General features: G+C 42.4%; 1 protein-coding gene and 1 pseudogene across 1 annotated transcript; one reads left to right on the top strand and one right to left on the bottom strand.

The window, feature by feature from the left end:
- The first annotated feature begins 207 nt into the window (after positions 1-207).
- On the top strand, positions 208-22,911 carry LOC147884276 (protein PIN-LIKES 6-like). Its single transcript, XM_087398989.1, has 10 exons — positions 208-506; positions 645-724; positions 881-1,005; positions 1,179-1,300; positions 1,382-1,567; positions 5,428-5,484; positions 22,073-22,173; positions 22,284-22,336; positions 22,454-22,642; positions 22,790-22,911. Exons 1-10 carry the CDS (start codon positions 330-332, stop codon positions 22,909-22,911), a joined length of 1,212 nt encoding a protein of 403 aa, XP_087255115.1. The 5' UTR covers positions 208-329.
- A 341-nt stretch (positions 22,912-23,252) lies between these two features.
- Positions 23,253-25,103, bottom strand: LOC147884275 (plant-specific TFIIB-related protein PTF2-like; annotated as a pseudogene).
- Positions 25,104-60,948: the final 35,845 nt, after the last annotated feature.

Genomic DNA, 60,948 nt, shown 5'->3' with positions numbered 1-60,948 from the left:
ACGTCGACGGCCCGCGGGAGGCCATGAAAACGATAGGAGAACTCACCCCCTTCATCTTCCATCTTCATGACGCAACTTCCAGCAGCCAACGAAGCGAAGCCAATGAGCCGATCATGGGACGGCTGGAGTTGAATTGGAGCCGACCGCGGCCCTTAACGTAGAGAATAAAGAGATGCGTTGCGGGGGCTAGCTTCTGTTAGTGGCCTATTGGTCAACAAAGTGAGCACGCAGGAAGGCAGGAGAGGAGGAAAGAGCCAACGAGGAACAACAGAAATAGACCCTGCATGCTTCAATAGGAGCCAGCCCCATCAAACTTTCGCTCCTCTCCAATGCACTTGGCGAACTATTTCGGAATCATGACCTCCGAAACTAGTTCGTTTCTAATATCACTGAAGTTTGCCCTGCTTTCCATTGCCAAGGTCCTACTGATGTGCGGACTGGGATTTCTTCTGGCCACTCCCCGTATCAATATCCTTTCAGCGAGTGGCATTAAGTTGCTTAGCAAGGTAAAGAGACGTCGCATTTGCTCAATCATTGTACGTCTCGCGTCTCGTGCTTCTCCTGGTTTGGCGATCCTTGGATTTTGTTTCGGTTTCTTGAATTAGCAAGCGCCTCTTAAATTGGATGGTTGCGATGCTGTGCAGCTTGTGTTTGCATTGTTCTTGCCTTGCCTGATATTTACTGAGTTGGGGACGGCGATCACATTCCAAAAGATGCTTCAATGGTATCTTTCCCTCTTACCTTCCCACTTCTCCTGAGATCTTGCACTATCAGAAGCTTTGCGTTAATTTGTCCACATACGCCACGTACAAGCGTGTTTTACGCTGGCTTCAAAAAAATGTACGCGTGGAGGAGCATGACTTATGTTGACCTTCTGCAGGTGGTTCATCCCCGTAAACGTGGTGCTAGCAGCTGTGATCGGGTGCGGCATAGGTTGCATTGTGGTGCTCATTGTCAGACCACCCAAAGAATTCGTGAAGTTCACGATTGTCATGATTGGCATAGGTGAACTCAAATGCTTTTGATATGAGTGCCCCTTAAGTTCGGAGTCCGGACACTATTGGATGTTTGTTATATATCTTGAGTGGCGAAGTATCTCTAGATCAAGCTCTTGTGGTTGTAATATTGGTTAGATTTCCTCACCTTAGCACTAGCTTGACATTCTGCTTAGTTGGCAGGGAATATTGGGAACCTCCCACTTGTCCTCATAGATGCAGTGTGCGGAAATGAAAGCAGCGTGTTTGGAGATTCCGACACTTGCAGCGAACTAGGGGTGGCATACATATCCTTCGGACAATGGGTAAGTTGGCACGATCTATGTTTACTAGCGACTTATAATATACTTAGAGAATCTGAATTCATATTCTTTCCGGTTTTGCAGGTGGGAGCACTGATCGTTTATACTTTTGTTTTTAACATGTTCTCTCCTTCTGAACATTTGGATTGTGGCAATGCAACCTTTGATACAGAGAGCCACGCCTGTGCTGCTGTTCCACTCTTGAATGCCGAAGGAAGTGACGATGACAGCAGTTGTAGGCCCCGAGGGTCATCAAGGCTGAAAACAAAGGTCTACGTCTTCCATTCCATTGTGGTCTTCCAGGGCAGTCATCTTTGCCTTTCGATATTTTTACAGATGAAATATTATGTTCTGAAGTTCACAGAAACTGCTGTTTGGGGTCTGCTTTGTACCCTGGGAAATTTTTGAAGATGAATTGCATTATTGTCAAATTTGGAGAAAAAACGAATGTTTAACGCAGGCACAGGTGGGGGTTTGTTGACAGGGTGCTGGTAGTTGGTATGCACGACCAAACCTGGAACACATAATGCAGTAGCTGTAATTAAAATAGCATTGCTGAAAAGAAGGCTTTGCAATGAGTCTATAGAGCCCTATGTGTTGTCTTGCACTTCTCATTTTGGAACTCCACAAGCATGTGTTGTTTGGCTAACGAAGTGACAGTAGATCCTTCCTGAGCTTGTACATGCCACATATCATGGATGCACTGAGTTTTCCCAGTGGAAACTCATGCACAGGTCACACCTGTGTATGAAAGGCAAGAGGAATTGTCCTGTCGAGAACTGGATGAAGGCTAGCAAACCAGCCCTTTGCAGAGTCCGTATGCCATGAGGCAAATACTAAAGGTTGTATCTTTAGTACAATTACTGCGTTCAACATTTGAAAATTTTGAAAATGGTGCACAAACTGGAGATTTTGTGGAATGCAAAGTGTTGTCCATAGGACCAAAAAGTCGAGGGCATGTTACCTAGTATGATAAACACAATGTCCTAAGCTTTATGAGTGGACTTTCATGAAGTCGAGAGTCTACATATGTGATTGAGTTTTGTTGTGATGTTCGAGTGAACCACTTGATCTTCTATAACAGTTCTGAGGTCACAAAAAGTTTGTTGATCAGTCTTCATCTTAGCCTTGATGTTCTATTGTTAGACATTTCTGAATGTACAGAGTTTTTTTTTTTGCTTACCATGCTTATCTCCATTGCACATCATCTTGGCCATTATGCCCTAGAACCACGACCTCCAATTTTGTGCATGTTCCAGCGGTATGTTTCATCAGCTTAAGGTTTTTCCCTTGTATTTCCTGGTATTGAGAGTATATGGTATGCGCCTTTAGATCCCAGGTTTGCACTAAAAGCTGAAATGTTACATACCTTTGAGCAGTTGTCTGGGAATCATGATATTTATGCGTGCATCTCTAGCTACATGTTATTGATGCATGAATCACGATGTTGTGCACTGCTGCTTTGGTTCGCCCCCCCATGCTTCGCCCTTCTCTTTTCCTCTGGGTATGTGGGACAGATCTCCATTTCCAGATGCCCAGAAGATGGTTTGCCTCGCAGTGTAGGAGTAGGAAGGAATGCAATGTGTGAAAGAAGCGTAGGGGGCAAGGGGGAGCGCTCAACTTAGAAACGAATTGAAAGCAATGAGAAGAATGGACACAGTGAACTGGAAATAAGATTCTTCTATTACTTAGCCAAATCGGATTTCAAGATAGAACCAACAATATGGCCGCACTCTATGCACAAGCTTTGCTCTGGCAACAAGACGACCCTAACTGCTAGGACTCTAGGGCCTTATTATATATATGACATTCTGATACTACGTGGTGGGTACTACCCACTTCATTTACAATCCTTCGCAACCTACCTGTCAAAAGAGTAGGTGCCATGACTTCGTCGACAGATCTGCATTTACATCTTTCTTGAAAGTTCATGAGCCTTAAGATGTGTTTAGAAGAAAGGTGTGGCATCTATAGTAAGAGCTAAATTCTACAGCACAAAAGGCTTATGCCTCCATGAGTGGTGCAAAACTTTCAGCTCTTTAGGCACAGGGCAATGCAAAAAGGCATTTCTTTGAGCTGCAATAAAGTAAAACACGTAATAAAACGTGTTTAACCCAGTAGTAGTGAGCCTTGGCACTTCAGACTATTGGTTTGTACCTGTCATGGGCTTTCCCAAGGGATCCACATTTTTATGCCCTGCATAGGAGGTATAGGAGGCGGTCATAGAGATATGGCAGCAGCCGGATGTTGGTCCAGAGTGAGGTTGGGGCCCAATAGCACAGAGGATTTGGTTAGCAGCTTTGAGGATTGTGGCTAGCACTCAGCGGATGCAGTGACTTGACTAAGGGGATGGTTGCGGGGCTCCCTCACTGCAAGTGGTATTCGTTGGATGTGTAGTCCGCCACCTCGGTTGCTAGCCCTTGTTCCGGAGATTCCCTATGCAGTGAGCTGGATGATTTGTATGTTTGGTTATTTCAAAGCATTAATACAAGTTTCTTTTCACTGTAATTCAAAAAAAAAAACAGCACACTTTGATCGTGTGGCCTGAGCGATTGCAAATGTCGCAATACTTACTCATCACCTTACACTTGTGGCACCATACTTGGTCCTTTTCTACCAACTCATCTTCGTCATCTTCTTCAATATTCACTCTTCAGAATAGTACCCTCTTCTTGTGTATTGTCCAATTGATTGGTTAGCATTTTCATTTGTGCCACAAGTTGTACAAGGATTCAACCGGCCACCTTTTTAGAAAGGCAATGTTTGACTCATCCCATGTGGTGAAGTGCTCATCCGAGTATTGATCAAACTATTTGATGGCTTTATCCATGAACATGGTAGGAAAGTACATTAGGGATTCTTCGTTCGTATTGACATGCAATATCGCCCACGTTCGTAGAGAATTTCGCAGATGGGATTGGGGCTTCTCTATCTGGTCTTATATCCACTAGAGATAGGGTCCTTGCCTCTCTTGGCCGTCCCAATCTTCCTCCCTTTGTCTGGTGTCATCTTCGAAAAATTGCTCGACCTTTTTGCTTCCTTTAATCTGGGTCTCTTTGTCAGTCACTGTCTAGTTCGATTTTGGGTCTGGCTATCCACTCATTGGTATCTTTGCCAACATGGTGTCCTTGCATCTGTTGTTTCCGTCATTCAGTGCGATTCGATTTGCACCATTCCCATCACTGGCTTCTCCAGTGCAAACCACTTCATTTCATAGCAAGATTGCCAAATGTTGATGCGTGAATCATGGTGTTGTGTATTAGTGCTTTAGTTCATCCCATCGTGCTTCTCCCTGAGTGAAGCTTCGCAGGGAGATTGTTGTCTCTAGATGGCCAAGTAATGGTTTGGCTCGTAGCGTACAAGTGTGAATGAATGCAATGTGTGAAAGAATCATAGGGGCAAGGGGGTGCAGTCAACTTTGAAAAAATTAAAAGCATTGAGAAGTGTATATACAATAAATTGGAAATAAGCTTCTTCTGTTACTTAGCCAAATCAGCCGTCAAGTGGCTATGCTCTACACACATGAGTTGCTCTAGCAACAAGATGGTCTTAACTCCTAGGACTCTAGGACCTTGTATACATGACATTCTGACACTGTGTGGTGAATACTACTCAACCGCTTTTACAGTCCTTCGACCTACCCATCAAAAGGATAGGGGATGTTACTTCATTTGAAAAACAGCCCTAAAACTTTTGACTATTGACTCTTATAGTGTCTGCTAGGATGCAATCGCTTGCATTCACTGATTATGGAATCAACTAAAATGCAATCGCCAAAAACGCTTTTGGCCCCCTCCTAATCTCCTGATGGTTGCAGCCTTGACCATGGATTTGAGAAAGTGAAGATGGCGTTGATTTGTGGATAAAAGTCACCTCCCGCTTCTTCTTGCTCTTCGCCCAAATTGGTCCTTCGCACCTCAGCCAGTTAGTTGTTCATTGCCTGATCACCATCATTCACTGAGATGTCGGTCTGGGGGTTCAATACATGTCTACATGAAAGGTCCTTGATTGCAATGGGTATTTTTTCACATAATATTTTGTCGTCTTTTGGACAATGTCCATTACTGATATGGCTGCATATGCTTTGCACAAAGTCATGATGTCTGATTTGGACCTTTTATTGATTTCAGATCTTTCAACTATTCCAAAGGCTTAAAGATATCCTTCAGCCACCAGTGGTTGCCTCGGTGAGCTTCAAAGTCTCGATTATTTGTTTGTTATTGGCTTGTGTATCCATGAGCTATGTTACATTTTAGGGTTCTCTCTAAGTTTTTCGAATATGGTGAAGATGGTTGTGGTTTGCTTATTTAGAAAGTAAAGCATGCACGTCACTTTATGCTCATATTCTTTGACCTTAATTGAAATGTGTGTATATGATGTATGCCCGTGTGCTCGCATGGAGTTCTTTTCTTAAAAATTTCAAGATTTGCCCTCGCTTACAAAGCTTGTAAGTCTCTGTGCTACACATCCCTTGACAATTTTTTAGAATGTAGACTCTGCAATAGGGTAGTCATTGTCATATGCTTTATTGCACAACAAGAATCACAATTACATTGAGAGCTAGTGATGTCATGCTGTCCATAAAAAATTTTAAATATCTTTTTCGAATAAAATCTTTGCTTGGTGACTTGTGTACTACCTTGTGCAATGAAGCCAAGAATGTTGAGCATTCTCCTAACTTGGTTGCTCCCCTAGCTTCCACCTTTCTTTTGCATATCCAGGCCTTACATTCCTTGGAGTCGCTAAGCCAGTGCAATTATAGGCATAGCAAATTATGAATTGCTAAAATCATAGAAACAATACGAACTACCATATGGGAAGAAAAAGAAGAAGAAGAAGAAGAAGAAGAAGAAGAAAACTAACGTATGAGTAGAGGAGCTAAGATAAGCAAGAAACTAAGTAGAGGAGCATATCAAGAAGTAGAAAGATAGGCGTGGACTGACATAGACCCTCTTGAGAGGATAGGGTAGTAGAGCAAGCTCGATGCACAAAAAAAGGTTGCCCTTCAGTCATCATGCCAGGCCTTACATAGTCTTCTCTTGCCCAAGGTTCATCTGCCACTTGGTTGTACCTTTTCTTCTATTACATCATGTATTAGCTAATCAATTATTCCACACTCTTAGTCATGGGTTACATCACACCTCGCTACGATTTCGCTCACAATTTACCACACCACCACACAAGTTTGACCAAATACCCTTCAATCTTCTCTCAAAGCAAATAGGGGTGTTCACATAGCTTTGATCCATTTCCCCATCGACAGGAGAATGTATTCATCAATAGAATACAATGACATTAATTCCATCAACAAGAACTAATTTCCAGACCCAGTATCTGCAATTTGTTAGACATACTAGATAGTAGGATAGCGCATGCATCATCTTCAGCTATTCTTATTCCGACTTTTTTCAATTGTCTAGAATAGATTTCATCTTGGTGACATATGTTCCCAGATCCTTGTCAACATTCATACGTAACCCATATAGCTCTTGCTTGGGTCTCATCTTATAACTTTGCTTTACTTTTGAAAAGAACATCAAGATCAATCCATACTATAGCTATTGTTTTTAAAAACTCTATGTGGTGGATGTAGCCTTTGAGTCTACATTTTGTAATCCCATTGCTCTCTCGTTCTTCTGTGTTGTCTTCTCCATGCCAATGGATGGTCGTTTCTCTCCATTGGGGCTATACACCATGACGAGCACTCCATGAGATGCATCTACATGCTCAGCTTCCACAAATGGATGTTTGTGCTAGTGAAGACCTTTATTCTTGAAGTAGTACGTCCTGTTGAATCTCCCACGATACTCAAGCACTCTACAACTAGCTGCTTTGTATTTTGACTCACTATGACAGCTTTTTGTGCTGCATCACCCAAAAGAAATATCAATCCAAGCTCTTTTACCAATCACTTGTTACCTAAGCTAATACAATTGTATGCGTAGCAGAGCTAAAAGCATGAACTAGCATATGGGAAGAAAAAGAGAAAGAGAAGAAGAAGAGACAAAGTAATGTATGAGTAGAGGAGGTGAGATAACAAGCAAAAAACATTTAGAGAGTATATCAAGAACTAGACAAAATGCAAGTATATATGTGGTGGAATTAGATCAACTCTCGTGAGAGAATTGTGTAATAGAGTAAGAAGTAGGGTTGAGGGTTGAGAGTGGACAGGCTAGAGGTGAGGGCTGAGAGAAAGGGGCTGAGGGTGGGCTGAGCTGTAGAGGCTGAGAGGGTAGTAGAGAGTGGAGTGAGGGCTGAGAGGGGAGGAGAGAGTGCAGTGAGGGTAGTAGAGAGTGGATTGAGGACTGAGAGCAGAGAATGGGCTGGAATGTGCAGGTTCAGGAAGTTTTCTTAGTCGCTCGACGTGCCAGATGCTGAAATGCTACAGCCCGCACAAAAGCGTGTTCCGGGAAATGGGGAACGTTTTCTGGGAACGGGAGAATGTGTCCTTCCGGCATTTCATACTTGGTCTGCGTTCTAGGAACATGGAATGCGTTCCAGGTTTCCCTTCGTTCATGGAATGGCATTCCCCTCTTTTCAGAAGGGGAACGGCATTGACTTGTAACTATGCTTGGGGTGCTAACAGGAGAGCGTCTATTGGGAGATCAAAGAAGACCTGACCCTCGTCTAAATACCAAGCATCATTGACAGCAAAAGAGGCATCATGTGTAACATGTGGAGAGAGATCTCAAATCTGTTGGAAATAGAGGATAGAATCACTCACACCTCACTCCAGATCTAGCTCATAGAACACTTAGAGAGATGGAGAAAGAGATAGTCAAAACTCAGATATATTCTTCCACAATCGTGGGCAGACAAAAGCTCAACGGGTGAGCATGTACAAACTGCCAAAGGATGCTGTCAAGTGCTGAGCCACTTCTCTCCCTCTGCGCGCTTGCCTGCGTGCAAGGCTGTAAGTGCAGGTGATGGGAAAAGTGTGGGGAGGGAGGGGGTTTATATAGGAGGGCAGTCAGCCCCTAGAACTCGCCGACTTTTCCAGTCGGTCCAGTCTGTAAAAACCGACCTGGTCAGGGCCCTTATTGGGGCTGAACCTGAGCCGACCAGACCTGGCTGGTCTGGCCTATAAAGAGGCCCCCTCTGGTGGCCTTTTGCTGCTGCTGGCTGGTCCTGGTATTGCTCCACATGCCTCCGTACCATGCTGGCACAGTCCTCCATGCAGCTAGGTAGCCTTGGCCCCTTTCCCCCTACAGTCTCATGCCCCCTTGTCCCCTCAAAACGGGGGCTCACAGGTGGGGAAGTGACTTTTCTAACACCCCCTCTCAATGACACAACTGTGGGCCGATCCCAGGAAGCGCCTCCGTGAAGACATCCCTGGCTGGTCTGGCCTATAAATAGGCCCCCTCTGGTGGCCTTTTGCTGCTGCTGGCTGGTCCTGGTATTGCTCCACGTGCCTCCGTACCATGCTGGCGCAGTCCTCCATGCAGCTCGGTAGCCTTAACCCCTTTCCCCCTACAGTCTCATGCCCCCTTGTCCCCTCAAAACGGGGGCTCACAAGTGGGAAGTGACTTTTCTAACACCCCCTCTCAATGACACAACTGTGGGCCGATCCCCATGCGTTGAATGAGGTGTTCCATCTGCTCCCTGGGAAGCGCCTTCGTGAAGACATCAGAGATGTTGTCGTTGGTCGGGCAGTATATCCACTCTATGACTTCTTCGTCGATAAGTTCTCGAACAAAGTCGTAGTGGACCTTGATGTGCTTCGTCCATGCGTGAAACACGGGGTTGTTGGCCATTGCTATGCAACTCTAGTTGTCGCACATAACCACAGTCGCATCTTCTTGGGCCACATTCATGTCCTCCAAGATCCACCTGAGCCACAATGCTTCACATGCCGCTGTACAGGCAGCCCTATACTCCGTCTCTGTAGATGAAAGGGCGACAGTAAGTTGTTTCTTACTCAACCATGACACAACTCCTGATGAGAGTAAGAAACAATATCTAGAGGTCGCGATCTCCGGGTATGAATGTCACCTGCCCAATCACTATCACAGAAACCTCCCAACTCAATGCCTCTAGTATAAGTGATGCCGTAGGTGCAGGTACCCTTCATGTAAAGACTATCTACAACTATCTATTCCTACTGCAGATCACAGGAGCAGCACCATGAATATCCTCCCAGCCAAATCCTGCTGAAGCTGACGAGCAGACAGAGAAATTTCGATCACCAACAACATACGTGAAAATCCTTCTCTTCTCTCACTAGCCTCAACAAGCCCCATCTCCCTAGATAGATCTAGATGCCACATGTCATCCATATAGGGCCTTTCTAATGCAACATTTCACCCCTCTCTTGGGATGCATTAAATCCTTTGCCCCTAGGCACAATCTTTGCATTAGGCCCTTGGCCTTAGATCTACCTAGTCCGGTGCTATCAGCCCTCACCTAGGACCTTGACATTAATTCCCTCCCGATCATTTACATGAAGCGCAAACAAATATATTACAAAGATAGATCCTTTAAGGAAAATGTCGACTGATTCTTCCAAGGTCATGCTACCTCGGCTAGAGTGTAACATTCCTTGACGCATCCTCGATGATAAAATCTGGGAACACTCTCCGCAACTGGTATATGGATTCCCAGGTAGCTTCGGATAGAGGCTGACCATGCCATGCAACCAACACCGTGGGTATCTTTCGATTTCGTATTTGCATTGTTCCTCGGTCCAGGATTCTTGTTGGTTTGCGCCTCGCAATATCCTCTATCTCTTGAAACAAAACCACACCTTCGATTAGTGAGTCACCTGTATGTAAAAATTTCTTTAAGCGCGAAACATGAAAAACCGGGTGTACCTTACATCCTTGTGGCAATTCTAATTTATAGGCTACCTTGCCTATTTTCTTTAGAATTAACCACGGCCCACAATATCGAGGTGATAACTTAGCACACTCTCCTGAAGTCAACGACTTCGAGTGCAAAGGAACTCTGAGAAAAACTTTTTCTCCTTCCTTAAATACTCTTATAGACCAGTTTTCATCCGCATACACCTTGGCTCTATCCATAGCCTGGCGGATATTAGCTCTCGCAAGTGCTAGCATCTCCCGCATCTGAACTACAAAGTTCGCGGCACTAGGCACTTTCTGAGGTATCCCAACTATAGTTGGATTTGTTGGTCTATAACCATAGTTCAGCTCAAACGGACTAAACCCAGTAGAGGAATGTTTTCTATCATTGTAGGCAAACTCCAACAATGGCAACCACTTGTCCCACGTATGTTACCTCAATGACACATATGCTCTCAGCATATCCTCTAAAGTTTGGTTGACTCTCTCCGTCTGACCATCCGTCTCAGGATGATCCCCACTACTCATTCCCAACTCAGTCCTTAGTGTCTCAAATACCGCTGTCCAAAAATGACTGGTAAATCTAACATCTCTGTCTGACACTATGGATCTAGGCAATCCATGCATATGAAATATATGTTTAATAAACAAATCCACCACTTGCGGGGCACTAACAGACTCTCTAGTCAGATTGAAGTGAGCCATCTTGGTTAGACGATCAACCACCACAAGGATAGAATCATACCCTCCTTGTGTCGTAGGCAACCCTACAATAAAGTCCATGGAAATGCTCTCCCACTTAGTGGTATTTCCAAGGGCTGTAAAAGTCCGGGTGGCTTCACCCGCTCGGCCTTGCTTACCTGACATGAAAAACACCGTGTCACATATTCATGAATATGCTTTTTCATCTTTGGCCAAAAGAAATCTCACTTTACGAGATCATATGTCTTCTCGACTCTTGGATGTCCCGCACACGGGCTATCATGGCACTGTCGAATGACTCTCTGCCTGAGATCATTCTGACTAGGTACTACAACCTTGCCATTTCTTTCTAGCATACCATCCCTTATGGTATATCTTGCATAAGTTTGGGCTTTTCTGGATGCCAGGTCATCCTTTTCATTTTCCCGGGATTTTAACACATGAGCCTTAGGCCATAAGCTCTGGAACTCGTCCACTTTTTGAGTTTCTCCAATCTCGGTCATTAGAACACTCTCTAATACCGTGAAACTCAGGTTGTGCATAATGCGAGACAACGCATCAGCAACCTTATTGTCTTTTCCTCTTCGGTACTGAATCGTTAAATTAAACTCCTGCATGAGCTCTGCCCACCTAGCTTGGCGGCCCCTCAAGTCAGGCTGTTTACTAAAATGTTTCAGAGTATCATGATCTACATCCACATAAAACTCTGAACCATATAAATAATGCCTCCATGTTTTCAAAGCATGGATAACCGCATACAACTCTAATTCATGCGTTGGTCAATTCCTTTGAGAGGGAGAAAGCTTCTTGCTTTCAAAGGCTACTCGCCTTCCCTCTTGAAGGAGAACTGCTCCTACCGCAATGCCACTTGCATCGGTTTCTAGGAACAACGGTTTATGGGGATCAACTATTTTTAACACCGGTCCTGTGACCACAGCTTATTTTATGGTGTTAAAACTTTCTTGTTGATTCTGTCCCCAAATAAAAGGTACTTTATCTGAGGTCAGATCAGTCAATGGCGATACTATTCCGGAATATCCTTTGATATGCCTTCTATAAAACTGGACAAATCCCAAAAATGATCGCAACGCGGTCAAACTCTGAGGGATTGGCCAAGTCAGTATCGCAGTCACTTTCTTCGGATCCATTTCTACCCCCTGTGGAGTAATTATGAATCCTAAATATTCAAGCCTAACCATACACAGTATAGTTTTCTTTTTATTTACATAAAGACTGGCTTTCCTCAAAGTACTGAACACTACTCTTAAATGTTCACGATGCTCAGTAATACTTTTACTGAATATCAGGATATCGTCAATAAAATGTACTACGAACTTTCTGATATACGGACGTAGTAAATCGTTCATAAGCATGACGAAGGTCGCTAGAGCATTGGTAAGTCCGAAGGGCATTACCAAAAACTCATAATGACCAAACCTGCTTCTGAAAGCGGTTTTATGCACATTCTCGGCTCTAATCCGGATCTAATCCGGATTTGATGGTAGCCACACTTAAGATCTATCTTACTGAAAATCACGGCTCTATGTAATGCATCTAGCAAATCATCAATCCGAGCCATTGGATATCTGTGCTTAACAGTGATATTATTCAATGCTCTGTAATCTATCCAGAGGCGAAACGTATCATCCTTTTTCTTCTTTAATATCACTGGCGAAGCAAAAGGTGAGAAACTTGGTTGAATCTGTCCCAACTTCAGGTATTCTTCCAGTTGTCTACGCACCTCCGCCTCTTTAATAAAACTCATTCTATAGGGAGGTCTATTTATAGGTTATGCCCCCGGAATCAGCTCAATTTTATGTTGAACATTCCGCTCTAGAGGTAACCCATAAGGTAGTTCATCCCTAAAACATTCAGAGAACTCCTCTATTATAAGATTAGCTAGCTTGGCCATCTCACCACTTTGCGTAACATCAGTGCTAGCCGAAGAATCATCGACCGGCTCTACCAATGCTGCTGTACAAAGGAATAAAAACTCTACTTGAGCTTTTCGGATTTCCATCACGGAAACCAACGGTCCTTGAGGTATATCTTTTTCACCTCGCAAGACATAAAGCACATCATTCATCTTGAACTGATATATGTGCTTTTTTCAAATCAATGGCTGGATTCTTCCTAGAATGCCACGCCATACCCAGGGCTATATCCGCATGAGCAAGCTTGGTCATTTCAAAATCAAGCTTCTCAGCATAGTCCTGAATCCGAAGCTCCAACTGGGTAACCCTTTGGTCCCATACTTCAGTTGAACTTCCATCTGCCATCCTGACTGTATACGCATAGTCAAATGGGCTTGTCTTTAATTTCAGCCTCTTCACGAGCTTGGAGTTAATCACATTGTGAGTTGACGTCGAGTCAAACAACACAATGACATCATGATTGGCCACTTGTCCTTTCATTTTAATTAACTCCGTATCATTAAAGGCTGTATACCCCGTTGCTGCGGGCTTAGATAGGATGTTATCAGGTGCACTCGTCACTAGCTTAGCAACAGACACACATAACAAACAAGGTACTAACCTCTGAGAAGATCCCGCTAGCTGAATCTGCATCTCTTCCGCTCTGGGACTTCCCTCCATCTCCACGTCGCACTCTGAGATCACCATCTCAGCCATCCGACGATCTTTGTTACGTGGACAATCTTTCCACTGATGAGGCTGAAGGCAACCAAAACATAAGCCTTCTCTCCTCGCTTTTTCCCTTTGTTCTGGGTTTAAGGGAGACTTAGACCAAGCCCGAGCTGCCATTGGGGTACTTTTCTCTTCACTCCAATGGTGGTACTTGGTTTAGGAGTTTCAGTCGGTTTCGCCTGCTTGGCTTGACCACTCGCTTGAGAACCACTCCCTCTACTAGTCCACTTCTTCTTAAACCCAGATTTCTTCGGATACCCATACTGGGTTCCGACCTGTGCAAACCCACTTGGCTTGCTGCCCTTGGCATGCTCATAGTTCAAGACTATAGCTATTGCATCATCTAGCGTGTTCGCGTACTTAGCCCGAACTTCCATTTTTATTCGATCATTCAATCCAAATATGAAATCTTTCACTTGGATTGATTGAGGCAGGGGTTCGTCAACCTTCATTACACTCTCTCGAAACTTATCAGTGTATTCTGCCAAATATGAAATCTTTCACTTGGATTGATTGAGGCAGGGGTTCGTCAACCTTCATTACACTCTCTCGAAACTTATCAGTGTATTCTGCCACTGATAAATTTCTCTGACGAAGGTTCCTATATTGATCCCAAGCTCGGGATGCTTCGTCAGGAGGTAAGAAGTGTTTCCTGAACTCTCTTTTAAACCCCTCCCAGGTAGTGGATGCTATACCATCTTTTTGCTGTTTAATCCACCACCGATCCGCTGCCTCACTAAACATGTGGGTGGCCTCGCGGATCTTCTTCATGTCATTGCTGATTTCACAAATGGCGAACGCCTCGTCCCATTTGTGTAACCAAGTCTCAATGACATCGGAGCTACGGTTGTTCATCCGACCAGAATACTTTTCCGGTCTGTAATTGGCAATGTTTGGCACTCTAGCCTTCCTAGGCTCAACCGTATGGACACTAGACTCCGGTTCCATTGGAGCCTTTCCCTTCTCCTCTCGAGAAGGTCTGGCAAACATACTATGTATCGCTCTCCTAAGTTCGGATTGCCCTGCATTGGCCTGTAATTGCTGCGCTAACAACTATTGCAAGGCATCCGCCAGCAATGCAATCCTGCCAGATAAAGTGTGAGCTACTGGGCGCGACACCTGCTAGGTCGGCCGGACTCCTGATTCACCAGGGTCCCTCCTGGAAGCCCCTTCTTCTGCTTCCATTTAGTTCAATGGGTGCTTTGCTTTGTTTTGTTTTGTTTTGATTGGGTTTTTTTTTTTTTTAACACCACTAGAAAGCTGTATTTACAAGCTGACACAATTCAGTGTACTAACAGTCTGACACAATTCCCTATACTAGGGAATTCTTGCAATCCCACACACACTGATCAGGCATTTAACACAGGCATACATCTCAGACCGCGCTTTTCCGTATACTTAGGGAAATTCCTACAAACTGACTCTGACTGAAGCACACAGGCATATGCACAGGCATAATCTGTCCCTGCTACAACATGCACAGGCATAATCTGTCCCTGCTACAACATTAAAGCCTCATGCAGGCTGATCATTCACGAGATCCTGTCTATGAAAGTAGAGCATCACCCGACTAAATCGAGAAGGAAAAAAAAAAACAACACGAAACTAATGGAGGTCAAAGAAAGCTCCCTGGTCATCAACGATTTCACCACTTCTTGGTTCCATGCAAATCCCGCCAACAGTCCGCAGTCATAGCCTTGGATCTCCCTCGACACTGATCTGTGTTTGCGCGGCCTTTTATACTTGCCTACCCTGTTCAAGGCCCTGCGCTCCTGCGCCAAATCTGCGTCCCAAAGTGTTGTTGGATCGTCGCCCCAGTCACGGCTTACGAGCAGGCTGCGTGGCGTTGGAGATCTCTGAGCGTTCGTGTGCCAAGGAAGCAGATCACGAGCTAGCCAGACTGCTCTGCGTCACCTCTGCGTTCCAAGCCTGCAATATGTTAGACGAAATGCACGGGTGGTGATGATCCCAAATATTAAACACTGACTTACGGGATCCCCACGCTCCAACAACGACTCAGAAGCCTCCGTCAACAAGCCTCCGTCCGTCATAGATCACTTCAATATTCGTCGAACGCCCCGCATGGAATCTCCGTTGATCTGAGGTCGGTCACGGACTGTCAACGTCGAAGGGTCTTCCAGGATGATCATCAACAATTTCGTCGATCCCTTCCTTTCCTGCACTCTGCGACAAGCTTACGTAGGCCAGCGCCGATCGATGCGTAGGCCAGTTGTCTGTCGTCACGTCGCAGCATCAACACAATCTGCCCGTCGCATGGACTCTCCCTCGATTTGGCGCTCAGGTCCTTCGACAATCCCGCTCGTCTCTCTCGTTTGCTCGTCTGCCCCTTCCTAATTTCTAGCCTTGGGCTCTGATACCAAATGTAAAGACTATCTACAACTATCTATTCCTACTACAGATCACGGGAGCAGCACCACCTCCCAGCCAAATCCTGTTGAAGCTGACGAGCAGACAGAGAAATTTCGATCACCAACATACGTGAAAATCCTTCTCTTCTCTCACTAGCCTCAACAAGCCCCATCTCCCTAGATAGATCTAGATGCCACATGTCATCCATATAGGGCCTTCCTAATGCAACATTTCACCCCTCTCTTGGGATGCATTAAATCCTTTGCCCCTAGGCACAATCTTTGCATTAGGCCCTTGGCCTTAGATCTACCTAGTCCGGTGCTATCAGCCCTCACCTAGGACCTTGACATTAATTCCCTCCCAATCATTGACATGAAGCGCAAACAAATATATTACAAAGATAGATCCTTTAAGGGAAATGTCGACTGATTCTTCCGAGGTCATGCTACCTCGGCTAGAGCGTAACACTTCAAGTACCTTAGCACCCTCATACTTGCATCCCCAATGAGCCTTCTTGGGTGTGGCGGAGAATTGACAGAGCAATCCAACTGCATAGGAAATATTTGATTGGGTATTGGTGAGGTAAAGCAAACTCCCCACCAAGCGTCGATATAGTGATGAATCAACCGGCTGAGATGGATCATGCACACTCAGCTTCATACCAGTTTCCATGGGAGTCACTGTTGCTTTGCAATTTTCCATCTCAAAGCGTTTGAGTAATATTTCTCTTGTGAAATAAAGATACTTCTCTTTCCTTGCTTCACCTCAATCCCAAGAAAGTAGTAAAGTATGCCTAAGTCAGTCATCTCGAACTCCTCCATAAGATGTCTCTTGACCTGAGTAATCTTCTTTGAATGATCCCCAGTAAATCATGATGAGGTCATCCACATATAAAATCAATACCAGCCGCAAATCCCCCTCTGTGTCGAGATAAAGATTTGCCTCTGATGGACTCTGTTGAAACCCGATCTTCTGAAAGAAAACATCTATCCGCTGGTACCAAGCTCTAGGGCCCTGTTTCAGCCCATATAAGGCCGCCTTCAGTTTGCAAACTTTTGATGGGGATCCTAGAATCTGAAATCCTGGTGGCTGTGCCACATATACCTCCTCCTTCTCCAGGTTACCATTCAAAAATGCAGAACGTCCATTTGAAAAATAGGCCAATTGTGATGAGTAGCCAAGCTGTGGGGGCGAAGGTCTCGTCGAAGTCAAGTCCTTCTGACTGTGCATAGCCTTTCACCACCAATCTTGCTTTGTACTTGTCCACGCTCCCATCTGACTTGAACTTAAGCTTGTACACCCATTTAGTCCCAATGACCTTCCGCTTGGTTGGTTTGGGCACTAAATCCCAGGTGTCGTTTTTCAAAATGGCATCCATCTCTGCCTGCATGGCTTCCTGCCATTCTGAAATATCCTTCGCCTCCTGGAAGGAACAGGGCTCCACAAGCTGAGCTACCAAAGTGTAGTTCATGGAGTTGTGGGGGTGAAGGTCTCGTCGAAGTCGAGTCCTTCTGACTGTGCATAGCCTTTCACTACCAATCTTGCTTTGTACCTGTCCAAGCTCCCATTTGACTTGAACTTAAGCTTGTACACCCATTTAGTCCCGATGACCTTCCGCTTGGTTGGTTTGGGCACTAAATCCCAGGTGTCATTCTTCAAAATGGCATCCATCTCTGCTTGCATGGCTTCTTGCCATTCTGGAATATCCTTCGCCTCTTGGAAGGAACGGGGCTCCGCAAGCTAAGCTACCAAAGCGTAGTTCACGGAGGGAGTCTTCATGTTTCGTTGAGACCACCGCGCTCCGAAATTGCTCTCAAGAATGTCCGTGACCCGTGAGTCTGCTGACGTCTTCAAATACCATTGAGGTAGCTTCTTCTCAGGTGGAGGTGCTTTTGATGGAGTTGACTTGGGAGCTGGTTCTGGAATGGCACTTTATGTACATGCACAAATGCTTTAGAACCGAAAGCCCTTAAATGAGATATGATGGGCTTCTTACCATAATAAGGTTTATATGGAGTCTTGTCATCAACAGCCTTGGTCTTGGTTCTATTGAAGATGTGAATGGCAGTGTTCACGGCTTCACCCCAGTAGGCTTTCGAGAGACTCCTCCCTCGCAACATGGTCAACCCTGTCTCTGTGACGGTCCTATGCTTCCTCTCAGAAACTCCATTTTGCAGAGATGTGCGAGCTGTAGTGAGTTGTCTCTTAATTCCCTGCTTCTTGCAGAATCCATTGAACTCAGTAGAAGTGAACTCTCCCCCTCTGTCGGTGCGGAAGGCTTTGATTACCTCCCCACGCTCCTCTACCTAGGCCTTCCAATCTTTGAATTTCTCAAAAGCTTGAGATTTCTTGGCCAGGCAGAATACCCACATCATGCGACTGAAATCATCCACTAATAAGAGAGAATACCGCGAACCTACGAATGAATTGGTCGACATTGGGCCGCAGATGTCGGCGTCAACCAACTCGAGTGGCTTCTTGGTCCGTGATGAGGCTTCCTGTGGGAACTTGTCCCTGTGTTGCTTACCTTTCACAGAAGCCCTACAGACACGATCATTGCCTGCAATCGATGGAAGTCCATCCACCATCTTTGTCTTCTGCATCTTGGAGAGAGTGCCATAGTTCGCATGACCGAACCGCTCATGCCATAATCTGGATCTGCCATGGTCCCCGTGCACCAATAGAGCGTTGAGCCGCCATGGTCCCCGTGCACCAATAGAGCATTCAGCCGATATAGCCCATGCTCCTCGACACCTTGAGCCACCACCTGTCCGTTTGCCTTGGATGTGACATTGACCTTGCCGTTGTCGAGTAAGACCGACATATTGTGCTTGTCCATCTGACAGACAGACAATAGGTTCTTGCACAAATTCGGTACATATATAGTACATCGGAAGTCAACTCCTTGTTTCCTGCAGTCGCGATGAATGGAATACGACCGAAACCCTTCACAAGGCATGACCGGTTACTCCCAACAGTGACCTTGGAATCGGGATGCGTACCTTCCATGGTTTTGAACCACTCCTTGTTGGACATGTGCTTTGAAGCTCCACTGTCCACATACCAACCTTCCTCTCCTTCACTGACTGCATAAGTGGAGCGATACTCAGTGATGATGAAGAGAGTGCCAGTCGTGACGTTTGCCAACGATTTGGTCTTTGGCTCCTCCTCAGACTAGGACGACTCCTTCTTGAGGTCCGCCTTCTTCTTGCGGCACTCTTTAGCAGAATGACCAAGCTTCTCACAGTAGAAGCACTTCATCTGCCTCTTTTTCTCTGCATCCTCGGTCTTGTGTTTGTTCTTGGAGTCTTTGAACTTACCCTTGCTGGGCTTGTCCCTTGCCACGAGAGCCTTCTCGTCCGATTGAGTAAACAATTTTTCCCGAGCCTCTTCCTATAATAGTAAAGACCCAAGCTCCTCGAAGGTGAGAGGCTTGGTCCTCTGTCTTGCAGTGACAGTAGTCACGAAAGTCTTAAAACTTCGAGGTAGCTTGTGTAAAATCAACAATGCTAGTTGACTTGAATCTACCTTCTGACCAACTGCCATGAGCTGGTTCCTTACCACCTTGACTTTTGTCAGATGGTCATGAACATTGTCTACCTCAGTCATGTCTAGATTATACAGTTGATGTTGGAGCATCAGAATTCGAGATGTATTTTCGGTTTCATACAAATCCTTCAAGATAGCCCACGTGTCTACAGACGTCTCAGCTATCTGGATGTGCGGAAGAACAGAGACCGCCGTGGTCCCAATGATTAATGCTAGGGCGTGGGCATCTCTCTCTTCCCAATTCTCGAGCTCTTCACCATCCACTGGAATGACAATCTTTCCCTTGCTGTCCAGCAAGTCTTCCGGTTTTGCCTCCACCCCTGCTAGCTTCCACAACTTCCGGGCCACTAGATGGCTCCGGATTTTCATCTTCCAGATCAGGTAGTTTGACCCGTCTAGCTTCCCTGACTCTCCGAAGTTCGGGCTGGTGAATGAGAGCAATCTGGAGGAGGAGGAAGGAAGAGAAGGGGCTGAAGAGGCAACAGTAGAATCTTTGTCCTCCATCCTTGCTGTAATAAAGAACAGTAAACTGAATTTACAGCGGAAAACTTGACCACGCAGCAAACCTGAGTGTCAATTGGAGTCGCCTACTTGCTGAGGTACTCCGATCTAGAGCTGTGAACCTAGCTCTGATACCATGTTGGAATTAGAGGATAGAATCACTCACACCTCACTCCCGATCTAGCTCATACAACACTCAGAGAGATGGAGAAAGAGATAGTCAAAACTCAGATATATTCTTCCACAATCATGGGCAGACAAAAGCTCAACGGGTGAGCATGTACAAAAAGCCAAAGGATGCTGTCAACTGCTGAGCCACTCCTCTCCCTCTGCACGCTTGCCTGTGTGCAAGGCTGTAAGTGCAGGTGATGGGAAAAGTGTGGGGAGGGAGGGGGTTTATATAGGAGGGCAGTCAGCCCCTAGAACTGGCCGACTTGTCCAGTCGGTCCAGTCTGTAAAAACCGACCTGGTCAGGGCCCTTATTGGGGCTGAACCTGGGCTGACCAGACCTGGCTGGTCTGGCCTATAAATAGGCCCCCTCTGGTGGCCTTTTGCTGCTGCTGGCTGGTCCTTGTACCCATTGAACCCATCCAAGAAGCTATACACTTCAAATCTCGCTACCCTTTCTAAAACTATTTCAGCTCGGGAACATTTTCCACTCTTGTGATGTCCTTAGAAGACAATAGCATATCTACCATAAACAGGTTTGATGCTATCAAACCACTCCTTGCGAGGAGTCGTGTGCTTAGAAGCACCACTGTCTAAATACCAAGTATCATTGACAGCAAAAGAGGCATCATGTGTAACACGCGGAGAGAGATCTCAACTCCCCCTCCTAAGAGAGATCTCAATGGTAGCAAATACAAAATCCTTGTCACATTCTCCCTGAGGGACTTTCCATCATGCATCTTAAGCCCCTTCAGTTGATTGGTCAAGGCAATGACCTGTGCCTCATTCTTGACATGATACATATTAGCCAATATGTCCCATGCATCCTTGGCATGATTGCATGATTTGATATTTTTCATGATACATCTTTCGACTAGCAATGCAATCAGAGACAAAGCTTGGCCATTCCTTAGCTCCAATCTCCTTTTGGTCCTCTATCAGACGGGGAGATGCACTTATAGATGAGACCTGACCGGCTGGCAAAAACTGGAGCAAGAGGCCTCACTTCATCCCCTGAAAGAATATCCCACAGTTCTTTGCCAACCCAAATATTGTTAAGCACAAGACCACAAGGGAATAATTGGAGCCGCCCAACTCATCTCCTTCGGTCAATGTCCCATAGCTGTGTTAAAGAGACAGGTCTGATCGAAATACTGACTGCAAATCTGAGTACAAGTGTACCCACACCAAAAACTTCCCCAACTACACTTGCTGGTAGCTTCATATTTTACTATAGCAACACGATACCAATACACAAACCAAAGATGCAGGTTATGGTCTGTTTTTACATTTCTTTTATTACACTGTATGCTAAGGAAATGCCATTCAATCAATCAAGTTCTTGTTGTTCTCTAACTAACAATAACATGGATTACTAATCTTCTTTCAAAATTTTAAGGTCAGTAAACCAGTTAATGTTTACCATCCAATGTGAGCCAGGTCAATCAGTGTACAGGTACACAGCTCACTCTAACATATGAGAACACACATTTCCAATTATGCCCCTCAGATTCTGTCTTGATAAGATTATAAAGGTATATGGATGAACCAGGTAAGAACACACGGTTCAGGCCTGATTTAACTTACTCATTATGCTACGCTTTTCATGAAACAAACTACATTATGGATCATGGTGCCTCCAACATTGTGGACTGGGACAATGAGGCTTAATATTATAACTATGTGTGTTCACTCAAAATGCCTTGGGGGTGGACTGAATATTTTTAAAAAACTATTTGCATTTTGATGAATGCCAATAAATGTGTCATCATTAAAGACCTTTGTTTCAGACACAAAATAAAAAAAGAAGAGGAGATGGCATCACAAAGCAATGAAGCAGGGAAAACTCTATGCCTCTTCGCTTATTTTCTTGTCTGCTTATATAAGAGTTTTAGCTTCAGGACATATACTCTCAGATCTTACGCTTCATCTCTTGATTTGTACATTGATGTGGGATGCCATTTAAGTATAACACGTATATTTCTATGTTCAGATTGCAATTTCAGTGATGCTTTAGTCAATTTGTCCTTTTTGTTCAGATTCTTGCACTCATTGTTGGTGGCATACCATTCTTGAAGAACTTCTTTCTGACTGATGATGCACCACTGTACTTTTTTTCAAATACTCTCAGCCTCCTGGGGTAATCTCTCAGGCTGCACACTGTTGCATATATGTTGCACTATTTACGATTTTACGTGGTAAAACTTTGCCAAAGGTTGGTGAGCATGTCCTTGTCTGACCTTTTTGCAGAGGGGCTATGATACCTTGTATAATGCTAGCGCTTGGAGGGAATCTGGCAGAAGGTAAGTGGATTGATAAATTCTTTGACACTTCAGCAACTTGCATTTCAAGATGGGGCTCAAAATGGCTGAAACATTCAAATTTAAAGGCTTCAAGTCTGTAATTTTAACTTTTTTCAGGTCCAGGAAGTTCCAAGCTTGGCCTTAGCACTACAGTTGCAATCACAATCACTCGATTGTTCATTGTACCTTCTACAGGCATTGGTGTTGTGCTGTTGGCTGATAAACTGGGATTTCTTCCAGCAAATAATCCATTGTTCCGTTTTATTCTACTTTTGCAGCATTCAATGCCATCTTCCATCCTTGCAGGTTGTTGTTGCCAAGTAGTCATCTTTCTCCTTGTAAAAATGTTTCTTTTTGTAATGCCTGGAGTTCTTTTGTGCTCTCTATCACTTCAGATTCTATCAAGTGGACGCAAAGATGTCCTTCACTGATTGAAACACACGTCCCTTGCAGGAGCTGTAGCGGCCTTGAGGGGAGTCGCTGAGAGAGAGGCTGCTGCTATCCTCTTTTGGGAGCATATTTTTTCCATTGTTTCTATTGCAGCTTGGCTCATTCTGTACCTTAGTATCTTGTAGAGCTTGAAGTTTGAGAGCTCAAGCTTTGGCTTGTAGCTCTAGAAAGGAGAGTTCATGATATTATCATGAACTCTCCTTTCTAGAGCTACAAGCCAAAGCTTGAGCTCTCAAACTTCAAGCTCTAGATAATAGATATGCTCATGTGGATTTGCAATGGTCTTTATTTGGTGATATGTCTTCGCGCTAAAGGTCGGGGCAAAAGCTGCAACAATTGAGAAAGATATCCTACTAGCCAAGGTTGAGGGAGCAAACAACTTTATCTTGATAGGCTCCATGTGGTGTGCATAAATCTGCCTACCCCAATGCTGGTCCTAACCTCCAGGAACTGAAGCGACTAAAACTGAACTGAATCAAGATGGACTAAACCGAGCAAAACTAAACTGAATTGAAGTCCAAAGCAAATTGTGGCGGCATTTTAGAGCTTTGGAGGAACCTTGGAGGTGGAGGCGAAACGGCAAAATGAAGGTGAGACGAGGTCTGGCGAATGGGCTGAAGGCCCAACGAGTTGTGGCACCTCAGAATGCTCATCACAATTTACAGTTGGAGCGCAGGGATATGCTACTCCTTCCTCTTGTGTAGAAGGAGATCCATTCTGCTCACATGCACCGGCATCCAGCTTTTTCTTTTTAAGACACCTGGTCACCTCCTTTGCGGAAGAAGAATCTGTATCCTCTACCATCACATAAGGATGACTATGTAAGCTGCTCTTAATACGCTTTCTGTATTTAGTGCATAACGATTTATCAAGGTGACTGACAGCTGCACTCTCATGTGATAAATTTGGAGAAAGCTCTTTCCCTGCCTCCATAGATATGTTTACTTTTGACGAGGCATTTTTATGAGACTTTATCTTCATTTTGGTCTCTAAGTACTGTAGAAGAAACGGCAAATGCCTGTTTGCTGTCCTCAAAGTGATGTCATTTCCCCAAGGCAGGCTTTGCCCCACACCAACCAATGACTCCTGGAATTCCTTCAAGCGTACTCTGGCAGTTTTCGGATCAACATGCAGCTCTCTGGAAACCTCATTAATCTCAACATGAACCTGACTGGCTCTGGCCACGATCACCACCACCGCAGCCACCACAGCAAGAGGATGGCGACCGGTAGATAAAAACTACTCCATGCCACAATGGAGAAGGAGATGACCCTGTTTCGATAGCTTCCGAATCACATCTTTCTCCAATTTCATAAAAGCAGGAAAATTCGACAAGATTCTATCAAAGTGTACAACCGGATCAATCTCCGGAGTTTGGATGTCCGTAACATGAAGCACTTGGTAGTACATGCGAAAAAGCTCCTTGACATCACAATCCACAGCTTCCCCAATCTCTGCGGCAGAAAGCGGCAAGTGGTTTTGTCTAGCTACAATATAAATGCAAGAAGCTACCAAGATATCCATCCAGCGACCAGTGCCCCATTGGTCTTGTGTGACAACCTTAAGCAGGTGCCGAACATCCTCGGCTTTGTCCTTGGGGAGGCGGAGAAGCGATGCCAAATCATCTAACTTGCTAGTGCTATATTTCCTCTTTCGATTGGTTTGGTATCCTAATCCGTGAGAGACAGACCAACCAGGGCGGCCAAAGGAGCTAAGGGAGGAGGTACCTGTGCCGCGGCCGGAGACGTAGTTGCCAAGAAGCTCGCCGTTGGAATTGAACTCAGGGGTTTGGAAACGAGTTTCCTGGCGAACAAGGCCACAGGATTCACAAGCAAAGATGCCGGCGATGGGATCAAAAGAGACGGAATCGGCTGCACAACCCTCGCAGATCTCCGATTCCATCATCTGAATGAACTCTCAGGCACAGAAACACCTTGTCTCCATAAGAGCGCCATGGACGGAAATAGGAGCAATTGTATGGATCCAGCTAAGTATTTGTGCAATTGAATGGATCCAGCTCAGTCTTTTGCAACCGGTTAAATTTGAAAAAACCCCCCTAACATTTTGCTCTGCAAATGTGTATGTTTTCAGACTAAACAACCCGCATGACTTGGAGATTGTCCTTAATTTGACTCCCTCGGAAAAAAGTTTCTTTCTAGCACTGGAATCCATAGCTGAAATCGGAGGTTCGAGCATTCGATTCTTGCCTAGAACTCCACCCAAGTGCAAAATGGAGGTATGGATATGGAATGGAGGTGCCCAAAACCCCTCCCCATTCTCAGCTCAAGCAGCTATAGGAGAAGTGCGTGGACTCCAAGGCTCGGTCTCTAGTCTCTGCCCAGCTCTCCTAGTGTGCCCAATTTGCAACAACATTGCAGGAGCATGTGGCCTCATCCAAAACATCTGATTTCGGATCTTTGGAGGAGGCACACTCAAATTTTGGAGCTTTTGAGGCTTCCATGTGGCCATGCTTTGATATATAAACATGTGTAGGAGTTGCCAATAGCATTTAGACCAAGCGGTTAAAACATGTGGGTGAGTATCTGCCGGTGTTGAGTTCCAGTCGTCACAGGGACAGCTCAGGATTCTATCTTGGTCAATTCATATGGGGGTGTTGTTGGCACTTCCAATTCCAATACAATGCAACATATACAATGCAACATATACAATGCAACAACAACAAAAAACATGTGTAGGAGTTGTATTGAGACATTAGTGGTGCTTCATGGGTATTTTTTATCTTGTGTATAAACATTTTTGGCCCTCCAAGGGTCCATCTCGTTAGTTTTCCTAAGAATGTACAAATCATGTTGTGCTATGCTCCTTCCCAAACCTCTAATCATTTTCAATTGGAATCAATTGCAAATTGATTCTAATTTTGCAAAGTGATTCTAATTTTGAAAATAAAATTTCGCTAACCCATCCAACTGAGATTTCCTTAAAGGCAAGGCTACTGCTGCGAGAGAGGGACGCAAACATCGAGAGATAATAGATTGGCTCTAATATTTGCCCATCAATTCACCTAATGATCAATTAAGGGTATCCATCGATTGGCTCTAATACGCAAAGAAAGAGGGCCGCAGAGGAGAGGGGAGAGTTGTTGGTAGCTAGACACACACACACACACACACACACACACAGCTCCTAGTGTGATGCTGAGCACTTTTCCCTTCCGTGCCAAGCTTGGTCAAACAGGTTCATACATGTCATGGCGGGTTTTGGCAATTCTTGGCTCCCTATACAATGCTAAGCACTTTTCCCTTCTGTGCCACATTGAAAAAACTTCATTTGATTACTCAAATTCACACTAAACTTGCATAAAGTGATGGAAAGCATCACATAACATGTATAATAACATTGGAATAGTTATAGAACATATAAATGTCTTTTGCTCATTGGACTGAAAGGGAAATATCTTTTACTCATTGGACTGGAAGGACATAGATTTACAAAATGACTTCGATTAACACCAAGTGAACCTAAATAACATCTATGGCCTAAGGGAGGGATCTTGGAGCATATGTGCTTGGTGAGTGCAAGGTCCTTGTCCATCACTGTTACTCTTTTGGCGTGGATCATGCATAAGTTTGTGTCTTTCAAAATACCCATATGCTCCGTCGCCTCCTAAATTGCTCCCATAGCACTTGAAGTGAAACACATATCATCCTTGTATTGTTTTGCTATTTCACGCACAACACGCTAGAAGGACGCACGGGGAATAAGATTGTCCACAGTGTCTGAAACTTGTGTATCTCTTGAAGTGCCTTCAGTCCTACCATGTCACACATGCACATGCAACTCTACAATTTTCAAACAAATTTGTGAATTTTGGAATCTGCAATTGACTCGAAATAGTGTTAACTTTAATCATCAAACATTTTACATGTGGGGTTCTCTTAGGATCCAACATCTCCCTCGTATGACTCTATGTTTTAACTAAAGCGCAACCCCTTGACTCCCTGTGGAGGACTTCCAAGCATCACATCTCCTTGTCCTCTTGACATGTTGAATCGCTTTTGTGAGACTTGAGACCTCTATCTTGTCACGCTTGAGAGTCCTGGCCTCTAGACATCTATAAAACCAGTCAAACATTTTGTGTACTGCATTGCTTCACGCAATAGGTCACCCCCATGCCTTGTATTCTTGAAGTAGGCTATCTTTGCTCTGTAGTGCGATTTCTCTAGGCCTTGAATATTCCAAATGGATAAAGCCCCCCATTGCTCCACAAACTACGGTGCATGTGCATAAAGAATATGCTCTAAAGAAGAACATCATATTAGAAACATAAACTGACTCAAGGTTAATGCATAAAATTTCAACCTAAGGAGGATTACCATGTAATGTGTAATATGTGACTCCCCCCATGTTTCTAACATCAATGATATGAATTCTTCCGATGTTGTCCTAAATCTCTCATAATAAAGCTCATCCGTTTGACCCTGTTTAAGAAAATTTATAAATGCATCAAGCTTTTTCACAATTTTGCTCTCAAAGTAGCAATTCGTGGATGTGAAGCTTGATTCGTAGTTCAATCACACAAAGCTTTTCACTACTCCCAACCTAGGGTGCTTTGAGCCTTGAATGTATGTTTTTCTTTATCAGCATTGTGATTGGACAAGTCCACCCATGGACACTTTAGCAGCAATATTTTTTGTCTTTCTTAACTATTTCTTGTCTGGCTTAAGCTTCACATTGCCTCTGTGAAGTCCTATTAGTGAGAGTAGTTATTCATCTTTTGCAATGCATTGTGCAAAGACTTGTTGTGGCCTCAAATTCCAAGCATAAACTAGATGGAGATAGCGTAATTTGTAAAGTATACACAGTTCAACATGCAAAGTACACACATGTATCCTCTCTAATGGAATCGACAAAATGGGGTCCCACTTAGGATCCTTTTTGTGATGATCAGGGGTTGCACTTTGGTTGCAAGAAAGGATGCTATTTTTCCACTGTAGGCTTCCCTTTTGCAACTTTTGAGAGTGGGTGCAATACAAGCATGTCCATTTTGCATCTGCACTTGTATCACAACCAGACAAGAACTTGAGGGTCTTCAAATCACCAGCTAGATGCTATTCAACGTGAAACATTCCCTACCCATCCCCTGTCAATGTTTTCCCTACCTCTTGTCTTTGAATAATCGATGGGATGTCGGTTCTCTCCAAAACCCACTTCAATGTCTCGTGGCACTCCTTTTGGGGTCTAAAATGCTACAAGCCACCATATGTCCTCAGATTGGACTGAGAAACCTGGCTCAACTTCCTCGTCCCCTTGACCAAAACACAAGGCGTCATTCATAATACAAATGCTCACCCTCTCTAGCTTGTGCTCTTTTACCAACTGAGCTTCATGCATTTTTATAACAAATACTAGTTGGCCATCTGTACAATGAAAGAAAAATACCATAAGGATATAGAAATGTGAAGAAGTAACATTGAATGTCAAGGGGAAATTTCTCTTACCTTCTTCTCTCATCCCATGAAATTTGACCATGGCTCTTTGCAAATTCTCTACATCCATGTAAACATCATTGAAAGCATTCATCTCCAACGTTTGGATGCCAGATTTCTTTTTACTCTTCCAAGTCATTGTGCCACTTACACAATGGTATCCTCCAAGCTTTTCTCTAGCACATTGGTTTCTTTCTTGACGTGCAAACTTTAGAGACTAGGGTGTTGGCAATGACATTGTAGATATCCGATACTTTTCCTCCATAGTAGACTTGATAATTTTTAAAACATAGTTGTAAGATTCACGACTTACACGAGCAGCATCACAAGCTCCAAGCACCTCCTTTGCTTGCACAAGGCCCTTGAAGTCCTTCATCACCTCTCTAGCAACTTGTTCACGTAGCCCTTTTTGTTTAGGGTCCTTCAACACTTCAGTGACATCACTTGGCTTTATTAAACTTCTTAGAACATATGGTCATTATCATCCATTTCCATTGTTCCCATCACATCATCCATGAAATTCCTAAAGTAGAGTACAAATGAGTCTTAGTGGAAACAATGCAACACCACAAATATTTTGGAGTAAGAAATTGCATTGAAACATTGGGGAACTAGCCTTGCAACCTTTACTCTCCTCTTTGAGGTACCACGATTGGCCGACAATACATCCATAGATTGGAATTTTCTTTTCCTCTCCTTCAGTTCCAAAGGTGTTCCCTTCAACTTTTGTACTTGTTATATCGAGTTCTCTTGTTCCTTCTCCATAGCACATTGAACTTGGCCATAGATAGAACTTTCTAGAGCTTGTTTGCTTTTAGCGAGATTATGGATTGATTCTTTCTATTCTTGGCACTCCAAGTCCAATGCACGGGCTTTGTCACCGAGTTCCTTGTTTTGCTATTGGAGATCTTGTATACTACTATGCATTGCCACAATAGTAATATTTCCATGGGCTCTTTGCACCTCACTTGCTTGCATAGCCAATGTATAAGAATGGTTCAATTGATTGTAATAACCGAGCAATCCAGCATGTCCATTGCCAACAAACCAAACAACATCATGCACTATATGAAAAGGAGGACTCTTTTGGGTGGCAGGGTCTAAAGTATACAAGGTTTCATCCACCCAAAGGTCAAGATGCTTCTTCCCTTGCAATCGAAGACTACGGAGCACACTTTGAGGAGTTCCACTAAAGCCCAACCAACGTGTGCTTGCATATTCAGCCTCTAGTTCTAAGTTCATGTAGTACTTGTTGGATATGTCCTCGAATGGTGCCATGAGTACTCAAGCAGAGTTATCAGTGCTGTAGGCTAAAATGTAGGTAAAGGAGAAGCTAGCAAAGAGGGAGTAGCAAGAAAGAGGGAGGAGGAGTAGGTCAGGGCAAGAGGAAGAGGAGGAGAAGAGTAGGGTGATTGGTGTAGAAGGGAGGGAAGAAGCTACTGTAGGAGGGAGGAGGAGGAGAGAGCTACTACAGGAGGGAGGAGAGGGGAGAGGAAGGAGGAAGGAGGAGGAGCCAGAAGGAGCAAGATGAGGGGAGAAGGAGGAGGGAGGAGGAGGGGAGAGGAGGGAGGGAGAGGGAGGGCTAGGGAGGGAGAGGGAGAGGGAGAGGGAGAGGGAGAGGGAGGGAGGGAGGAGGAGGGGGAGGAGGAAGGAAGGTGGAGAGATAGGGAGGGAGGGAGAGAGAGGGAGGGAGGTTGAGAGAGAGGAGGGAGAGCGAGGGAGGGAGGGAAAAAGTGCCCCCCTCTCCTCATTAAGCGGTGGGCTCAATTGTGGTCTCAACCCACCTAAGTTGAGCTAATTAGGCCTCCTTGGGACCCTCTGAGCCCCTTGCATTAGCCCCCTAAGCATTCCGTATCCATTCCTTATGAGCCCCTTTTGAGATCCCAATTCTCCCCTAATGACAAGTGTGTCATTACAAGATATGTAAGACTCAGTATAATTTATATGACCAGTTAAGCAAAGATGATCGTATCCAAATATGTTATCATTAATGATACTTCATCATATTTTGATTTACTTACTATAGTCTTTATACCTACTCCTTCATCAATTCATATGACACAAAGGATTTCCTTACCTACATCATCAAATAGTGCATAGTCTACAATGACAACTCAGAGAAAAGACAAGTGAAAAATGCAAGACATTGTTGATACTTCTTTATTTAATATTGATAGAGTAGACATTTCCACTACAAATGTAAGAAAGCACTCTCATGATACAAGAGAGCTAGATAGATGGAATTACTTCATCAACTTTTCCTTCATGGAAAAAGTAGTGGAAATTGATGATGAACCTACTACTTTCAAAAAACTAGTACAAGTACTTGAATGGTAGCTTGCCATGGATGAAGAGTACAATGCTTTCATCGAGGTTCAGAGTTGAACTTTATTTAATCTTACAATAAAAGAGAAACCTATTTGATGCAAGTGGGTTTATAGAGTCAAGATAAATCAAGATGGCCTAGCTGACATATACAAGCCTAGGCTTGTTGCAAAAGGATATGCACAAGAATATGGCATAAACTATGAAGAAAACTTTGCACCATTTGGAATGATGATGACTATCAAGACTCATTGCTCTAGCATCCCATTTTTCTCGGCCAATATGTCAAGAAGATGTCAAAAATGCCTCTGAATGATGATGACTATCAAGACTCATTGCTCTAGCATCTTATTTTTCTTGGCCAATACGTCAAGAATATGTCAAAAATGCCTCCTTGAATGGATTTGTAGATGAAGAGATCTACCTACAATAGCCAAAAGGATACACAGTTAGAGATAAAAACCAAAACTATATAGGTTCAAGCAAGCACCTAGAGGATGGAATGCTAGGACCATAATCATTTTGTTAGTATGGGTTTTTAAACATTTGACTTAGATCCTTCCTTGTGTGTCAGAAAGACTTCACAAGACATAACTATTTTTGTTTTATACTTGGATGGCTTGATCGTCACAGGGCACACAATGGCATCCTTATTTCAAAAATCAAGATACAATTCACACAGGACATTGGAGAAATCCACTAATTTTTCAAAAATTTCAGTGATTCAGTTGGTATTATGTAGTCAGACGGAAAATATACTCAAAAGGTATTGAAGTAGTTCTACATGCATGATTGCAGACCCTTCCCTACTCCCATGGGATCCAAAATTAAGCTTTTAGCTTTTGATAGGTCACCAAGTATAGATCCTCAACAATACAAGAGACTTATTAGAAGCTTGTCAATGACATATGTAACCATTACCAAGCCAAAATTCTCACACATAGTTGGTGTCCTAAGGCAATATATCCAAAACCCCAAGAAGGCCCTTCAAGATGTAGCTAGAAGAGTCCCGTAGAACATGGGATTATGGACTCAGTTATGAAATATCTACATACGTATATCTCTTTGATTTTCACTTATTTACATTGGTCAAATATGTAGGTCATTGGTTTCTTCTTTAGTCTTCAATCAGCTACCTTGTCATGGCAAAGCAAAAATCATGTAATAGTAAGATCATAATCTATTGAAGCACAATATAGGGATATAGCATTGCTCCATGTGAAGAAACATGGCTCAAAAGGTTATCCTTAGAACTTGAGAATCTATTAGGTGACCCCTTATGCTTTAAAATCCAATAATATGAGCAGCATTTAGTTGGCAAAGAACCCTAACCATATAATTTAGTTTTTGAAATACAGCTTAGTGTGTACATATACTCATCTCTCTCTCTCTCTCTCTCTCTCTCTCTCTCTCTCTCTCTCTCTCCCCCCCTATTGTTAAACATCGGCACGTAGAAGTTCAAGGTAAAGAGTTTGCTTCATTTAAGGAAGGTATGGAGTATTACCAATGGAGCAATAGCCTATCCTATAGTGAATGTGGATGATTAGGCTAAGTAGGATGAAAATGTAGTGGGTAAAATCCTCACATCAGTCCTTTGGTAGGAAGGGGGCAAGAAAGGGCTAATTGGGATGAAAATGTAGTGTGTGAAAGCCTCACATCATTTGTCTGGTGGATGATTTCTCTAGAAGGATATGCATTTATTTTATGCAAGAAAAGTCTAAAGCCTTTGTACATTTCCAAAATCTCAAGGCTCTTGTAGAGAAGCAGACAAGAAATCACATGGGTCATTGTTTGCTTGGGTGTAGCCATTTTTGGTGAGGTTCAGGAAATTTTTTGTATATAGGTATCTTGCATGACCCATAACTTATGCATTGCTCAACGGAATTCGCCAAATTTGTCTTCAAGTTGTAGTACACATTCTAAAATTGAACATGAGACTAAAAAATTATGGAATAAGGATTTGGAATGAGACTATTAAAGCATTACAAGTGCTATGTTGCATGTGAAGCATGCATCGTGAAGACTATAGGATATAGCAATTTAATCAAAAAGGTCAAAATTTTGTTCTGTACATACATGCAATCAAGTAATCATTCAAATGTACACTACGTGAGATTCTCCTCAACCAAAGGACACACCTAAATGAGAACATTATGCATGGACTAATGGGCCTCCAATGTTGTGCTTAAGTGATGCACACCCATTTGAGGGCACGCTCCATAACTTTTTTTTGATTTGTTGAAAAGGAAAACGGATTGAAAATTTGGAATCCAAACTAGTGGGACTACTGCATGGTGGTCTTAAAACATTGATAGTTGTTGGTATTGATATCTAGATTCACCCTAAAATGGAAAAAGTTGAAAATGTGCAATTTCTGCATGTGCAAAGATCTTTTAATAAATCCAACACTATTTATAATTTTGAATTGTTTCTTTTTTCATGCCCTTGCTTGCTATATGGCTCATAAGCATGCCAAAGGTCATTGCATTTCATAATACATAGCATCAAACCTGAGTGTGCCCTTTGGCCTATTTGTGTTTTAAAGCATTTGAGGCCACATTGCACTTATTTGGGATATCCAATTTTGCTAACGTGTATCGCCAAAGGGGGGAAAACCGACGGCTAAAAAGTTTGCTACTCCCGTGAATTTTGAATTTTCACACCTCCCACCCATCAAATCTTGGAAGATTAAGTACCTCCTGTGGTCCTGCAAAAACCCTACAACCCGCACGCACCTTGACATGACCTTGCGCATCAGGTAAGTTGTCTTCTATTCTTTGTTTGCCTCTCAAGCTAGCTTCTTTGGGTCTATTCTAGATTGATCATGGCCATGGCATCAATGGCAACATGCAGCTCGCCATGGCTTGCAAGAGAAGCAGATAGAGGCTGTGAAATAGGAAAGCTGAAAAGCCTAGTCAAGGCACAAGGAATAGATTGCGGGTCGAGGAAAGCAATGGCACGGTATCGAAATGGAAATAGAAGACACTTTTGCATTTGTGAAGGGAGAAACAACGAGAAGAAAGAAGACTCCTTGTAGAGTAGAAGTATGAAGATGTTGTAGATGCACACATTCGATCATTGTTGCCATCGGAGCGAAGAACATGAGCTTTAGTGTCATGATTAGTGGGAGCACTTGAGGCAACAACATCAGGCCATTCAAGTGAATATCAATCTCGAGTCTTCACAAGCTTTCGACTGCACCCTAAAGTTTGTAGAGTAACCCTACCACCACCTCGAACTCTCTAACCTAAGAAATGGCCTACAGAAAGTGAAAGGGGTGCACATCTTAGATCAACTAGCTGCAAAGAGGTGTTGAACATTAGCTATGTTGGTGTCCCCTAAAATAAAGGAGAAATGGATTGGGCACACAAGGTCGAAGATGTTGTCAATCAAAAGGATCAACATGGCTCCACACATTGAATGTAGAGCAGAAGTAATGCAGATCATCTCGATCCGAGAAGTCTGTGGGCTTTAACAAAACACAAGAAAAGGAGAGACAACCTAAGTGCGGGAGTCATTGCTACAATGATGATGCTTTGGCATGAAAATACGAGAGCTTCTCCAAATAGAAAGGACATCTGTAAAAAGTGGATGGGATGCAAGGTGTTGTGCACATCATACACATGCTTGATACAACGTAGGTCAATGGTGCCTAAACTAGCCTGGTGGTTGTTTGTGATTGAGATTTGGGATAGTTTACTTGTTTCATTTCTTAAACCAGGCTTGGACTAAATGTGATTTTCCTAAACCAACCCGGTGGTTGGAACATCATGCAACCGTAGGCTGGTTCAGCTCAATCACCAGTTATGTGATTATCCTGAACTAGCATGGTTGAACAGACATTAGTTGTTGACCAGCCCGATGGCATGGTTGAGCAGAAATTAATAGCAATATATTTTGCAACAGAAAAGATATATATTGTTATTTTATTAAACTAGTCTGGTGGTTGGAACATCATGCAACCGTGACTGGTTCAGCTCAATCATCAATTATGTGATTGTCATGAACCAGCGTGGTTGAACATACATTAGTTGTTGACCAACCCGGTGGCGTGGTTGAGCAGAACTTAATGCAAAATATTTTGCAATAGGAAAGCAATATATTGTTATTTTACTAAACCATCCCGGTGGTTCGAACATCATGCAAATGTGGCTACTTCAGCTCAATAACTAGTTATGTGATTGTCCTGAACTCACGTGGTTGAACAGACATTAGTTGTTGATGGTCCCGATGCTTGAAATTACTGTGTTTTTTAGTACTTAAATTAGTTAAATTTAATTTTCGGCTATTCGGGTCATATACCACTTAACTTCTAGACCAGAATGGCTTCAACTTAATGTGATTATCCTAAACAAGTCCAGTGCTAGTTCAAGACAAACATCAGTTAACTGATTGAAATTATGAAATTCAGAAATAAAAAGCAATATATTGTTATTTTCTAACTGTGAAATTCAATAATAAAAAGTAATATACTTGTTATTGTCTAATATGTGAAGTTGAGACCATCGGGCTAAACTAGCCCGGTGGTTGAAATTGTGATTGTCCTTAACCAGCCCGGTAGTTAAAATTGTGACTGTCCTAAATGTGTCCTAAACCAGTCCGGTGGTTGACTGTCCTAAACATGTCCTAAACTAGCCCGGTGATTGAAATTGTGACTCTCCTAAACCAACTCGGTAGTTAAAATTGTGACTGTCCTAAACCAGCATGGTGGTTGAAAATTGTTTTGCTTCATTATATACATTAATTAGACCGCATTTTTGCATGTATTGTGTTTTGTCTTGTTTTAGTAGTGCAAAAAGGGGGCTCATATGTTGTTGTTCTATTTAAAAGAGGGCTCCCTGTTCTATTGTTTCTACATGTTGGGTCAGTAGAGACAGAGTTGTATCTCAAGTTTATGGATCGAAATCCTAACATTTCAATTGGGCAGAGGAGCTTTGAGCATTGTAAGCCCTGGTACGTCAAGAAACTCAAAGACAAGAATGTTTGTTGTCACAAAACACACAGACTTTGACCTAGCCCGACAAGCTATGAATGACTTGAGATCTAGTTGTGTTGGAACATTGCTCCATGGGGGTCGATGCCCATGTCTCCCTGATGAATGTGCAGTCTGTAGGTCACCTAGATCGTCATCATGTGTTGCAAGGGAGGGTAGGTTTTGTAGCCTATGGTCTCTATGGGAGCCACTGGTTTGTCCAAAGGGAGATCGTGAGTGGCACTACCTTGAGTGCGTTCGTGGCACATGAAAGCATTGCAGTTTGAAGCTGAAGAAGAAGACATTTCATGTCTGTCCAAATGAAATGAGGAAAGAAAACCATGTTTGCTTAAAATGGAGGAGATTTGAAAATGTCAATGTTGAAGGATCCAATAAAAAGAGATGCCTACTATCGCATAAGAGCACTCATCTGAGGGAGCTTATAGGTCACGTGGTTCAATCCATTCCAAAATATGTGCTTCACAATTTCACGGCTAGTTGGTAGACTAAACAGCTCAGGACGCGTGCCTTGCCAATTTTCCCCATGACACTATTGTCTTTGTCATAGATTTTGCTGAAAATTATTCATGTCAAGAACAAGATGAGATACAAAGTGCTCACTAGTACAACAAACAGATAACAATTCTTGTGCATATCACGTACAATCATTTGCTTGATTCTTCTACAACTGATGCCAATCTGCTTCTATTGACTCACAGGTGTCTAGGTCAGTGCAATGCACATACCATTTCTACATTTTAGATGATTGGGAGCATGCCACCTTATTTGTGCAGCATCTTTTCTACTGCATTGGGAATGGCTGAAAAAGGAAAATCCCCATGTAGAAAGTATAAAACAACATTGGGTGTGGTCAGATGGTGCTGCCTCTCAATTTAAATCAGCCTCTGGATTCTACTTTGTCTCAAGGTTCAAATCCTTGACCGGTCTAGACATGATGTGGAATTTCTTTGGGTCTAGCCATGGCAAGGGTGAACATCATGGATGTGGTGCTGTTATTAAGCAAGATCTGCTTAAACACCAATTAACGTGCCCTCAAGAAAATCTCAATGATGCCCATGATGCTCTAACATGGCTTGTAGCCAACCTCTCCACAGGTGCACTTTCAACATACAATAAATAAAGCCTTAAGAATAGTGTAGTACGCAGAGTGTTCCATGAAGTGAAAGTGGATGAAGTGCAAAGGAGAAGCTGGCACAATTGCAAGAAAATTAAAGGAGTTCTTGGTCTACACAGCATATGTGTATTTTCAAACAACCAACTGATTAAAACAAGAAAACTTTCTTGTTTTTGCAATGCATGCATCATAAGGGATCATGATGATTGTGAGAACATTGCAACTGTGAAGACATGGGAGTGAGTTTACGTTTTCCCTCTACGTTTAGAAGGAGTGACAAAAAATGGAGAAACAGCTTGCCACAGTTTGGGGAGAGTTTTGATGACCTCATTAATTATTTGGAAGAGGGGGATAACTTTGCAGTTGTCACTGCCTCTGGGGAGAACGAGGAAGATGACCCATACTTTCTATTGCAGTGCACAAAACCTAAGCACAAGGTTGAGGAAGCATTTAAAGATAATTGGGGAACAACCTATGAGAAGTGGGATGTAGTAGTCAGAGATTTTTGGTACAAAAAAACATCCAAGAGAGGCCACAAGCACAAACTGCTACATAAGAGTCCACAAACATTTGTGTACTCTCATCAAGTAAGAGCTATTAAGTTCCAGATTCAACCTATGCCACAACGAAAGAAGGGCAAGGGTGTCTTCAAATTGGATTTAGACACACATGAGCACATCTTGGGGTGTCTTGGAGCGGTGGATGAGGATGACTAAGATAGTACTAAGAAAATGTAGTCTCGTTGCATGGAAACAACTTTTCCACTTATCCTAGAAAATGGAAAATGTATTTTAGACTATGCTTCTTTTAGTAAATCCCAAACTAACCACCGCACTTATTTCTGTAAATCCCAAATGATAAATCCCATGCTTGTTTTTAGTATATCCCAAATAACCACCACGTTGGTTTTATTAAATCCCATACCGAATCCACAAATCCATTCAGTTTGTAATAATAGAAGCAAACCATAGTGCTGGTGGCTGTTAATATCCTATACTAAAACACTCCCCTTTAGACTGGTTATCTTTAACTATCAGATTTCAACTACCAGGATACATAAAACATTTAAGTATTAACATGGAAGCAGGTCGACACAAAATCAGGTATTACGAGCACCATAGATCATGGATGATGACAGTCCAAGGAAGTCCACAAGTCTAAGAAATGCATGCATGATTTTTACTTTTTCAAAAATACGACGACATTTTTTGGCTCAAGGAAATTCCAAACTCCCAACTATCTTATCAACCTTCCTATAGAAAGCATCTCCCAGTTCTTTAGGCCACTCTGATGAACTATCACAGACCTTAATATACACTCTTCTCTTACTTGTATGCCCATAGTAACTCCTCCTTTCGTTGGGGGTCCTCTTCATCTTGCTCTTGATGCTCTATACATTGTCGAGCCTCTACCATGTCCCACCAAAAGAAACATACATCATGAGCTTCACAAGTACCTTAAAGGAATAAGAAAAATGATAGCCATGGAAATGAATATTCACTGTATTTGCTGCCTCCATATCAAACAACCAGTTACAAAGCATGTCCTCCTTGTAGCTATTCACCATATCTGCTACCTCCATATCAAATAGCTAGTTACAAAGCATGTCCTCCCTCGTTCTAGGTCTATTTCTACGAGGAAGTCATCTAACATTTTTCTCTAATAGAGCATGATCATTCCAAAGTCTTTTGGGTATGCCATAGATTTGTAGTAGGTGGTCGGTGTACAGAGTTTCGGGGCTAGATTTCATAATGGTCTCTTAGTTGTGTCTACATTGCACTTAAGTAGGGAGAGAGTTCGTTGAGCCTGGCCTTTTCATTCTCCTTTCATACAACCTGACATGTCCACCTCTCATCATTTAACTGAGGTGGGTAGTCTTCTCTATCAGCATGTTGGAACTCTAGCAAAGATATGCAAAGATAAGGTGCAAGTAGAATAATACTAGTAATAATAGAAGCAAACCACCACACTGGTGGTAGTTAATATCATAGTGTGCAACCAACCACCACGCTGGCAACTACTTATCTTGTATTAGAGGGGTGGTCAACCCCTAAAAAAGACTCGAGTAATATATATCCAAGATTTACTCTTGTATATTTTGAATTGGTTTCACTTAGAATGAAAAAGTGGTTTTGAGGTTAAAGTCAAAACAAGAAAAAAGACGGGTGAAAATAAAAAAACAGAGTAGCCAAAGCTCCAAGAGATCAAGTGCTTCATCTCTAAAGAATTTTATATTACACAAGGCTTTCAGGACAGTGGCACAACATAGAGCACAGTGGGAGCCTTAAGCTTTGCAAACTGTGGGTCCTTATAATATTGAAGGCCTTCCCACAGTTCCTCTTGCAATCGATCCATCTTCCAAATGGCAATCTTGGGTCAATGTTGTGGAACACTAGGTACCTCTTCCAATCAATTAATCTCTTGTACAACAATCGTGGGTTGCCGAGGGACCCATTGCGAAATGGCTTCATCTTCCGTAGGACAATAGGTTGAAGAAATGTCATTGCTATCATGGCTTTCCATCTATTTTCCTTCGTTGTTCCTTGACTGGTTTGTATTGAAGAGCATGCAAATTTCAGTGATCTTTCTACAATATATAGATATATAGATGTATATAGATATTCAAAATCTTTCGTCTAATATTATGGTCCTTGTCTTGGAAAAGGATCACTTCAATTACCTTGGAGCCTTGTACAACATCACTTCGATCACTTTGGAGCTTTGCACAACATCACTTCGATCACTTCGTCTATAAAATTGGATATATACAGACATATAGATATATGTAGATATTCGGTCTAACATTACAGTAGTCCTTGGCATGTCTTGATACTTTCTAGACTCAGAGCGTTCTACTGCCGTACTAAGGGCTATTGTCATCATAGCGACATCTCTTACTCTCTCATTAGCATTATTCAACCACTTTATTTCAAATCTTCAACTCCATGTAATCAAAATCTTTCGTCTCACATTATGGTCCTTGGCCTATCAAAAGACACTATCTAGTCACATAGCTGAGAAAACATCACTTCAGTCACTTTGGAAATATCATAATATTGCATATATATACATATATTATTATATGTATATATATATATATATATATATCTTAACAACTGTACTTACATTGAGAAATATGAAATCCCATAACTAATCCACAAATCCACAATTCCTAAATGAATGAATTGTATGCCATTCATCTTGTCTTGTAATAATAATAATAGAAGCAAACCACTGTGATGGTGGAAGTTATATTCCTAGTGTGCAACCAACCCACTGCGATGGTGACCAACCGCTGTGCTGGCCGACAGTTAAGTTAATATCCTCGTAATAATGGAAGCAAACCACCATGCTAGTGGCAGTTAATATCCTAGTGCAAAACCAACCTCTGAGCTACAACCAACGAGTGCTATTATACTAGTGCACAACCAACCTCTGAGCTGCAACCAACATGTGCTATTATACTAGAACGAATCGCATTACTGCAAAGTGTTATCCTAAAATAGATACATTGCCCAAGTAGACTTTGGAGAAAATTAATAATTCAATAGATTACACACATATTACATAGATTACATCTCAAAGACTCCTTTCCTTCAGATTACATCTCAAAGACTCCTTTCCTTCAAGGGGCTGGTTTCACATTTCTTTGAGCAGGTTACCTTTTTGAGCTCCTTGATTGTAGGCTCCTTTCCTTGCTCCTTTCCCAAAGGGGGCTGGTTCCTTCCTTCAGGCACCCGGCCCCTCCCTTCATGTAGCTTCCTCTTTCCTTGCTTTGAGCTTCTTGGTTGTAGGCATGCCCTTCTCGCTCCTTTCTTGAAGGGGGCTAGTTCCTCCCTTCAGGTTCCTTTTACTTGCAGTCAGGCTAGAGCTTGGCCTTCTTCAATTTGAGCTCCTTGTCTTTTGCAAATTTTGCCCAAATGGCAAACTGACCTATAGCACCTACTTTCTTGCCGTAGATAGCTATAGCATGCTAGCACATTTGATCCCTGGGCAATGGAAAATGACATTCTCTACATACCGACCTTGCATGCACAAACACCCCAAGAAAAAAAATGTGCACAGGGTGGTAGCACGCAGGCCATTAGTTCTTGCAGTCATCTATGATGGGGGTATGGTAGACCATGCATTTTGGATCCTGTTGCATAGCAGGATAGGCATCCAATTCAACTATTGCGGCCATCAATACCACATTCTTGCTCTATTCTTAATAAAGTTGTTTCTTGATTCCTTCCTCCCTCATCCTAAGGCTACGGATGTTCTCCTTCATCTCATCCACTCTTTGTTCCCTCCGTGCAACAGTTTCATCTGATTCCCTCAGTATCTCTTGAACCTGCTTAATTGCTCAAAAACATCAACATTGGATGTTTCCAAGACTTCCACTCTAGTTTGGAAATCTCTCATGACACTACAAGACACGGGCCTCTTTTCGACGCTGTCTTTTGATGCTTCGTAGGTGCGGGCACGAAGATCGTCGATACTGGTTGGCGGGCAGGGAAGGTGTCAGTGTGGACATCAAAATATCCATGGGTTTGTCGGTATATGTGTGGGTATAGAGGTGGTATATAGCGATGCCTATAGTGACACATATACCGACTACCATACCGACGACTAACACCACCCTTACACCGACGCTTTCACCGACGCCTGGGTACATTTTTCCATATAGACATTTTTATAGAATGTCATTTGCAAGGGTCCCAAAATTTTGGACTACAAGTTTGGTCATTTGAAACATAAAAAATATAAGAGTATGTACACCAAATTTGAGATCAAAACACTCATATATTGATAGTGAACTTAATTAACATACAAATTACTGGTACAAAATGTCACTATAAAAAAGTGAGGGCCAAATTATACATAAGAAGTCTCGTCGATGTCAAAACTATGAATTTGTAGCATTTACATCGATGGATTCAAGTCTTGCATGCCAAATATGTCTATCTCAAGGTTTACATAGAATTGATCATGTACATCATCATCCCCTATCGTATTTGTACCTAAGACTTGATCCTCTAGTTCACCAACCTCTAGTTCTCCCTCTTCTTCCCCAAAGTCATGGTCTCCACCTTCCTCCATATTTACAGTGTCATTATTGTCACCTTCTTCATGGTGCATATCATCATCTTCATCCTCTTCCCTAGATCCATCGGCATCATTATTTGGATCTTTTGCCGGCATCTTCGTATCCACATCCCTATCTTCAAAATATGTTTGCTTCGAGGAGAAACTTGGATCACGTACCACCATCTTGGATCCAAATGATCTGGATGAAAGACCACCTACGTTGAAGAGTACAAATTAGGTTCATGTAATTATATTCATTTATGCTCAAGTGTATATATATATATATATATATATATATGTATGTATGTATGTATATATATATGTATGTATGTGTATATATATATATATGTATGTATGTATGTATGTGTATATATATATATATATATATATATATATATATATATATATATGAGAATCTACCAACATTTGTTTGAAAATGAAGATATTAGCTTTTAATTAATTCATTAATGTGTACCTGTTTACAAAGCTCTGGAAGAACAAAGGTCCCACTTTCATCGGTCCAGGGTCTAGTGCATGGGTCAATGGCTAAATCTTCTAAAATCAACTTCATAGATGTGAAGTATGGTCCCACAATAATCTAACTGCGAGGAGAGAAGATTGGTATCAGAAGCACTTGCTTGGCTATCTTGTACAAAGTTAGCCATGACTCCACAATCATATGTCACTCTCCTTGAATCGATGCGTTCCACATGAAAATGCCGCCATGTGACCACAATGCACTGTACTTTTTGTACTACAAAAGAGCATGATTAAAACAATAAGGATGCATTTTTTAGCGATTGTGATCATAAATTCCCAAATTAAGTAGAAAGGGTAAAAACTTACATGTGGCATGCATCCGATTGCAAGCTCCCACTGCTCTCGATCGGTTATGTCCTCTCCATCACGTTCAACTTCTTGAAGAGCTTCCCAATCACGAGACATGTGTCTGAGGAGAAGAGCAAGGTCCAGTGGATATGGCATCCTCTGCCTATGCATGACTCAAAATCTTTCCCTCTCATTTATTCTTTTGGCTTTGGCGCCTCTTCATATCTCTCCACCCATATTTGCATCTCGGGACTATTGAGGACACCAAAATTATTGAATTTCTCTCTTTGCTCTTTTTTTCAACCCCTTTACCTTAGGGAACCTCTGTAATGACACGATCATCGTCCTTGATATTTGAAGCATTTGGCATATCGGGATCCATGGATGCAAGAAACTTTGTGATGTATACTAATGACTTGCACAAGCCATCCCTCTGCCATGCTTGCTTCGGGTCTAACTCTTTGCATTAGAAATCCCTTCAAGGTTTTCATAAATTGTTCAAGGAAAAACATCCAATGACAATGAACGGTTCTTGCAATGGCAACCTCATCAACTACATGTACAAGCAAGTGCACCTGAGTTGTCATAATGCTTGAGGGAAAGTGTTTCTCAAGCAAGCACACTGCTTCATTGGAGTCCACCTTAGCCCTCTCGATGCTCAATACAGAGATCTCTTTTTGTGAGATCCACCTATTCCACATGCACTTGTAAGATTCAATATTTTATACCCACATGCACTTTTCTCTCCTCTCTTTTCCTCTCTTTTCTTCTCTCTTTCCATCTCTCTTCTCATCTCTTGTCCTCTCTTTCCTTCTCTCTTTGCCTCTCTTTTTCTCTCTTTCCTTCTCTCTTCTCATCTCCTCTCCTCTCTTTCCTTCTCTCTTTTACTCTCTTTTCTCCTCTCTCTTCCTCTCTTTTCCTCTCTTTCCACCTCTCTTTTCTCCTCTCTTTTCCTTCTCTCTTTTCCTTCTCTCTTTTCCTCTCTTTCCACTGCTCTTTTCTCCCTCTTTTACTCTCTTTTCCTCTCTTCCCCTTTCTTTTCCTTCTCTCTTTTCTCCTCTCTTTTCCTTCTCTTTTCTCCTCTCTTTTCCTCTCTTTTCATTCTCTCTTTTCACCCTCTTTTCTTATCTCTTTTCCTCTCTTTCCTTCTCTTTCCTCCCCTCTTTTCCTCACTTTTCCTCTCTTTCCTTCTCTCTTTTCCACCCATGTGAAGCTCCAATAGCTTGACATTGAGTAAGCGTATATAGACTTGTGTCACTTTCATTCAAAGAATGATCCAAGTCTGTAAATGCTTGCTAAATTCTAGGCTGCTAAATTCCAAACTTTATCCACTACCTTTTCTCTCTTTTAAAAAACATACAGCATAACGAATAACAAAGAGAGGGATACAACATAATCTCATTATATATCATAACAAATATCTAAGAGGGGTTATGACAAATATCCAAGAGAGGGCTCCCTCTCATACACCAAAAACTATAGCTAACATTCTCCAAATCGGAGTACTTTATGACCTGTAAAGACACTCTTCATCGTTTCTTCGATGAAGTTCTACCCTCCCCTTAGTCATCTCTCTTCTTCTTCTGATCCTCCACCTCTTTTTTCTTTTGCTCCTAGCCCAAGGAGCTTCTATGGGCATATGGCCTTCCTCCTGGATTAAATCCTGCATCTCCTCAATAGAATCCTCCAAGATCTCTCGATCAGTCTTGTACATGTCCTCGTTGGGTAGCTCCTCGCCCTCGGTGTGTGTGTTTGGACACAAATGCACACCAGGGAGTGATGGTATAACTACCTTCCCATCCATTATATCATAATATTGACTGTACAGCTCCTCCAAGTATGCTACCATAGCTTTTTCACTAGGGCCATAGGGAGAGTTTGTCTAATCCCCCCAAATTAAACATGTCAACACGTCACATGTCTGGAGAGTATGGAAGCCCTTGTAGGAGGAGACGTCATGATCTGTACTCTCCAGAGGACTTCAATCCCACTCAGCTGACTCCTGAGGGACCTACCCTTGCGACTACCCTTGGGTGGACTCCCAATGGGCCGACTCCTCTTAGGCCTAGCACTGCAACTACCCCTTAAGGAACTCCTTTGCTAGTAGCCCATGGCTTCATCGTCGATAGTCTTGACGAGTTTGTTGCATCCATGAGCAACCCGGAGGCAGCGAGATTCTTCTCTCTGCTTTCCCATAGGACTCAACTATTCCCTCTCCTGCACCTCTTGGGGGTAGATCAAGGCCATTGATGGCTTTTCCTACTCAACAACTGCCCCTTGTAGCCCCTTTGACTGAGGGGTCATCACCTGGGCATACCATCATATGTCCAGGAAGAGTAGTAAGGGTCGAGGCTGATGTGGTGGCTCAAGGGATGTAGACGGAATCTGCACACTCACATCCCTACATGTCTCCACCACTTGGTCATGAGATGCAGTACTAGCCAGGTCCCTTGCCCTCTCCACTCACAGGCAATGGCACCCTAGAGCTCATTCCCTCTGCTACTCCTCGCTCCTTAAGTGTTCACACCACCCCTCCCTCTAGCTCTACTACTCCATCCACCATGAATCCTCTGGACTTTGTTTTGCCTGAGAACCTTTACTACAGAGTGCATAGCATTGGGAAGGTTATACAAGGTGAGGATAGGAAGGTAGTCACTAGATACATGAGGAGGTTGGTGAGCACCAACTTCCCTGTAGATATATTCAAATCTTGGCAACAATAGGACAATAGAGCCAAGGATGCCTGCATAGAAGCCCTCAGGAGACAATTTCCAAATCCTCCAAAGTTTGAGTTTGAGAAAATTGCCATGCTTGCTTCCATGGGGCATCTCCTTATGTCTCATAGATACGAGCTAAGGGAAGTTGTAGTCAAAGGTAAGTACAAGCTAGGGTGGGTGGACCCGAAGGATTGGAAGAAAGCAAAGAGGTTTTGCAAGGACAATCCAAATGCATATGAGCCTCAGCGAGACGATGGGCAGTGAGGATACGCTTAGAGACCGTAGGTCTTTTGCACCTCGGGAGCGGTGGTAGACTTGGCAACGAGGCATGGGTGCTAAGTTTACATTTATCTTCTACTAAATTTCTAATATGTTCAATCATTCAAATGTCTTGTCATTCATATCTAAATTTGGATCCACAAGAATCTTTTATTGGAAGGTCTCCAGACAACAAGTACAAAAGGGCCCTCCAGAGTCAAGGCATATGGTTTAAGGAGAAGGAGAGAGAAGGAGTGCACATCGATTGGGAAAGGGTTGCGGCGTGTCATGTGAGTATACCCTATTCATCTTCGTTATCATTTGACTATCACCATTGCCTTACAATGAATGCTCTTAGTTTTTCTAACTTGTTCATTCTTAGGGAGGCACGTTTGACCCATCTGGAGATCAAGAAAGAGAGATGGGATCTGAGGAAGAAGCAGCTCGAGACGCAATAGAGGAGGGTGAGGGATCGGGCACACACAGAGAGGCCGAGGCTGAGGAGGCCACATGAAGACTAGAGATTGAGAGCGAGGAGAGCAAGGAGGACGAGGAGTAGGATAGGACAATATTTAACGGTTCAATATTTCGACACTTCTACCATTTTGTAGTATATTGCGCGCTTGGGCAGATTTGCCATTTTGGAGTTCTGCACTTTTGCCATTTTGTAGCGCATTCGTGCATTACTTTGGCGGATTTGCCATTTTGTAGCATATTGACATCACTTTGTAGACTTTCATTGCAAAATTGTAATGTACACCTTCGCATTTGTATCGCATTTAATCATAATTTTAATGGAAAAAAAATTATGTGGGGCAGGATGGGACTAAAACAAGCCCCATCTTGCTCCACATAATTTTTTTAAAGCTTCTATAAAAACGTCCGTATATACCGATGCCTATACTGACATTGTAGTGTCGGTATATACTGATGCCTACACTGACGCCCATACCGACACGCCCATACCGACACTGTCAAGTATAGTTTACCCTGACAGTGACATTGATGTTTGTACCAATGCTTTCTTTGCGATGTCCACACTGACAGAGTTTCTGACAATTTTCACTCGTTAAATTTTTTTTCTTCATATTTAGCGTTGGTATTAGTGTCAAAAAGAGGCCCGTGTCTTGTAGTGCGATGATGGAATTCTTTTCAAAACTTTCAAAAGTCACTACAAGCTCGTGCACAACCCTATCCTAATCTTGTTGCAGGGTCTTGTAGCTTACTCTTTGAACTTCCAATAGTGTTTCAAAATAAAAACCCCCACTGTGGCTACTGCAACTAGCTCCACCATGGTTGCTCTCTACATCCTTCCTGGCCTAGAGAGCTACCTCATTGTCTTCTCTACCCCGGCTGCTCTCCTCCCCATCCTTCTTGGCCTTGAAGCTCTCTCGTAGCTTCTACATCACTACTCTGGTTTTTGCATTCTCCCTTTTTAGTTCCTCCATCAGCTTGTCTTTTTCAATGTTCAATGCATTCTGCATGTTGCAGAGCCATTTGTAAAGAGCCTCTTTTTCAACTCTTTGATTTTCAAGCTCCTTTCACATCATTGCTAGCTCCTTGTCCACAATGTCCCCATCACCTCTAACTTCTTCAAGCCTATATCTTGGAGGTCCCTGATGTGCTTCTCTGCTTCTTCTCTTCTATGTCTTTCCATGTCGACCATTTTTGCAGTGGCCTCAGCTTGCTCTCATGCCTGAAAGGCCCTCGCTTCTACCTCCTCCACCTTGAATTTGTACCCTCCCTAAGAATTCTCTCAAGTTGTGCGCCTTTGCTGCATTGATGGCTTTCTCTTGTAGAAAAGTCACCTTGTGAGACATCTTCTTATTGTATTGCTAAAAAATACCTTTCAGGGTAGATGTCATCAGATGCATTGCAACTCCAACAAACTGAGATGACAATTGGGATTTGCCGTCCTCCACACAATTCTTCAGGTTGGTTATCACGCTCTTGGAGATTACCATTGAGAAAGAGACATCATGTCCTTTCAGTTGCTCTATTGTGTTAAATTACACGGTGCAGCAGAACAGAAACTGAACAAAGAATAGAGAGTACATAGCAAACTGGAGAGGAACAAAATTTTCCTTCAATACTGATGTAGTACAGATGATGGCTCTGTCCACCTGTGTGCTCCCACATTGGAGCTTAGATGGCGATGTAGATGGAAACCAGGTGAAGAGCTACTAGCTCGAAGATTTGATCTGATTTGAACTGATCTGATACAATGGACTGGGGAGGTCGCCTCTTTATAGCTATGAGGGTGGTAGTCGGATCAACGTAGTCACTGGAGTCGACTAGTCGACCTAGTCGGTGGAGCTGACCAGTCAACCTAGTCGGTGGAATCGACTAGTTGTCCATGGAATATTCAAGGAATATTCTCTATACTATCGCCTTGAGGGCTCCTGCCCCCGAACCCCCATTAGGGGGGCTGCTGGCCCCCTGGGACCCCCTAGCTAGGGGCTAGCTGGCCCCCAGGCCCAGCAAGAATAAGGGGCTTCCACACAATCACCTTTCTACCATCAATGGTCTCATTGATAGACCTCATCTAACATGTAAGTCAGGATCCATCTAGTGTCCCAGGCTCACACATGGCTTCTCCTCATATGGGGGCCTTACAACTTGAGAACCTTGGACCACTGGTTGTTACCAGGAGGGTGGGGCATTGAGCATATCTAACATACTACTGCTTGAACCGGCCAAAACTTCATGGTTCCTCTCGTATCAGGAAAGAAGTGCATTGTCTTCTTCAGCACATCTTAAAGGTCTGTTGGCAAGCTAGAAAGCTTGACTCCACCATCTTTACTAATTTGAGTGCTAATTTGAGTGTTGGGGTACACATCTAGAATATCCTGTCTCTTCCACTGCTTCTCGAAGAAGTGTACTTGCAAATTGCCTCTAGGAATGCCTAGCACATTTTCAATCACGCTTTCAGTGATGGTAATCTTTTGACCTTGACATACTATTTGTCCCTCCTTCAGGTTCACCTCCTGAACTAACCTGGTGAAAATGCTGAGAGAATCCAAATTGGGCTTTTCAAGAGCGAGTGGAGCTCCCAGATGTCACGATTTCAAGATCAAGGGAGGAGAGGCTCTCGCACAATGCTGCAGAGGGGAAGGAAAGATTGTGTGAGGAGCTCCTGGACTATGTAGGGGGGAGGAAAGATCATGTGAGAAGCTTTCAAACTGTGCAAAAATGTTTTGGAGTTTAGTGTGTCTAGGGGGATCTATTATGAGAGGGGATAGAAGTTACAGGAAGAGTGCAAGGGAGATAGAAATGGTTGAGAGATATAGAAGATGAAACAGTGAAGGAAATAGAATAGTGGACGCTTAACTTTGTAGTCCAAGTGCAAGGGAGAAAGAAACGGTCAAGAGGGATAGAAGATGAAATAGTGAAGGGAATGGAATAGTAGAGGCTTAAGTTTGTAGCCCGACTACAAGGAACTGTCAAGGTGAGAGCCACCGTGGTGGTTGGCTTGAATTTTGATTAATTCAAGGTGGCAGTACTACCTTGCACGGCAATGAGTGATTAGAGGTGGTGGCATCTAAGATTACCAGCATCTATGGTGGTGGCTAAGATTTCAATGAGCTAGCAGTTAATTACCAGCCATTGCAGTGGCCTGTAATTACTCACCTGCCAGTTACCACAATTGGGCTTGCATGCACGATTACTACGAGTGCAGTAAATTACCAATCACCGGGCTTGCATGCTCCATAGAGTACTAGAGTGCATGGTAATGAGTGATTAGAGATGATTAGGCTTCATGATTTACCTTTTTGGTAATTACTATCTGGTGGTGGTGGCTCTCATCAGCCACGTCTATGGTGGCTAAAATTCCATTGGGTTGGTAGTCAATTACCAGCCACTGCAGTGGCCCGCAATTACTCACTTGGCAAGTACCACCACCGCGGGCTTGCACACATGATTACTACATATAGTAAATTACCAGTCACTAGGGTTGCACGCTCAATAGATTACTGGAGTGCATGGTAATGAGTGATTAGAGGTGATTAGGGTCATTGTTTGCTTGGGTGTAGCCATTTTTGTTGAGGTTCAAGGATTTTTCTGTATACAGGTATCTTGCATGACCCATAACTTATGCATTGCTCAACGGAATTCGGAAAACTTTGTCTTCAAGTTGTAGTACACATTCCAAACTTGAACATGAGAGCAAAAAATTATGGAAGATGTATTTGGAATGAGACCGTTAAAGCATTATCGGTGCTATGTTGCATGTGAAGGATGCATCCTGAAGACAATTGGATATAGCAATTTATTCAAAAACATCAAAATTTTACTCTATATATACATGCAACCAAGTAATCATTCTAAAGTACACTACGTGAGCTTCTCCTCAACCTAAGGATACACCTAAATGAGATCATTATGCATGGGTTAATGGGCCTCTAATGTTGTGCTAAAGTGGTGCATACCCATTTGAGGGCACGCTCCATAACTTTTTTTTGATTTGTTGAAAACCAAAACGGATTGAAAATTTGGAATCCAAACTATTGAGACTAGTCCATGGTGGTCTTAAAACATTGATAGTTGCTAATATTGGTATCTAGATTCACCCTCAAATGGAAGAAGTTGGAAAAGTGCAATTTGTGCATGTGCAAAGATATTTTAATAAATCCAACACTATTTACAATTTTGAATTGTTTCTTTTTCCATGCACTTGCTTGCTATATGGCTCAAAAGCATGCCAAAGGTCATTGCATTTAATAATACATAGCATCAAACCCAATATCATGCCCTTTGGCCTATTTGTGTTTTGAAGCATTTTAGGCCACATTGTAGTTGTTTGGGATATCCAAGTCTACTGATGTGTATCGCTGGAGGGGGGGAAACCGACAGTTAAAATTTTGCTACTCTTGCAAATTTTAAATTTTCACACCTCCTACCCATCAAATCTTGGAAGATTAAGTACTTGCAACCTACCCCCCACCTTGCAAATGCCCTGCAACCCGCCCGCACCTCGATGTGACCTTGTGTAAACTTTGGTTTGCCATTGTCTTCTTTCGGGTAAGTTGTGTTCTCTTCTTTGCTTGCCTCACTAGCTAGCTTCTCTTGGTCTATTCTGGAGTGAGCGTGGCCATGGCATCAATGGCAACATGCAGCTCGCCATGGCTTGCAGGAGAAGCAGACAAAGGCTACGAGACAGGAAAGCCAAAAAGCTAGAAGGAACAAAGTGCGGGTCAAGGAAAGCGCTGGCATGGTGTCAAATCGACAACGGAAGACACTTTTGCAACATCTGCAAAGGGAGAAACAACGAGAAGAAAGAAGACTCCTTGCAGAGCAGCATCAAGAAGTGGTTGTAGATACATGGATTCGATCATTGCCATCAGAGCGAAGAACACAAGCTGTGGTGTCTCGATTGGTGGGAGCATTTGAGACAGCAACATCAAGCCATTTAGGTGATTACTAGTCTCGAGTCTTCACAAGCTTTAGCTTGCACCCTAAAGTTCGTAGAGTAACAACCCTACCAACACCTCACCGAGATGCATGCCCAAGAGGCGATGCTCTCTAACCTAAGAAATGGCCTACAAAAAGTGAAAGGGGTGCATAGCTTAGATCAACTAGCTACAAAGAGGGCAACATTAGCTATGTTTGTGTCCCCTGAAACAAAGAAGAAACGGCTTGGGCACACAATGTCAAAGATATTGTCAATCAGAAGGACCAACGTGGCTCCAACGGTTGAACGTAGAGTAGAAGCAATGCACGATCATTCTGATCCGAGAAGTCTGTGGGCTTCAATAGAACACAAGTAAAGGAGAGGCAGCCTAAGTGCGGAAGTCATTGCTATAGTGACGATGTTTAGGCACCAAAATACGAGAGTTTCTCCAAATAGAAAGGACATCTATAAGAAGCGGACGGGATGCAAGGTGTTTGAGGGGAGCACACCATACACATGCTAGATACAACGCAGGTCAGTGGTGCCTAAACCAGCCCGGTGGTTGTTTGTGATTGAGCTTTGGGATAGTTTGCTTGTTTCATCTCTTAAACCATGCTTGGACTAAATGTGATTTTCCTAAACTAGCCTGGTGTTCGAACATCATGCAACTGTAGGCTAGTTCAGCTCAATCGCTAGTTATGTGATTGTCCTGAACCAGCGTGGTTGAATAGACATTAGTCATTGTCCAGCTCAGTGGCATGGTTGAGCAAAAATTAACAGCAATATATCTCACAATATATTGTTATTTTACTAAACCAACCCGATGGTTGGAACATCATGCAACCGTGGTGGCTGCTTTAGCTCAATCACTAGTTATGTGATTGTCTTGAACCAGTGTGGTTGAGCGGACATTAGTTATTGACCAGCTCAATGGTTGAAATTATTGTGTTTGTTAGTACTTAAATTCATTAAATTTAATTTTTTGCTATTCGGGTCATTTACCAATGTTGAATTGTGAAATTCAAAAATGAAAAGCATTATATTGTTTTTTTCTAATGGTGAAATTTAGAAATGAAAAGCAATATATTGTTATTTTCTAATGGTGTAATTCAGAAATGAAAAGCAATATACTTGTTATTGTCTAATATGTGAAGTTGAGATCGTCAGGCTAAACCATCCTAGTGGTTGAAACTGTGATAGTGTCCTAAACCATCCCAGTGGTTGAAATTGTGACTGTCCTAAATGTGTCCCAAACCAGCCCGGTGATCGAAGTTGTGACTGTCCTAAACGAGCGCGGTGGTTGAAAATTGTTTTCCTTCATTATATACTTTAATTAGACTGTGTTTTGTATTCTTTTAGTAGTAGCAAAAAAGGGGCTCATTGTTCTGTTGTTCTCGCATATTGGGTCAACAACGACGGAGTTGTATCTCAAGTTTGTGGATCAGAATCTAGACATTTCAATTCGGCAGAGGATCTTTGAGCATTGTAAGCCCTGGAACGTCAGGAAACTCAAAGACATGAATGTTTGTTGTTGCAAAACACACATAGACTTTGACCTGACCCGGCAAGCTATGAATGACTTGAGATCTGGACGTGTTGGAGCATAGCTCCATGGGGATCGATGCCCATGCCTCCCTAATGAATGCACAGTCTGTAGGCCACCTGGATCCTCATCATGTGTTGCAAGGGAGGGCAGGTTTTGTAACCTAAGGTCTCTGTAAGAGCCAGTAGTTTGTCCAAAGGGAGACCGTGAGTGGCGTAGTATTGAACACATTCGCGGCACATGCAAGCATTGCAGTTTGAAGTTGAAGAAGAATACATTCAATGTCTGTCCAAATGAAATGAGGGAAGACAACCACGTTGCTCTAAAATGGAGGAGATTTGAAAATGTCAATGTTGAGGGATTCGATAAAAAAAGATGGCTACTGTCAAATAAGAGCACCCACAACCAAGGGATCTTGTAGGTCATGTGGCTCAATCCATCCCAAAATATGTGCTTCACAATTTCACGGCCAGCGGGTAGGATAAGTAGTTTAGGACATGCCTTGCCAATTTTCCCCGTGACACTATTGTATCTGTCATAGATTTTACAAAAAATTATTATTTTCAAGAACAAGATGAGATACAAAGTGCTCACTGGTAGTACAAGCAGATAAAATTATTGTTCATATCATGTACAATCATTTGCTTGATTCTTCCATGTCTGATGCCAATCTTCTTGCTGACTCATAGGAGTCTAGGTCAGTGCAATGCACTTACCATTTCTACATTTTAGATGGTAGGGAACATGACACCCTATTTGTGGAGCATGCTTTTCTATTGCATTGGGAATGGCTGAAAAAGAAAAATTCCCATGCAAAAAATATAAAACAACATTAGGTGTGGTCAGATGGTGCTACCTCTCAATTTAAATCAGCATGTGGATTCTACTTCGTCTCAAGGTTCAAATCCTAGACCGGTCTAGACATGATGTGGAATTTCTTTGGGTCTAGCCATAGCAAGGGTGAACATGATGGATGCGGTACTGTTATTAGCAAGCTTTGTTTAAACACCAATTAGCATGCCCTCAAGAAAAACTCAATGATGCCCATGATGCTATAAACAGTAACATGGCTTACAGCCAACCTCTCCACAAGTGCACATTCAACATATAGTAAACAAAGTCTTAAGAATACTATAGTATGCAGAGTGTTCCATGAAGTGAAAGTGGATGAAGTGTAAAGGAGAAGCTGACACGATTGCTAGAAAATTAAAGGAGTCCGTGGTCTGCATGGCATATGGGGCTTTTCAAAAAACCAACTGATTAAAATGTAGTGCGTGCATCATAGGGGATCATGAAGATTGTGAGAACATTGCAACTGTGAAGACATGGGACCGAGTTCAACTTTACCCTTTACATTCAGATGGAGTGACAAACAATGGAGAGACAAATGACACCACAATTTGGGGAGAGTTTCGATGACCTCACTGACTGTCTGGAAGAGGGGGATAACTTTGCAGTTGTCACAGATTCTAGGGAGAAGAAGGAAGATGACCCATACCTTCAGTTGCAGTGCACGAAACCTAAGTACAAGGTTGAGGAAACATTTAAGGATAATTGGGGAACAACCTATGAGACGTGGGATGTAGTAGTCGAAGCTTTTTGGTACAAAATAACATCCAAGAGAGGCTGCAATTACGAACTACTACATAAGAGTCCACAAACATGTGTGTACTCTCATCTAGTAAGAGCTATTAAGTTCTAGATGCAACCTGTGCCACAATGAAAGAAGGGCAAGAGTGTTTTCAAAGGGCAACAATCACCGCACTGGTTTCCCATAACGAATCCACACATCCTACAAATCCATTCATGTTGTAATAATAGAAGCAATCCATTGCACTGGTGACTGTTAATATCTTAGTGCAAACCAACCACCACGCTGGTGATAAATTATGCTCCACTAATCCTACACTACTATTGTGCTATACCTACCTTGTATGTAGTCGCATTGTAGGGAAACAATATGTCCACTTGTCCTACAAAATGGAACTTGTATTTGAGACTACTTTTTAGTATATCCCAAACAACCATCGTGCTAGTTTTATTAAATTATTTTTGTAAATCCCAAACGGTAAATCCCATGCTTGCTTTTAGTATATCCCAACAGCCACCACGCTGGTTTCCCATAACGAATGCACACATCCTACAAATCCATTCATCTTGTAATAATCGAAGCAAACCACCGCGCTAGTGGTTGTTAATATCCTAGTGTAAACCAACCACCACGCTGGCGAGAACTTATCCAATGGGTCAACGTTTGCTTGGGTGTAGCCAATCATGAAACTATTTTTGGGACGCGACATGATGCGCTCCTGGGTGAACATTTGAATTTTGCATGGAGCCGTGCTCTCGTCGAAAATTTTACCAACGTCATGAAGGCGCACTACAGAATAATGAGACACAATCTATTAGTTCAGAATAGTGCATAGCTTGACACATGGCATCTCTGCACTGCTTTATATAGTGCAATCTCTGGCCTATGCCACCTGATCACTTTTCATCGTGTAGCCTTTTGGTGTAGCTTTGCCACTTGTCACTGGATACACAATCATGCAGATTATTAAAATTAAACGTTGTCTTGGAGAGACCACTGCGTTGGTTCTTGGCATAATTATTAGACACAATCTATCATTCTGAACACTACCACAGCTTAGTCTATGGCATGACCACCTGTCATCGTGCAGCCTTTTGCCGTATCTTTGCCCGCAGCCCATGCAAATCATAGGTTGGCTTGGAGAGACAACTACACTGGTTTTTGGTATAATAATGAGATGCAATCTATTATTCTGAGCATCGCTCAGTGCAATCTCTGGCCTGACGACCTGTCATCACCCAAAATTCAAGGTTGTCTTGGAGAGACCACCGTACTGGTTCTTGGAGTTATAGATCCATTACCTATTTTTACATATTATAGGAGGAGGTCTATGACGACCATAACACTAGCAAATAGAAGGAGATCTATGAAAGCCACCGTGAAAAATGTATTCTGTTGTGCAACCAAGCAACATGTAATTGACGATATGGCCCTTGAGGGGTCCCCTTTAGGGGCAAAGGCCATATCAACATGCCATTTCTGTCCAGTGGCATCCTGGATATTGTATAATGCATGTTGATATGGCCCTTGTCCCTAGAGGGGACCCCTCAAGAGCCATATCGTCAATTGCATTTTCTAAAAGTTTATTTATATTTTTCTAGATGTATCTCCATGCAACCACAACGTTGGGGTCGTTGGAATTATTTTAGCGTTATTTTGGTCATAAACCAAGGAAATTGTAGTCCTTTCCTAGTATTTTAGTTCTTGCTACAGTAAATATAAATGCAATTTATCGAGTGAAAAGAGATTACAATGTACATCTACATCCAATAGCGAGTGTTATATAAAAATTATCAATTTATACTGAGCAAAAATTGAACTGAGGATCCTATATTTATAAAAACTTGGCAATTGCTGAGAGCCTTAAAGGCTAAAAGATTACAGGTAGCGGCCATAACCATTCAAATACAAATATAAAAGTTAACAATAGTGCATACTGAGAGACTCAAATTGAACAAAAAGAGATTACATAAATGCCTTAGAGACCAAAACATTACATCTAGTGAGCCAAAAGATCATTGAGAGCCCAAAATATTACATTTGGCCATTGCTGAGAGCCTTGTCAGAGCAAGAGGGAATTTGTACAACTTAGTTTTCCACCAGTCTAGCTTGTTGCATTAAAATTTTTAGGGAGCCAAAGGAGGCTACGATGGAGAGGCCGAAGACCATGCACATTGCCAGGACTCACATTACGGCCCCCCTAGCAAGTTGAGAGTACTCTGCTATGAAAATACCGAGGCCTTCATGAACATTTAGGGGGAACCCATGCAGCATAGCCATAAAGAGGCCCTCTGTGAGCATGTGATCTAAGGTGATGACATTCAAATTTGTGGGAAATAGATGGTGGGAACGAAGGGTCTCCATTTGTGCTAGCATTTCTACTCCAAGTGAGTGCAACACAATCATCTTATATGAGAAGGCAGATAACATTGGCATCATAGAACATCAAGGCAGGGTGGTAGTAGGCATGCTGAAGATGAATGGGTGAGCAACAGATGAGCAGGGGAGCAGATGAGTGACGAGAGTTGGAGTAGAGAGCATGGAGCAAAGTAGATCAGGGGCGAAAAAGAGCTAGAGGAGGGGTGTGGAGCAAAGTAGCAGAGCATGGGTGGATCAAAGCAACGTAGTAAAATGCCAAATGTCACAATTCTTATATGTATTATAAAGTTCGAGCCATCGTGGTGGCTGGAGCCTGGGGTTCCATCCATATTAATTATAGGCCACAAGGGTGGAATCCCCTAAATGGGTTGGTAATCATGAAGAAGACACCATGTGGTGCCACTCCGGTGGTTGGTAATTAATTGCTAGCCCGGTGGAATCTTAGCCACAACAGACATGGCTGATGAGAGCCACCACCATCGAGCAGTAATTCCCACAAAGGTAAATCATGAAGCTCTAATCACTCATTACCATATCTAATCACTCATTACCATGCACTCTAGTTCTCAACTGAGCATGCAAGCCCGATGACTGGTAATTTTTATTACACTCATAGTGATCATGCATGCTAAAGCGCGGTGGTGGGTGAGTAGTGGCATGGTGGAATCGTAACCGTGACCGATGTGGCTGATGAAAGCCACCCCCATCGGGCAGTAATTCCCACAAAAGTAAATCATGAAGCCTAATCACCTCTAATCCCTCATTACCATGCACTTTAGTACTTTCCTGAGCATGCAAGCTCGGTAACTGGTAATTTACTACACTCGTAGTAATCATGCATGCAAGCTCAGCGGTGGTAACTAGAAACTGAATAATTGCACTATTTTGGTCCTAAAACAAGGAAATTGTAGTCCTACTTTACTGGTATTTTAGTCCTTGTTGCAGTAAATCCTAAATGAGGGCAAAAGTGTTTCGAGCCACCATGGTGATTGGAGGCCCGGTGGTGCCATCGATATAATCAACTAAAATTCATCGAGTGAAAATTGAGCAAAAGAGATTACAATGTACATCTACATCCAAGAACAGGTTATTTAAAAATTAACAACTTATAATGAGCAAAAATTGAACAGAGGATCTTACATTTATAAAAACTCAACAATTATTGAGGGCCTTAGAGACCAAAAGATTACATCTAGTGACCATAACCACTCAAATATAAAAGCTAACAACAATGCATACTGAGAGGCTCAAATTGAACAAAAGAGATTACATAAAAAACTCAACAATTACTGAGAGCCTTAAAGACCAAAATATTACATCCAGCTAGCCAAAAGATTATTGAGAGCCTTAGATGCCAAAAGATTACATCTAGCCTTTGTTGAGTGGTTATAAGCCTCGTTGAGCAAGAGGAAATTCGTAAAACTCAATATTGCTGCCAGCCTAGCTTGTTGCATTGAAAGTTTTTAGGGAGCCAATGGAGGAGATGATGGTGGAGAGGCCAAAGACCATGCACATTTCTAGGACTCGGATTACAGTACTCTGTTGTGAAAATCATGAGGCCATTGTCGACCTTTAGGGGGAACCCATACAGCACAGCCATAAAGAGGCCAGAGGTGACCATGTCATCTAATGTGGTGACATGCAAATACGGGGTAAATTAACCGTGGGATTGAAGGGTGTCCACTAGAGCCAACATTTCTACTCCTGGTGAGTGCAATGCAATCAGCTTATACGAGAAGGCAAATAACATTGGGATCACGTTGCATCAAGGGATGGTAGTAGGCGACGAGTGGGTGAGTAGTGGAGCAGATGAGCAGATGAGTGATGAGAGTTGGAGGAGGGGGGAGCGTGGAGCAAAGAAGTGCAAGGTCAGAAGAGAGTTGGAGGAGGGTGTGTGGAGTAAGGTAGCAGAGCGTGTGGAACAAAGTAGCAGAGTAGGGGCAGATGAGAACAATGTAGTTAGATGTCAAATGCCGTAGATATTATATATTATAAAGTTCGAGCCACCATGGTGGATGGAGGCCCAGGATTCTATCCATATTAATCACAGGCCACCGTAGTGGAATCTTAGGTGCCACCCTAGAAGGGTTGGTAATCATACAGCAGTTTCTTTTGTGTATCTCACTATGCACCAATGTGCATGTTTGATTGGTATAGAGCTACCTATAAATCCTAGTGATAGTATGCAACCGCTTGTAAAACCCATAACACATTTTTACTTGTGCAATTTCTGTGCATATCTTTCCATTCTACAAGGTGCGTCATTTGTTGATTCGTCAATCTTGTTGAGTGTTCATCTTGTGTCAGTCCATCAATCCACCAATTTGGCAGTTCTTACTACTCCTGACTCTCTTCAATATAGTTTTGGCTTTTTTATTTCTAATAGATTATGAATTCTAGGAATTTTGACTACTTAAATTATTGTACTTACAGTACATAATTTTTTATGAGCAATCCATGCTCGGCTCTCTCCTTTGTAATATTGTGCAACTGATGCACATAGTCTTTTATGATGTGCATAGAGGCACATCCTTCTCCTACTTCAATGAGTGATCACAGCTTGATTATTTATTTTGTGTAGGCAAGGCAAAAGTTTTCTCTAGGATATGTGATGATGCACATGTCTTCTAATTGTACTAGGATGCGTAATTTTCCCCCTCTAATGTGCAGACAATGCACAATATCTAGCAACTCCCATGAATTTTAATGTTTTGATATGTGCATTTGATGCACATGTTTTCCTCTATGACATACATATAGAGTAATATTCTTCCCAACAAGGGTTCACTATTCACTATGCAAAAATACCATATAGCACGTGCAATCACTCAAGGGTATTTATATACACTTTATACCCCTTAACTATCTATATTTTTTGTAAGTAAGGGTTTAAGTATTATACTTGTATGCATGTTGCATGTAGGTTTTGCTAATAATGTATCCCTAAGTTGTCAAAAGACCTAAATGTCAGATAAATACAAAGGTTGGCGGCCTCATGAGGTATGCCATACTATCTATCATCCAATAACCTTTTATACATTATATGCACTTGATGATAAGTTATGTTGCAATCTTATTAAATTGGCATGTGGAGAAGATAATATCTTAAAATGGAATGATCTCCTTAATATGTAACAGTAAATAGGCTAGGGTGGACTCCATCAAAGTTGTGTGCTTCCTAGAAAAGAAATTTCCTTCAAGCATTATGATAATATAGCTACACCTACTTGCATAGTGTGTGAAGAGGCCATTGCAAGGATAGCCTATAGTCATTGGATTTTTTTTTTAAATAAGATGTATGAAAACCTTAAAGGGATTTGTGTTGCATAAATCAAGGACTAAGGGAAGCATGGAACACGGTTAATTGGTGCAAGATCATTGATATATACCATAGAGCTCTTGCATGCATGGATCTTGGTATGCCACTCCTTTGGAAAAAAAATAATTATGATCATGTAGTGGAAAAATGGATTACAAGAAAGATAAGTAAATTTCTAAGTGATGAGTTACACATCAGTTTGTATCCTTGATAGTAATGACATGTAGAAGTTAATTTAGAGATATGAAGAGGTCAAAGTGAGGTCAAAATATAGGGATTTCCAATTTTTGAGCAAAACCATCTGAGCATTTGAGCAAATTGGATCAGAATGTAGTTTTTTGTGTCAAAGTTTATGAAAAAAATCCAAGTGTATGGACCCCTTTTGTGAATAAAGGGGTCATATTGCTTAATAAAAGAAATGGATATCCTCATTTCTGACTAAACAAGTTTTCTAACTCTTGAAGTTCATGAAATGAGGCCATGATTATGAAATCATTTTGTAAATGAAGGGTCCATATTGCTCAATAAAAGAAGTGGTTATCCTTGTAAACTAATAAACCAGAACAACCAATAACCAAAAAACAAATCTTGAAGTTGCTAGACCCCTTTTTTGATTAAAAGGGATGTATAGTCCACAAAAAAAAAAAGATTACATTCCGACCTTAGCAAAATCCAGTATTCTGCATCTTTGTTACACTAGCTTAATTTTAAGTCAAAATATTTTCCACTCATATTTTCCTAATTATTATATTTTGACAATTTTAATACGTTTCCAACCTACATCACTACAAATGAAGATATGATTTATCACGTAAATACACGTTCAAAGTTTTGTGATTGTAAAATCATCCTATAAGGCATCCCATCACAATTATCACAATTATCAAGTATGAAGTATAGAAATAGCCCAAAGTTTCCATAAGGAGTAATGAAAAAGACTCCAAAACATTATTTTGGTGGTTCAAAATCTCCATGGTAAAAAGTATTATAATAATAGTCCTTTCAAATTTTGTTCAACATCATGAAGGTGTACAATCTGCAAAAACCAGGCCTCGAGGCATGCAAGATAATGTTGTGAAGATCTCTTTTGTACTCAAGTTAGCTTGGTGACCAAAAATATTATCTTTTCTATCCATAGAAGTAATATGTAAATAATATAGCCCAATTTTAAGTCAAATACACTCAC

The sequence above is a fragment of the Dipteris shenzhenensis genome, chromosome 27 (genome assembly GCF_047967505.1).
Source record: "Dipteris shenzhenensis isolate YYH24624 ecotype China chromosome 27, Dip_SZ_1.0, whole genome shotgun sequence".
Taxonomy (NCBI): Eukaryota; Viridiplantae; Streptophyta; class Polypodiopsida; order Gleicheniales; family Dipteridaceae; genus Dipteris; species Dipteris shenzhenensis.
This window is presented reverse-complemented; position numbering and strand designations above follow the sequence as displayed.

Excerpts from the sequence above, each read along its gene's own strand:
- LOC147884276 (XM_087398989.1), top strand. The coding sequence starts at position 330 with ATGCACTTGGCGAACTATTTCGGAATCATGACCTCCGAAACTAGTTCG. Across the intron at positions 5,485-22,072 it reads AGCCACCAGTGGTTGCCTCG|ATTCTTGCACTCATTGTTGG; the intron begins GTGAGCTTCAAA and ends CTTTTTGTTCAG. Across the intron at positions 22,337-22,453 it reads TGGAGGGAATCTGGCAGAAG|GTCCAGGAAGTTCCAAGCTT; the intron begins GTAAGTGGATTG and ends AACTTTTTTCAG.